The following is a 71,545-nucleotide window of genomic DNA, read 5'->3' on the forward strand; positions in this document are numbered from 1 at the left end:
TACAAGACTGGACATTGCATTTGCAGTTGGAGTAGTAAGCAGATTTCTTGCCAATCGAGGCAAAGAGCATTGGTTAAAAATGAAGTGGATTCTGAAGTATCTTAGAGGTACGTCTAAAGCTCGTATATGTTTTGGTAATGATAAGGCAGTATTAGTCGGTTACACAGATGCAGACATGGCAGGAGATGTAGACTCCAAAAGGTCTACATCAGGCTAACTATTTACATTTTCAGGGGAGCAATGTCATGGCAATCCACCTCAGTAAGAATTTTAATTTCCATTCCAAGTCTAAGCATATAAATGTGAGATACCAGTGGATCCAAGATGTTCTTGAAGAAAAGGTGTTGAAGATCGAGAAAATCCATACTAACGGCAATGGTTCAAATATGATGACAAAACCATTACCCAAAGGCAAGCATGAGCTATGTAGCAGTGTTGCAGGTTTTGGGGGTGGTAGGTCCCTCTTCATAAGTCGGGAGGGGGTGTTTGTTGGGGTCCCTCCTTATAATTAAAGGACTCCTAATTGAAATAGGATTTTCTTTATTCCTTATTTGGGAGAAACAGAAACTTCTATTTCAAGCCAAGAAAGAATCTTATTTCTATTGGAATACCTCCCTATTTATCATTATAAAAGGGAATGAAAGGGAATAGATTATACACAACTTTCAGAACAAAGAGAAGTCATAGAAAGAGAGATTTCTGAAGTGGTTCTTTTAAAAGAGATTGAAAGAGAGAATATTGGTTTAAGGAAAAGAAGATTATTAATCTTGTGAAGCAATTTAGTTTGTGGTTATCTTCTTCAGCCTTTGGTAATCTAGGATTTGTTCAAATCCTAAGGAGTAAGAGATTACTATTTCTTTGTTTCTTTGTTCAGTTTATCCACCACAGTTTTGGTGAAGAGTTGTTATCCAAGAGTGTTTCTACACATCTTGAAGAATTTGGTTAATCCCCTATTGCTTTAGGGAAGAATTGTGTAACCCATTATTAGATCATAGTGGAAGATTTCTGGACTAGGTCCCATGGTTTTTTACCTTCAATCTTGGAGGGGTTTTTTGTCAAGTTAAATTATCTTGGTGTCTCTGCTTTTACATACACATCGTTTTATCTTCATATTCCTGAACAATAAGTTGATCAGGTTGTTTTTTCCTAACATATTCCTCATATTTACAATAGCGTCAAACATCTTGAAGGCGAACATGGAACTGAAAATTGCCCAATCAAAATGTTGGATTATGAAATCGGTAAGACTATATAATATTTCATTTGAATCTTTTTTTTTGTTAAGGAATATTTCATTTGAATCTACATATACAATATGTATTGCCTGGTCTTTTACACATTTTATTGTGGCTTACATATTTGTATAAACCGTTTTCTTTTATAGCCGATTAATATTTATGATCTGTTCAAAATCACCCTTATGTGTATCTTGTAGGATGATCTTTTTTATGAGCTGATATATTATTATTATCTAATCGGAATCTTAAATAAGCAATTGGACGAATCTTACATTTTAGTAAGTGCATGTAAAGGTATTATATTCAGTTACGACGAATATATAGATATTCTAGTTTTCTCTACTCATTGTCAATGAATTTTGAGTTAAATATCTAAATCTTAACAACATTTAATATGAATATAACTACGTGGATGGTGGAATAAATAATTGCAGAAGATAGAGATATACATCAATACATGTGGCAGAGGTAAGTGTAACTCCAAGACTAGTTGATGGTGAAGACACTACAAAAATGAGGACTTTTGGCGACGGTTTTTAGTGACGGTTTCCTGAAAACCGTCGGCAAAAGCTGCTATTACTGGGGGCACTTCAACATCTAAAGACTCTCATCTTCCTAGTTCGACTTCTTCGCCCGTCGGTTGTAGTTTGCCCTAGTTTTTCGTCTGCCTAGTTCGAGAGAAGAGAGAGGAAAATCCAGAGATAACGAGAAAGAGATAAACTCGCAGAGGGGGAGAGAGGGAAATCCAGAGATATCGAGAAGTGTAAACCCTAGAAAAGCTACCGAGGAGGTTTGTTGTTTCTCACTCTAGATTCTTCATTCCTCTTTGTATCTAATGTGACTGTGTTAGCTAGAATCTGAGTTTAAATTTATATACAACCATCTCTAATCTGTGGTGGAAGAGTGGCCTAGCATCACTTCTATACAAACAAACTAAATAGTCTGAGATCCATCAAGCAAGGGCATTTCTCAGAACTGCTCTCATTTCCATTTCTGGTTTTCAATTTTAGTTCAATTCAAGACTAGTTTAAGATATACATTAAATCAGAATTTGTTTGTATTATTGAAGGTCAATTTATTATAGTATTTTGACAGATTTGTAAATGTTTTAGATTCCAAATCGGAGGGTCAATTTATTGTTTCAAAATACAATTTTTTTTTTTAGAAAATTAAAACTTATCAGCGACGGTTTTCTGTCGTCGCAACTGTACAGTAGCGACGGTTTTTTCGGTACAAAAACCGTCGCTAATAATCAATTTTAGCGGTGGATACCAAACCCGTCGCTACCAACTGTCGCGAAAAGTATCCCCGACGGAGGCTTCCACGACGGAATTTGTTCCGTCACTAAATAGTTTCTGCGACGGTTTTCTTACATTACCGACGGTTTTAAGCCGTCGCTAAAGGTCTCCATTTTTGTAGTGAGAAAATGGAAGTTTGGTTAAATGGGTTGTGTCTTATGAGAAGAAACATGAGGATGACCCTGCCCCAACAGCCTATATTGCCCTCTTTGAACAAATCATTTTAGATCTCAACTCTCAAGCCCTCTTCAAGCAGTCTGCTTCCTAAACTCTCTCTATAGACTCTATATATATGAAGCTACCTTGTTTGCATTAAATAAAGTTTGATCCTGTGTGTAAAGTTCACTTTAGTTGAGTGATAATATGTGTGTAAGGGTCTCTAGTGAAGAGAGTATAGTTTGATCGTGTGTGTATGTGTAAAGCTCTCTTTAATTGTGCAAGAACCATGTACCATTGTAATGAGGACGCATGCATAGTAGTGGATGCTAATTAAGTCGCCTTTTTCGTTTTTTTTGTTGAAGCCCCTCTGTTTGTTTCTGTAAGATCTGGGTGTTTAATAAAGGTTGGATGTACGGGAATGAGCCGGACGCTCTTTGGACAAATATGATTAGGAGAAATATAAGGGTAACAAAAAGTGGTGGTTTCCAAAAGAGATGAGTGTGCATAAAGTGGGTGGTCCATGGAAACAGATTCAAGCCTTCTCCAAGTCAGTTAAAGCAGGTTCATGTGTTACTATTAACAGAGGATCAAAAACTTCATTTTGGGAGGATGCTTGGGCAGGATCAACTCCGCTAAAAAATGATTTCAAAAGTATTTGGAAATTCTCTAAGACTAAAGATGCCTCTGTCGAAGAAGTGGTAAACGGTAACTTCTCTTTTCATAATTGGGATTTAAATCTTTCAAGAACCTGTTCCGCAGCAGAAGCAATGAAGGCAACAGACTTGCTGCTTAAACTCTCTAGTACGTCTCTTATGGATACTCCAACTTCTCCCACCAGATCGTGGACTCCAAGCAAAAATGGTGAGTTTTCCGTCTCCTCTTTTTATCACCATCATTTAAATTTCTTCTCAATCAAGAACAAAGCCAACATCCAGAGAGACTTTCCGAGTAAGAATATATGGAATAACATCATTCCTCCGAAGATCTCTTTTGTTCTATGGGCTTTGTATCTCCAAGCTCTTCCTACTCTTGATACTCTTAAGCGAAGAGGTTTCATCTTCCCAAATAGGTGTGCTCTTTGTAACCATGAAGAAGAGACTCTTGATCATTTGTTCTTTTCGTGTTCCTTCTCAAATCAGATTTGGAACTCCCTTACCCCATCTTTTATCAAGCTCTCAAATTCGTCAAATCGTTTCAAGGACTTAGTCGACTCAAATACTCTCCCAAAGTCGCTTGATAGGAAAAAATTCTTGAGATACGGAGTTCCTTATGCTATAATTTGGAGCTTATGGGAAGAGAGAAACACAAGGATCTTCGAAGAAAAATGTAAATCGGTAGAAAATCTTATAATTTCGATCAAAGCTCTCCTTTTTTACTGGTCTACAAACCAAGAATGGAAGTCCTCCACATCTTTTTCAGAATTAGTTTTTAGCTGGGATGCTCTAATTAGCATGTAATCTTTTTCTTTTTTTTTCTTGTTTTCTCTTTGTAGTTGCAACCTTTGCAATTAATGAAATCTATTTTACCCTCTTCAAAAAAAAAAATAAAGGCTGGATTTGCTTGTTTCTTGTTTCTTACCTTTTTCTATATCTATTTTTTCTTCTCAATTAATTTCTATTATTAAAGACATTATTTTACAAGCAGTTTGCTACTAGTAAAGAGAAAATGAGCCACAGGACGATAAGAAAGAGAGCCATGGCCAGAACTAATAATGATCTACTAATAATGAAACAAAGATTTGTGAAGCTCCCCACTTCAGCTAAGTAGAATACATATATATATATATATACATAATACATACACAGACACACATACATATATATATATATATATATATATATATATTCAACTAGAGAGATTGTAGTTCGAATCTTACCATTTTCTAAAAAGATAGAAAACCGATTTATGGCATTTTCATTCGTTGGTTTCATTTGGGATAGATCTTGAAACTTCAAATAAATTTTGGAAACGAAAGTATTTTTGTCATACCTAAACAAGCTCTATTACTAAAATGTATCCTTTTAATTAGGCCATGTTTTGGGGAAATAAATAAAAATTTCCGGGACAATAAGTTTTGGGTGGAAGTAAATTTCTTTTGTTTCCTCCAAACATCATCCTTTCAATTTTTTATTCTTTCTTCTTCTCCTCTACCTCAACTAGAACTCCGGCGACCTCCACCATTAACGGCAGCGACCTTAATTTCGGTCGACTCTCTCCCTTTCTCTCTTCATCCCTTTCTCCCTCTCTCTCTCTCTCTCTCTCTCCTCTCTCCTCTGTCTCTCTCTTCTGCCTCTCTCTCTCTCTCGTCTGTTTTTCTCTCTCTCTCTACTTTCGTTTAATCTTCAATGTCTTTCCTCTTGTTTAATCTTGAATTTTGCATCCTAAATCCCAAAATTGTTCTTCGAGAGAAAGAAAAAAAAAACAGTAAAAACACCTGAAAGCAAAATGATTCAGTCCCATTTTGATGTTTGTTTTACAACTTATGAAGGTAACAACAAAGGTGATACATAAATTTTTTTTTATCAAAACAAAAAAATAGTACTACTATGAAACCCTAATCCAGAAATCATAATAGCATACAACTGAACTTAAAAAAGTTAACAAAAAAGCACCCAAATTTCATCTAGAATTCTAGATAGATCATAGCAAATAATGAACTAAGCTAACTCATAAAAAAAATGAATTAAGCTTAGAAATTAGAAACACCCAAATATCTGAAACCCTAACCCTAATTTCTTGGCTCATTACCTAGACAGGAAACGTATAGTATATGCTTTACGAATTCCAAAAAGACATTTTGGTGAAAGTATCCTTACATTTGAGATAGATGAACTCCCCCAACGAAATATGAGATAATTGGAGAGTTTCTGCGACGAGAGAATGAAAATAGACAGAGAGAGTAATGGGGGAAACTTTTGGATTACGGTTTTTGGTTTTCCGACGACTTTCTGCCGGCGACTACTAAGGTGCGTTTGGATTGCGGTTTTTTGATTTTGCACCTTCTTCCCCGAAAACTTTTCTGCTTTCCCCAAAGCGGTGGCCGTTAATTAATATGTAGTTCAAAAGTTCTTCCTATAATGATATAGCCGCACATAGGGTCTTTCTCGAGAGGTTGTGTATATATTTACTCTGAAAATCCGAAAGTCACAGGTTTGATACTTGTCAGGTGGAAATCCTTTGTGTTATAAACAATATAAAACAAAAAGTTTAGGATTTTTATGAGTGCTATTAAGATAGTTTTATAGCAGTTATAAGAGCATCTCTAACCCCAGTCTGTCTTGGGTCGAAAAAACCACTTTTTCATTCAAAATTTTTGGCCTCAGCTCCTCTAAAATTCAGCTCCAGCCCCAACCTCTCTTGAGGCCGAAAATTTGTACATGTGGAAAACGCGTGTGTGCACTTTTAGTTGGTGTGCGAAAAACGTGTGCGATTTTATGTATATATAAAACACGTGTTTTAACTATTTTTCGAAAAAAAATTATTCGGGGACCGACATTTAGTGGATGTGTTTTAATTATTAATATTTAAGTTTTTCTAGAATTTAAAAAAAAATTAAAACTAATTAAAATTACAAAAATATTATTTACATTTAATGTTGGTTTTGATTTTTAAGTTATTTTTAATTTTTTAGTTATTTTTAATTTTGTATTTAATTTTTTTGTATTTTTTGTTTTACAAAAAATAAAAAGAGGTAGATCTGGCCGTTGGATAAACCAACGGCCAAGATCTGTCCCCAAGTGACCGTTGGGGCCCCAACGGTCACTTGGGGCCTAGCTTCAGTCGCCCCTAATGTTAGGGGCGGCTGAGCTAGAGGCTCCAGCCTCCGCTCCGCCCGGCTGGGGCTGGAGATGCTCTAAGCATATGCCATCTTTTTATTGTATGCAAGTCATTTGATATATGATGTATGCTATCTATTCAACTCGTATAATTCTATAATTTTAAAAAAAAAGTTATAGTATAGTCGTATATGCTATATCCATTGAAAAGCATATTTCGGATCATCTTATTATCAAAACAAACACAAAGAACATAAAATTACACATATGAGAAAGCTCCAAGAGTCCCTAGTATCAGTCTTCCCCGATACAAATTAGCATTCATTTCACTTTGTCATATATGATGAAGACAAGTACAAAGGGTCCTACGAAATCAAATATCATTAAATTTTGGACCGTTTTAATAGTGAATCTGGTACCATTATACCGAAACCCTACCATGTAATAGGGAAATGATAGAGTGACTTAGAAATTGGTACTTAGAGGGTGACATATTTCCTCATTTAGAAATAAAAGCGGTCCCTACCGTAGTCAAACTTTGAAAAAACCTTGTCTTTTAGTGATTCCACATCAGCTGGGCATTAAAATGCCCAAAAAATTTGGGCTCTCTAGCATCTCCCCCATGTAATAATCCTAACTGGGAGATGCTAGAGTGCCCAAATTTTTGGGCATTTTAGTGCCCAGCTGATGTGGAATCACTAAAAGACAAGGTTTTTTCAAAGTTTGATTACAGTGGGGACCGTTTTTATTTCTAAATGAGGAAATATGTCACCCTCTAGGTACCAATTTCTAAGTCACTCTATCATTTCCCATCCTAAAATATAGTACTAGAGTTGGTTTGCTATCAACTTCACAACTTAATTTGGATAAGGGAATCCAAGACTTGGTAAATTGCTAATTTGATAAGTTATTTAAAATGATTTCAACAAAAAAAAAAAGATTATTTAAAATGGAGAAGGATCATCCACCTAATAAGAGGATTTTAGACATTAATTTTCCAACTCAGTTTCATTTATTATTGATGAAATTTTTAAATATTATAGGAATAAACAAAACCATTGGATTGGAATAAGTTATAGATTGTTGAAAGTTTGTTGTACCAGTAATCACTCGTACAAGTGAGTCTACTAATTAAAGGCGGCCGTGGATTTGGTAGTGCTCTAAGTTATGGATCTCCACCAATTATCAAGAGATTATTGTAGAGAAAAAAAAGATCTGCCAAATATGGGATAGTCCTTCCCTTCCTGACTTTTTCTTTGTTATGATAAAGACCAATTGAGATCAAATAGTAAGAAAAGAATTTGTTTATCTGTATAGTTTTCCATGGAAGGTTTCAATTCCATATGAATTACTGTTTTTTTTGTTGAAGATACTTATGAATTACTTAATCATAAAATATTGCATATCCATCATTTTCAAGGGTAAACAAAACTTGAATACATAAACGGAAAATGAATTTGTTTAATGCGGTTTACCTAATGTAGTCGACAAGTAAAATATCCCGGACTCCAATGCAAAAGACTGATGCAAAAACGTAATATTTGCATTTATCGAAAGAGTGAAAGCAGCACCCGGCCTTTATGTTAAAAGAAAAAGGCTTATTAGTGAAAATTGACCCGAAAACTTTGTAAGAACCCACATTCTAAGTGTTATCTTCTATGTTTTTCTTTCCAAGAGTTTATTTACCTAATCTATTACTTGATGTTTGAATGCGTCCTGTATAAGAGTTAACGGGTGCTTGTTAGAAAAGTCAAGTCCTCATAAATTTTTTGAAAAATGTCACGAGTACTAACTACTAATAGCTTCCGTTTATAACACGAAAATTGGATGGCTTTAGCCGCGCCCATAATATTAATAACACCAATTTAATGCATTTAGATGTGAGGGAAGAAATTTTTTTGAGACATCAGGGTCATTTCTCAAAACAATATTCCCTCTGGACCTCACTGTATTTGGACCTTGAGTATCCATCCTCTAGAACTCCTATTTGATCGAGACATTTTTTTTAGTTAACACATGCACAGGGCATATGTAACATTCAACCTTTTATAGTTGTAGACTTTCATTGAAATGTTTTAATAGCAAGGAATAATAGTAAAATGATATATTAATAAATATGATGATAATTATGATGTGAAAATAAATTAAATAGATGATGATGACGACGATGTCAATAGTGAAACTTCACATTGCAAAAGATTAAAGATACTTAGAAAATGTCAATTTAAGATGTCTTGAAAGATATTGAAATCAACTTTAGTTGGGTGCTAATACATGTATTTCTTCGCTTGTTGAACAAACAATTTTCAAAATTTTCTCAGAGAATAAAAATTGGCTTTGATAGTACTTGTGAAGTTACATTATCATGTTGGTAAATGTCTAGATTATTCACCAAGATAATGAAAATATATTTTTGTCAAAAATGTTTGTAAAGTACTAAAAGCTCCACCTCAGTTATATGTCCACCCATGTCACAATCCAATAATCCACTAGACCACTACAATATCACATTTGAATTTTGTACAGAGTCAAAACTTTGTTTAGATGAGGTAGTTTGAAGATATTCTGACGCAGCCAAATATACAAAACGGTCTTGTCAGAAGATTTTTATTCTAGACACTCCATCATTAGATTAAAAAAATGATCCATTTTTCAACTATCATTTATCAATTTAATTAAATGAAAGGCTAGACTAAATTAGTTAGTTCTTTAAAATGGAAAAAATCATTAATGGAGTTCTTGAAATGGATCCAATACTAGCTCCTTTTTCATACAGGAACTATTCTAAAAAGAATTAAATTAAGAAACTATATGAGAGGTAAAGCCGCTTCGGGAATCATTTTTCCCCGTGTGCAGGGCCCGGAAATTGGGCAAAAAACATTTTCGTGTATCTTCACTAAATATAACTTTTTTTTCTAGCTTGTGAACATTTCGATTGTTTTCATACTTTTCTATGAAGTCTCCAAATTTCTTTTGCAGTATTCACAAAATTTAGAGATTGTTTGGACATGTCTAGTGATATCTAAAGTTGTTTTTCTTTTTATTGGGAGGGATTTAATTGGAGGCTCACGTGACGCTTCGCATCAAACTCAAACCATGATATCCAAAGTGGTGTAGTGGGATTCAACAGAAGCCCCAAGAAGTAAATGTGGTATCGAAATAACGAAAGATTTGTGAAAAGCGGGTCTAAGAAATATGCAAAAAGCGGGGCGCACAACCCTCACTAAAACAGGCTCACTTTAAATTTTGTCAAAAATTTTGGGTCTACTATACTTCCTATACCTAACTAATAAAAACCTATATATACAAATTAGAGAAATTGTTTTGGAGATAACGTTAGGCCCCTCATAGGGAAACATCATTGACTGAATTTGGATTTATTAATGTTTTAATGTAGTATTTTTACTCGTAAATTATTTCAAATCTTACGTAACCAAGACATATTATCATTATATTACTATTATATTATGTTACTATGTCAAAAAAAAATTTATGTCACTACAAGTCTAGGATATTATATGATCATTATTAATTTTATACAATAATACACGTTATTACTACTATTTTAGTTATATTATTAGTATATGACAATCATTATATATTATTTAATTTTCAATTATTCTTTTTAAATATGATTATTATTAATATTAAATAATCATTATTATTATTAATTATCATTATCACCTTTAACAACTCAAGGTTTCCAATTTCTGTCCACCATCTTTTGGTGTAACGGTTGGACACCCCTCTTAAGCCTATGAGGTCGTGGGATCGAGTCTCGGTGGAAGCAGGTTGTCATCAAAATTTCTCTCATGTAATTTAGGCTATAAATAATGTAATAATTTGTCGGACTTTATGTCTCTTTTATATTGTCGGGCTTTAGGCCTCTTTCGTTATACTGATGTAGATCATAGTTGATTTCTCATAAAAAAAAAAGGTTTCAAATTTCTCTATTTTTTTTTAGGATATTTTGTTCTCAGAATCCGCCAAATTATCCACTACACTTCATACATAGTTTGCCTTGAGTTAAAGGCTCCCGACATTCGCGAACTTTTATACGTTTGAATTTGAATTCCCCGCATTTTTAAATTCTTGAATGTCAACATTTGCATGCATAGACATTTGTGAATTTTCGAATATCTGGAATTGATTGCTCCAGACATCCGTGGATATTCAAGAGTCCATGAGAACCTTCTCCCACTACTACCCTTGTGTTTATAAAAGCAGACAAATTTCAAAGAATATATATACATATATTTATATACTATTTTGCTAATAAAGGAATTTTAAAAATGAGAACTCAAAAGCTAACTTTATGTAGAGGTGGTACACTTTTATTTATTGAAGGAAACTTTTTTTTGTTGAAATTATTGAAGGAAACTTGAAAGCAGAAACAGTAAGTGAGCCTTTTAGGTGAAAATATTTGAGAAGCTTTGAGATGTGAACTTCTAACTGATTTTGTTTAAGCCAAGCATAGTAAAGAACTTCTATACTGCTCCTATGAACAACTTCTATACAACTACTATGAAAAACGTAAGAAAAATTTACCTAGTTTAAACCAACATGATGAGTAACAGGCTAACAGCTATATTTAAAAAACAATATCGGAAGAAAACAATTAGAGACAAATGAACCACTGTTTGAAAGAGGAGACGGATGGAGAAATAATAATGTATACTACAAAAAATAAAGTTCGAAACCATGGGAGGGTTGTCTAAATTATGACAACCCTTTATAGAGAGTAGGCCCATCATGGTTAAATACTTATATAGCATTTCTAATGCAAAACTTAAGAAAATCTCTATTTATCTTATGTGTCAAGTTTCAATCGAGATTCTCGCTCTCACGTGACAAAAATAGAGATCTTCAATTTTTTTTATGCCTCCAAAGAAAAATGTTAAACTTGTTTTATTTACTTATGTGGCACAATCATTATTGTAAAAACATAATTAGTTACTTTAAAAAATTTAGAAGACTCGATTTCGATCGGACGAAATTCAAATATTGATGAGTTGGACACTCCGTTTCTAGAGTGTCTTTTTGAGATATCTCAATTTCACACTCGAGACATCATCTTTAAGATCCTCGCCGAGTTTTTGCATTGGAGATGATTTTTAAGAAAAAACTCCAAAAAGTTTAGGTGGCACTCGGAGTTTTTAAGGGGTTTTGGTATAGGAAGAGTATTTTTAGCAAAGGCAGTGCATTAGATAGGGAGAGCACTCTTTTTAGAATAGGGAGGGATAAACAATTTTTTTTAAATATCCTAAATTTATACTTTGGTCCCTCACATCAAACTATTTTGGACCAAAAGAGAGAGAAGAGAGTAACCTCCTGTTCGACTAAAAACCTTCGAGCGAGAAGAGAGAATCATGTTCGACCTAAAACCTTCGATCAAATCAAAGAGAGAGAAGAGAGATGAACATCATGAAAAGGAGAAATGTCCTAAATCTGTTTGATTCTATCAAATAGAGAGAGATATAGAGATAGAAACCTAAACCCTAGATGACTAACACAACATCCATCTCCATAGAGAGTTTGTAATTCTTGTTATTGTTGGATTTCTCCATAGATTTTTAGGGTTTTAACACTAATTAAAGTAACTTTTGAAGATTTCAAGTATCAATATTGCAGAAGAATACAAACAAGGATGTAACTCGAAAAATACATAATCGACATTTACATAAAAGAAATCTCTCTTAGCATAAATAAAAATTCATGAATACCAACTAAAAATTGTAAAAAATCGGCCAGAGCGGTTGAAAAAACTGACTAATTTCAGCCATCTCAGCCGAAATTTATTACTATTTTCAGCGAGACCGGCCGAAATTTGTTATCTTTTTCAATCGATCCAACCGAAATTTGTCATCTTTTTCAGCCGTTACGACGAAATTTGTTGTCTTTTTCAGCCGACCCTACCGAAATTTGTTGTTCTTTTCCGTTGATCCAGCTGAAAATTCTTTACGAAAAAAACGACCTAAAACCTTAAAACGTTTGTTCAACCATAAAGGAAGACAAGAAAATGATATCTTCATATGAGACATATTATCTTCATTATAAATATCTTTGTTTAAGTCGATAACTTCGTTTAAGTCGATGTCCTTGTTTAAGTTGATGGTTCCTCATCCATGAGATCTTGAGGCACCATAAAAAGCTCGAAACTAAGACTATAATGATGGTAAACTTTGCAAGTTTTTTAATACTAATAGTGATGTTGATAGTAGTGACGATATTAGGGTTTTGGTTGTTTATGTGAGAGAAACTACAAGTGAATAAAATATTAGATTTATTATTAATTTTTATCTACGTCTTTCTATTTTGGCACTATTTATTAAATGATCTTTATAACGCCCTCCTGAAACTAATTTGGTAAAGGAAGAGCAAATACATAAATTTATCTTTCTAATGCACTGCCTTTACTAAATAGTGTTCCTCCTATACCAAAAGTCTTTTTAAGATTGAGTGTTGCATTGGAGATGCTCTTAAATAGAGATACGTTAAGTATGACAACATAGGTTCTGTTTTGCCAAGTGAATGTCAATTAACTTCTGTAATAAGAGGCATATTTTTGTTACATTCATGTCAATCTACTCGATAACTAGTACATTTACAATGTAATAACATATCACTTTCTAATATATTTTGCAGTATATTTCTTCGTCGGGAAGATATATGTTATTTTTAGTTTTATTTTTTTTTGCATTAGTCAGCGGTTAAAAAACATAAAAGAATTACATCATGTTCTCCTGAGTCTAATGACTCTGCTTTTTATCTGCCTCTATAATATCTACTAGTGCTCGTGGAAACTCATTACTCTCTAGAATTAGGACACCATTACTCGGCTTCATCTTCGATAGGTAATCTGCTGCTTGATTTAGTTCTCGATATACATGGATTACTTGACACTCCTCAAACAAACCCCATAAATATCGTATCTCATTCTATACTCGTATAGTCTTCCATGGAGGGACAAAATTATCATTAGACAGAATTGTTGCTACCGTTGTCGAATCAGTCGCCAATATAACTTTATTTTGGTATATTGCCTTGCTAGACGTAAGAGTAACAATGCACCTTGGAGTTCATGCAATAAAACTGATTCACGCTTTGCCGACGAAGCCGCTGCAACTATTGCTTCTCCAGTACTTCGCCTTAAGATTGGCCCGAATCCGCCTGACTCCGCGTCATATGTACCATCTGTGTTCACTAGAGTCCACCCATTCTCTGGACCTTCCCATCTGCAAATTTTAGTAACCAGAGTTTTCAGCGGAAGGGTAATATTCTATCGTCCAAGCAGTTCTCTACACGTCGGCGTATCAAGTACCTGACCAACCCAAGAACTAGCTTTTATTCTCACTTCTTCTGAAATTTGTTTGACGAACTCCTCCATCGAGTTCCGAACTCCCTGAAAAATGCGAGCATTTCGTTCTCTCCATATATGATAAATATATCCATTGAACACAAGACAACCATTTTTGCTTCGACTTGATTTCCGTTAAACATTTTTGTGCACCATTCAATTTCTTCATCCCATTGTCCAAAGACCAATTTGTTTATACCCAGCTGCCTTAACAGCACCTGCCAAATATGAGTGGAGTATACGCATCGAAATAACTAGTGATTATCATCTTCTTCACTTTGTCCACAAAATTCACATATGTTATGTACGTTCATACCCCAGGCCTGGAGCTTCGATTTAGTCTTTAATCCCCTCTTTTACGCCATCCATGCAACAAAGTTATGGCGTGGGATTCCATCACTATGCCATACAATAGTTGTCCACAGAACTAACGGTCTCACACCTCTAAGCTTGTTGTAGGTATCTTTGACGTTATATTCGCCTGTCTTAGTTATTTGCCAAATCGGTTTATCTTCCTCCGATTATGACCTCTTGAAGTCATTCAACCACATCTCTCACTTCATAACTGAAATATTCTGGTAAGGACCAAACATTATTAGTAATATAGTCAGAGATCAAACCCTTGTTGCATAAATTTGGATCGATCATTCCACTTTTCACACACACATCATATAATAACCCCATCGGATGCCAGATATCGAACCAAAACTTGGTTTTGCTACCATTACTAATGAGGGTAGTCACAAACTGTTTGGCTGTGTCCCGACTATCCAGAATACGACGCCAACACTAGGAACATTTCGCGGGTATAGCCATGGTCCAGAATTCCTTGTCTCGGATCAGATTTATTTTAACCCATTTAACCCATAAAGTGTTTTTGTCGTTGACTATTTCCCATGTGTGTCTGAGGTTCAATGCCATATTCAAACATTCAATATCTCGGATGCCCAGACCACCCTCATTCTTTAGACGACAAATTTCTTCCCACTTAATTGCAGCATTCTTCTTTCCTTGTTCCAGCCCTACCCATAAAAATTGTCTGAAAGCTCGATTAATTTCTTTGTATGCCCTCTTTGGAAGAACAAACATTGCTGTCCAAAAAATCAGCATACTGTTCTGGACTGCAATAATCAATAACAAGCGGCCTGCAAAAGATAAATATCTTGCTTTCCAAGTCTGAATTCGAGCTTGAATCTTATGAATCAACGGTAAGCAGTCAACATATGAGAGTCTCGACGAATTAAGAGGAAGTCCAAGGTATTTTATAGGTAATGTACCCACTTGAAAACCCAAAAGAGATTTAATCTTCTCCTGTTGCTCAGATGTCATACTAGCACAAAAATTTATGCTCGTCCCTGCATTCACAGCCAACCCTTGAATCTCCCCTCTACTTGTTCTTTTGTTAAGAGGGAAAAGAATACCTCCATAACCATGACAAATAGATAGGGTGAGATAGGGCACCCTTGCCGGAGCCCCTTCTTTCTTGCAAAATAGCCATGTGGGCTGCCATTTACCATAATTGAGAGTTTTGTAGTTGAGACATATTCCATGACCCATCGAACAAACTTATCTAGGATGTTGAATTTCAGGATTATTTTCTGAAGGGCTGACCATCGTACAGTATCATATGCTTTTCGCAAGTCTATTTTGATTGTACATCGATCCACTACAAAAAAAACGTCCAATAGGGACAGACGTTTTTACGTTTGTCCCTAAAAAATCAATAATAGGGACAATTTTTTTATATTTGTCCCTAATAGAATAACAATTGGGACAATTTAATAGTACAGACTTTTTTTCTCGACCAGTTAGAAAAAAGATTGGGAGAAATTTTGGCCCAAAAAAGTACGCGCAAAACGTGAAATTTTTTTTGCTTTCTTCCCTCCAACTTTTTTTTTTCTCTCTGTTTTCCCCCTCTTCTTTCTCTCTCCTCTTTTCTTCACCACGATTGTCTTCTCTTGCAAAGCAAGCACTGTCGATCTTCTTATCATTTTATGGTTAGTCCTTCTAGGGTTTCTGTTGGTCCATCTTCTTCTTTCCTGCTACAAACTTAGGGTTTATGTTCGATTTCTTCTAGGGTTTTGAGTGAAGAAGGTTGATCTTCTAGGGTTTTGTTACAAGGCTTCACATCCAGGTTAGTTGTTCTTCTTCCTCTTCTTCTTATTCTGTGTTATTTCACTATTATCGAGTACGAACATAAGAATGAAATAAAAATTCCAATATTCGATTGTTGTAGTTCAGCTGCTGCTGGAAGAACAAAAGCAGGAGTAGTCGAATCAAATTGAATTCTTCTCAAAACCATATCTTCAAAAACTTCAATTGATTCGATTGAACAACTATTCCTGACCAACCCAGGTATCATAGTATTCCAAGAAAAGTATCTGGGTTTGTAATTTTATCAACGCTTTTCATGCATTAATCTGTCCCTCGCACGACCTGGTAATCTTTAACAATTTCGTGCGCCAACATGATGTTGTCTTGTATTGACCGACCAGATATAAAAGCTGATTGGTTCTCACTAACCATTGAGAAAATAAATTTCTTCAATCTGTTGGTTAGTATTTTTGTGATACACTTGTAGACGACATTGCAACATGAGATAGGTCTGAAATCACTTATAGAGGAAGGATTAGTAGTTTTGGGAATCAAAGAAATGAAAGTTGAATTTACCTCCCGAAGTAGCCTTCCCGAGCTGAAAAAATTCTGGATGGCTAAACAGAAATCATCACCCATAATTGACTAACATTTCTTGAAAAAATGTGATGAAAATCCATCACGTCCTGGAGCCTTCTCCAAACCGATTGTAGAGAGAGCTTCTACACTCTCTTGCCTAGTCACTGGTTTGTCCAATTCCTCACGGTCTCCGTTGCTCAATGTTGAGTGAAACTGAAACGAGTCAAGAATAGAATCTTCTTCATCATTTACCACTGTTGTGCCTAGCAAATATATATATGTTATTTCTTCTAATCACTTTGAAACGTATTTGGATAACTAAATTACACATAACATGTTTGGCAGAACTGTTCTACTGTCCTACAAACATAAATTATCCCTTGTAAAAAATAGTGATACTTGAAACAGAAACGGTTCAAATGAAAAATGATATACCTAAATTTGAAACATAAAATTTTATTCTCGCACCATATGCGAAAATATGAGACAAAAATAGAAAATTTGGTCAAAACTTTCGTTTTCATTTAGTATTTTGGGTAATTTGTAATTGCTTGAGAAATGGTAACAAATGGTTTGCAAAAGGGTTGCAACTGCTTGTAAATGGACTGTAAAAATTTACAAAAAAATTACCAAAAAAAATAAAATTACTAATCAAATAAAATACAGATATTTGAATTTCTAACAAAATAAAAAAAACAACATCACACTTTTAATCAAATAAAACATAACTTATCTTTTTAATCTAGAGAAATTTTTGGTATTAATGGGGTCCAACAAGGCTAAGGGTTTCAAAGGAGTAGGTAACTGATGGTATACCACATGAAACATCACAAACGCGCATCACGTTGCTTTAGTTTTTAACAAGTGGTAGATTTTCTAATTTTTTTTCTTTTTTTGAATTTTCTATTCTTCTATACAATAGAGGTGAGATGCCTGAAAAGGTAAGCTGAAATTGGGCCGAAATTTGACATAGACAGCTAAATTATCATCCAAGAGAGAAATTTTGAAAAAAAAATTATAAGTTTACGTCGGGTTTTGGATTTATTTATGTCTGCTTTCTTGAGCACAGTAACGTTTATGTTTAATAATAGTAATTGACATGTACCACATGATCCGAAATGGCCCGCTTTCTTGAGCATAGTAACATGTTTTTTTTATAAGTTTCTGTTTAATAATACTACTTGACACATAGTACATGATCCGAAATGTCCCGAGATAGTAAAATTTTCACATAATGTTCGCAAATTTTTCTTTTCGTGTTATGAGTTGTCGGGTCAAGTAGCATTGTTGTTTTTTTTTTTCTATATAAACATACCCACCACCTCTTTCTCAATACACAATTTCCAAATTGAAATAAGAACTTGGAAGAGGAGAAAAGAAAAGCAAATATTAGGATGGCAGTTGAAAAACTCGAGGTTGTGAACGAGGTTGAACTTTCAGCTGATAAGGTCTACGAGATGTGGAAAGATGATATTCATGAAATCCCCAAGCATATTCCTCATATTTACAAGAGCGTCAAACATCTTGAAGGCGAACATGGAACTGAAAATTGCCCCATCAAAATGTGGCATTATGAAATCGGTAAGACTATATAATATTTCATTTGAATCTACATATACAATATATATCGCATGGTCTTTTACACAGTTTATTGTGGCTTATATATTTGTATAAAACTATAAATTGGTTTTCTTATAGCTGATTAGTTTTTATTATCTGATCAAAATCACCCCTAGAATTCCATATGTGGGGATTTTTTTTAATGAGTTGATATGTTATTATTATTATCTAATCAGAATTTTAAATAAGCAATTGGACGAATTTTTTTTATATGAATTTTTCTTATTATGGCCACAAATTTTACATTTGAGTAAGTTTACCTCTAAATTAAGGGATTTAATTTTTTTTTTTTTTTGAATGGTCAACGTGTCTCGACCCATGACTTTTAAAGTGAGATTGAAGTTAGTTACCACTAATGTACAAATATTTTTGTTTTCTTTATTCATTGTAAGTGAGTTTTGAGTTACATGTCTACAACTTAAAAACATTTAATATGAAACTAATTACGTGGATGGTGGAATAAATTATTATAGAAGGTAGAGATATACATGTGGTGGAGAGGACAACAGTGCACGACGAGAGTAGAACAGTAACTCACACCGTCGTCGGTGGAGAACTTTTTGGAATCTATAAAAGTTTCGTGGCCGAGGTAAGTGTAACTCCAAAACTAGTTGATGGTGAAGAAAATGGAAGTTTTGTTAAATGGGTTGTGTCTTATGAGAAGAAACATGAGGACGACCCTGCCCCAACAGCCTATATTGCCCTCTTTGAACAAATCACTTTAGATCTCAACTCTGAAGTCCTCCTCAAGCAGTCTGCTTCCTAAACTCTCTCTCTATATATATAATAATATGGATGCAGTTACCTTGTTTGTATTAAATAAAGTTAGATCATGTGTAAACCTCACTTTAGTTGAGTGATAGTTGTGGAAGAACTATGTACTATTGTAATGAGGATGCATTCATATATAGGTTGTGGATGCTAAGCCATCTTTGTTTGTTTGTGTAAGATTTGGGTGTGTATAATAAAGGTTGGATTTGCTTGGATTATGGATGCATCTAATTGGTTTGAATTATTAATGACAAGACTTATTATACAAAAGGGTTTGCTACTAACAAAGAGAAAATGAATGAACAAGTGGGGATGAGAAAGAGAGCAGTGGGCTGAACTGAAATTGATCTACTAATAATACAACAAAGATTTGTGAAGGTCGTCACTTTTGCTAAGTAGTAAGTAGCAAGTAGTATATATAAAGTAACTTCTAGGCTTTCATGTAGAGAGATTATAGTTCAAAACTTACCATTTTCAAAACAAAAAAAGACAGAAAAGGGATTTATGACATTTAATTGGTTGGTTTCATTTGGGTTAGATCTTGAAACTTCTAATAAATTTTGGAAACAAAAGTAATTTTGTCATACCTAAACAAGCTCTATTACTATAGTGTAGTTCAAAAGTTCTTCATCTAATGATATAGCAGCACATGGGATCTTCTTCTAGAGGTTGTGTATAAAAACTATAAGACAATATTTTTTTAGGATTTTTATAAATAAATGCTAAAACAAACTGCATAATTGCTCCACAAAGCTACTGAGTGCCGATTCAATAAGCTCGGCCTCATATCCACGGGTATGAGGTTGAACTCTTGAGACCGTTAGATCACAAGATCTCCTCCAACGTATGAGAAGATTTCCTATAAATTCTCCCTTAAATTATGGGCAGTTAAACTCAATGTCCATTTAACCTTTATAATCGATTTATTTAGATAACTGCCATCTAAACATAACAAGTCATTCTCTACTTATTTTATTACAGCAATTGCCATTATAATCCAACGGACAAAGGAGAATGTTTTCATTTTTGACCAATCATATATGGAGAGACATATTTCATGGGAGGAGATATTGAAACTTGTATTAAACACTTTTTATATTTTTCGCTTAATCTTATATTAAATACTTGGATCAATCTTATATTTTTCACGCACAAAGGAGAATGTTGGATTATACGATCCGTTTAAAGAAGAAGAAGAGGGATTTGCTGAGTTCATGCAAGAGATGTTATCTATGATGAACAATGTCATGCCAGGAGAGAGTGTTTTTAGTTTCTCTATATACTTAGTACAATAAAGGTTATGCTTCTTTGTTGGTCTTTAGGGCCTGTTTTGTTGGTCTTTAGGACCCTTTTGTTATTTTTCGTTTTTAATCAGACCGAGTGTTTGATTATGGACCACTATTAGGAGTTTTTTCATCAACTTACAACTCTCTCTACCGACGTACTAGATTCAAGGGCGCATACCGGAGCCGACGGTTGACGGCGAGAAGAGATAAAGGTGAAAGAAGCAGCAGTATTATACTACCATCAGATGGTTAGTGGCGACTGCACCAGAAGTAGCCCACCAATTAGATCATGCAACTCTAGAGGCACCCCAAGTGGACATAACTTGTCTTGTTTGTCCAGTTCTGGTTGTGTCTTTGTTTTTCAACTTCATGATGTAATTCTCATTAGCTTATTGGCATTTAAATGAAGTTTGATTTCCAAAAAAAAAAAACTTCGATTATTTTTCGTCTATGAACTATTTGATTATGATATGATATTCTTAAGTTTTTCTACCGCCAATTTGTTGGGTTTTTTTTGTAATTATGTTTTAATTTTCGAAGAGTTAGTTACCCATAATATAAGGAGTTTTTTTTTTTAATTTGTCAGCACGTCTCGAACCTTGACCTCCTTCCTTCTTTTAAGTGGAAGGCTAAATTTTTTACCACTCTAATCAAGAGTCGTTGACTAGGAAAATTTAGTTTTTATCTAGTAAGTTGGGAGTAAAAAAAGAACGGAGAAACTATTTTGATGAAAATGAAATCATCCAACAAGACCGCAAAAGATTGATAGTGTACATTTGGGAGAGAAAATAATTTTTAATGGCTGAGTGTATAATAGGTTGGGCCAATATGTTAATTCTTATGGCGGGGATTGGAAGATTTAATTTTGAGTGGCAATTATGTAATTAAAATAACTTTCAGGTCTAAAATATATTAGCTCTAACTAACCATAAAACAAGGAGTAATTGTAGGAAGGGCTTTTAGCTTGCAAAGCTCGAGCTCATACGCCTCGATATGTGCTCGAGCTCATTAAATCAATCCTCAAGCTACTTGCTAGACACAATAATTTTTTTATTAAATTGCTAAACAACATCAAAAGTTGGTTTATTGGTTTTAGCTAGCAAAAAATATTTTGCTAGCTAAAACCTCATCATTTATAGAAGAATAAAAGAAGTTTTTCACTTAGGAGTAATTGTAGGAAGGGCTTTTAGCTTGCAAAGCTCGAGCTCATACGCCTGGATATGTGCTCGAGCTCATTAAATCAATCCTCAAGCTACTTGCTAGACACAATAATTTTTTTATTAAATTGCTAAACAACATCAAAAGTTGGTTTATTGGTTTTAGCTAGCAAAAAATATTTTGTTGAATCTTAAATTGCTAAATACAACTACGTTTTAACTCTACAAAATTGTTTACTAGACTCGACCTTTCTTTTTGTTAAATTATTAAAGAAAAATAAAATTTGTTTTATTGGAGTTTTCTAACAAATATAATATTGAGAATATAAAAAAAAACTTGACTCCAAATTAAACTCGAAAAATAATAAATATAAAATAGATAAAAGAATTTCTTATAAATAATTACTAATTAATTTGACTCTAGTACAATCTATTTTATATTGTACTAGGTTTCCTCCCCGTCCTACGGACGGGGAAGATCTCTCTGGGCTAACGCCTGAAAAAATAAATAAATTTAGATTACAACATTCTTGGAAAGAGAATAAAGAAGATAATGGAGAATAAATAGGGAGAGATATTAACCAACAGTTGTAAATCCGACTGAAAATGGTGAGGGAGAGAAATACGTGGGAAGTTAGTTAAATGGGAGAGAAATACGTGTGAAGTTAAATGGTGAGGGAGAGAAATACGTGGGTAGTTATGTAGGGATATCCTAACCACTTTTGGTCGTTTTATACTATTACCTTTCTATTTTGAAGGGATTTACACGAAAACGAAAAGGGATTTTATAACAGCCATTAGATGTGATCTTTATGAAAATCCCAATAAAAATAGACGGTCAGACTTATCCCCTGACTGAGCTGTTTTAATATAATAGATTTTTTTAGAAGGATTGCTAATTTAACTTTAAAAATTGTTGCACTTGCTATATATGAGAAGGGAAAGCACTTTGTCAAGGTAATTTTGAAAGAAAATGTTTCAGTTCCACGAAATTTTTTACTTCATGTTTATTGCTAAAATTATCTCGAAAATATGGTCAGGGACGGAACCAAAATTATAGAGCAAGAGGGGCCACTGTAATACGAATTCGGTTGTTTTGTTTGACAATTTATTTACATTGTATACTTATACTGTGCTTACAAAATGGTCTTTTGTATATAAATCGAAATAAAAGTTGTATCATCGGTAAAAAAAAATTTTAACTCCATTTTACTTTCATCATTTGAGACCGTCTTCTAGATAGAGAACTAAACTTTTGCTAAATGAGTCACAATTTTTTTGGCCAGTGTTTTGGGGAAATAAACAAAATTTCAAGGGCAATAAATTTTGGGTGGAAACAAATTTTTTTTGTTTCCTCCAAACATCACCCTTTCAAATTTTATCCTTTCTTGTTCTCCTCTCACCTCAACTAGAACTCCGGCGACCTCCACCAGATTCCGGCAACTTCCACCATTAATGCCGACGATCACCATCAACAGAGTTCTTTCTTCTTTCTTCTCTCCTCTCTCCCTCTCTCTCCTCTCTCCCTCTCTCATTATCTCACGAAATTCCCGTCGAAGGAGAACTCCCTTTGCCGGAAACTCGTATGGGTCTGGAAGAATCAGATCCAGACGAAGGAACCACACCTTCGTGGAAACCAGACGAAGGGTTCCGGGGAAGCGGAAACCCCTTCGTCGGAACTGTAACAAAAACAGAAGGGAGAGGGGAAGAGAGAGAGAGAGAGCGAGAGAGAGAGAGAGAGAGAGGAGAAGAGAGAGGAGAAGAGAGAGAGAAGAGAGAAGAAACTTTTCCGACCAACACCTTCATTCCGGCGACTTGAAGGAGAGTGTTTGGTTTGAGTTTTTTGGTTTTCCAGTGTTTTCCCCGGAAACTTTTCTGCTTTCCCCAAAACTGTGGCCATTCTTTTTTATTCCAATCCACGTGAATGGTTTGTCTCTTTTTCAAATTCTAAAAAAAAAATGCGACAATATGTAAGGGGTTTTCAACAAAAATAAAGTATGCTTTTTAAATTCAAGTTCCACGAAAAAAAATTCAAGTTCCACAGAAATTAGATGGTTTATATAGCATTTCTAAGCACCCTAGAGAAGCCTTAAAAATTAAGGCTACATTGTAAAAGTTATATAGACACAAGGGACTGGACCCGAGTCGCTCAAGTCATTAGGAAAGGGTCTCACCAAGAAGCCTACATGTCTTTGATGTTATGTTTTCTTTAAACTAATATTGTAATCCTTGTGAATCACGGTAACAATACTAGTCGATACGGCTAGGTCGAGGGGGGCCATGGCCCCCTTTAGCCTAGTTGTAGTTCTGTCCCTGAATATGGTGCTATAGCCCATTGAATTAGTATTCATTTTGCCTTTGTCATGATCAAGACAAAGCACAAAGGGTCATGTGAGATCAAATGTTCTTAAACGTTGGGTCGTGTTAATAGTGAATCTCGTACCATTATACCGAAACCCTACCATATAATAATCGTACAATAAAGTAGTATAGTTGGTTGGCTATCAGCATCACAATTTAATTTAGATAAGGGAATGATATATTAATAAATTTATTGTTGTAGACTTCCATTGAAATGTTTTAATAGTACCATTAATACTAGAATGATATATTAATAAATATGGTCTTAATTATGATGTGAAATAAATTAAATAATGAAATCGATGATGATGATAATAATGAAACATCACATTACAAAAGATTAAAGATGAAAATATCAATCAAAAATGTCTCGAGAGGTATTGAAGTCTACTTTAGTTGGGTGTTAATATATGTTTCTCCACTTGCTGAACAACCAATTTAAAAAAAATCCCAGGGAATAAAATTTGGCTTGATCGTATATGTGACGTTACAATACCATATTGGCACAACCCCCTCATTAAAAGGGGCTCACTTTTAAATGTTGTCAAAAGTTTTGGTCTACTATACCGCCTACACCTAACTAATAAAAACCAATATATCCAAATTAGGGAAACTTGTAGAGAAACAGACATTCATTGAATTTGGATTTATTGATGTTTTGATATAATTTTTTACTGGATATTATTTCGAGTGAAAAGATGTCTCTTACATAACAAATGCATATTACTATTATATTATGTTACTATGATATGATGTAATCATTATCAATTTATGTAATAACACATGTTATTACTATTATTTTAGTTATATTATTAGTGTATGACAATTGTTATATATTATCTGATTTTTCACTTATTCTTTAAAAAAAACCTATTATGTTTTAGCCGAGCATAGTGAAGAACTTCTATACTGCTCCTCCAATCAACTTCTATACAGCACCTGGGACAACTTAAGAAAATTTAACTAATTTAAACGAACTGAGTTTATTTGTTTGTGGCATAGTTATTTTGTGTAAAAAAATAATTACTTATTTTAAAAATTTAGAACACTTGTTTTCTATTGGTTGAAGTTTAGATATTAATAAGTTAGACAATTAAATATATCTCAAAAGGTCATTCTATTTCTAGAGTGTCTTTTTTAGATATTTCAATTTCACACTCGACACATCATCTTTGAGATCCTAGTTGAGGTTTGCGTTGGAGCTGATTTTTAAGAAAAATTCCAAAAATCTTAGGTGTCACTCAGAATTTCTAAGATCGAGTATTGCATTTGAAATATTCTTAAACAGAGATACGTTAAAAGTGACAACATGGGTTATCTTTTGCCAAGTGAAGGGCAATTAACTTCTATAATAGGAGGCATACTTTTGTTATATTGGCATAAGTCTACTCTATAACCAGGGACGGATCCAGAATTTTCACTTATGCTGATTTATATAGTTAAATAATTTTTTTTTTTTTTTTGCAAATCCGGTAATTAACAAAATATTTATATTCATTAATTATATTAATCCATCAACGATTATCAACGCAATTGACCTCTACGAGAGTACATATTTTGAAATGTTCGTATAATCGACTCATCTTGTTTCTTAAGTGTGTTTTAACTAGCTTCATAGCTGAAAAAACTCTTTCAACGGAGACAGTTTTATCCGGCAAAATTAGTGCTAAAGTGACAAGTAAATAAACTAAATGATATACTTTATCTCTCTTAGTTTCCACCAATGTTCTAGCAAGAGCTTCAATCCTATCTAAATTTGAGAAATCATCATTCTGCCTCACATTGCAAATGTAATTATCAAGGTGAGAACTAAGTAGCATAGTGTCAAGACTATTGAAATCTGAAGGATAAAATTCAGCAAGATGCAACAACTTACTTTCGTAAAAAAAGCGAAACATCTAGATGGACTCAAATATATCGAAAAGGGCAAAACCTCGATCGATAAGTTGAAGTTTATAAGGTTTAGGGCAGATAAATTGAATTTTATAGGATTTATGGTAGATGAATTGAAATTTGTAGGGATTTATGGTAGATGCATTGAAGACATATTTACGACGTAAAAACATATCACTTTCTAACATGTTTTGCATTATTTTTCTTCGTCCTGAAGACATATGTTATTTCTTCTAATCATTTCGTAACGTACTTGGATAACTAAATTACACGTAACATGTTTAGCAGAATTGTATATATCCTACAACCATAAATTATCTCTTGTAAATATAATGATACTTGAAGAAGAAATAAAAATAATATACCTGAATTTGAAATAAAAAATTGTATTCTAGACATGCGAAAATATGAGACAAAAATACAAAATTTGGTCAAAAACTTCCGTTTTTTTTAGTGCTTTCGTGATTTGTAAGTGATTGCAAAAGGATAACATCTGATTTGCAAAAGGGTATTGCAAATTAAAATATAACATTTGGTGAAAACCATTTAGGACTGCACTTTTCACACTTGACACATAAGATTTTGGGAGTTTTTCTTGAGTCTTGCATTGGAGATGCTCTTATATTTGAGCAAGTTAAACGCCTCTAAATTATAGGAATTGAAGTTTAGTTAGTTTTTTCCCGAATGGTAAACGTTCCTCGAACCCTTAGACTTTCAAAGTGGGATTGAGGCTAGTTACTTCTATAGTTACCATCGATATACCAATATTATTGTTTTCTTATTCATTGTCGGAGAGTTTGGAGTTAGATGTCTACAACTTAACAACATTTAATATGAAATTAACTACGTGGATGGTGGAATAAATTATTACAGAAGGTAGAGATATACATGTTGTGGAGAGGACAACAGTGCACGACGAGAGTAGAACATTAACTCACACCGTCGTTGGTGGAGAATTTTGAAATCTATAAAAGTTTTGTGGCGGGGGAAAGTGCAACTCGAGACTAGTTGATGGTGAAGAAAAGGGATGTTTTGTTAAATGGGTTGTGTCTTATGAGAAGAAACATGAAGACGACCCTGCCCCAACTGCCTATATTGCCCTCTTTGAACAAATGACTGTAGGTCTCAACTCTCAAGTCCTCCTCAACCAGTCTGCTTCCTAAACTCTCTCTATATATATTATGGATGCAGCTAATTCAGTGATAAGTGTGCAAGAGCTATATACTATTGTAATGGGGATGCATTCATAATAGTGGATGCTATGCTAAGCCATCTTTGTTTGTTTGTGTGAAATCTGGGTGTATAATAAAGGTTGGATTTGTTTTGATTATGGTGCATCTAATTTTGCAAGTTTGTTGCTTTTTTCGTTTTTCTGCTTTATGTTTTCTTGTCAATTAGTTTGAATTATTAATGATATGCACTATAAAAAAAAAGGGTTTATTGTCGACGAATTTTCCTGACGGCATATAAAGAAAGATGTGGAAATTTGTATTACCGACGAATATTACTGAAAACGTCGCCATATGTGTCCTTTCCCGACGGTTCTCCATTGGGCCGCCGGAATAACTCTCATAAGTGGGCCACCCGTGTTTTTTTAGCGGACACTTGGCTGACGATCTTGCTCTCCGTCGGCAGAATTGTGTTGCCGCCGTTTTCATACATTTTGTCGATGATTTGTTTGCGCGGGCTATTTTTGTTTTGGCGGCAAAATTCGCGCCCCACGAAAATAAATCCACTGCCGACGAAAAGATTTTAATTTTTCATCTGAAGTGGATTTTTTTTTTCCCAGAGGGGAGGGGCTTAAAAAGCGTTAGGGCAATTCGATATTTCATTCTCTTTCTCCCTTTCAGGTTTTTCTCTTTCTTTTCGGATCCAATTTGGGGCTACAGACTTGTGCAAGTCTCTCTCTCTCTCTTCTCTTCTTTTTCTCTTCTCTTGTTAGATCTACTATTTTGATTAATTCACTTGGTTTGCAGTTCCAAGTGATTCTAGGCTCAACATAAAAAATTATTTATATATATATACTTCATGGCATTCAACTAAAAGATTATATTTCATATCTTGCCATTTTCAGAAAACATAGAAAACGGATTATGACACCTAATTTGTTGGTTTCATTTGGCTTAGATCTCCAAACTTCAAATAAGTGTTGGAAACAAAAGTGTTTTTGTCATACCCAAACAAGCTGATCTAGTACTAAAATGCATCCTTTTAATTACTATGTATAGTTTTCATACAATGATATAGTCGCACATGACGTCTTTCTCAAGAGGTTGTGTATATATTTACTCTGCAAATCCGAAAGTCACACCTTTGATACTTGTCCGGTGCGGGTGGATATTCTTTGTGTTATACAAACTATAAAACAAAAAAGATTAGAATTTATATGAGTTTTTAAGATAGGTTTATGGCAATATAAGCCATGTCATCTTTATATTGTATCCAAGTCATTTGCTACATGGCTCAACCTCCCCAAGTCATTTGCTACATGATAATTCTATAAATTAAAAAAAAAAATAGTATAGCCATATATGCTATATCCATTGAAAGTTGAAACCCATATTTCTAATCATCTAATTACCAAAAGAAACACAAAGAACATAAAATTACACATATATGAGAAAGCTCCCTAGTATCAGTCTTCCCCCCCCCCCCCCCCCCCCCCCCCACCCATATTTCTAATCATTGAATTAGCATTCATTTCCCTTTGTCATGATCAAGACAAGTACAAAGGGTCCTACGAGATCAAAAAATTTGGACGTAGTGAACCTCGTACAATTATACCCAAACCCTACCATATAATAGCCATAAAATAAAGTACTAAAGTTGGTTGGCTATCAACATCACAACTTAATTTGGATAAGGGAGTGGAAGACTTGGTAAATGGCTAAGTTGATAAGTTATTTAAAATGAATAGGTTTCTGTCGCGTCTTACTAACGCGACATATCTCTCATGACTGAAGCCTATGTATCATAGTTATTGTTGGCCAGTGTTTTGGGAAAATAAGTTTTGAGTGAAAACAAAATTTTTTTTGTTTCCTTCAAACATCGCCCTTTCAATTTTTTTATTTTTTCTTCTCCTCTCATCTCAACTAGAACTCCGGCGACCTCCACCGGATTCCGGCGAGTTCCACCATTAATGCCGGTAATCACCATCGACATTCTTCTTTCTTCTTTCTTCTCCCTCTTTACTTCTCTCTCTCCTCTCCCCCTCGCCATTAAGGGGATCTCCCTTCGCCAAAATTTCGTCTGGATCTGGAAACCAGACGAAGGATTCCCGCGACGGGAAAACCCCTTCGCCGGAACTGTTAAGAAAAAAGAAAGGGGGAGAAGAGATTGAAGCGCCAGTTAGAGGAGAGGAGAAGAAATAAGAGAGAAGAGAGTAGATAGAGAGATAAACACGTCGTTGCCGACCATTTCCAGCCGGCACTTTAATTCCGGCCACTTGAGAGGAGTGTTTAGTCTGATTTTTTTTTAGTTTTTCACCGTCTTCTCCGGAAACTTTTCTGCCTTCCCAAAACGTTGGCCTTATTTTTTTTACTCGTAAGGGAGAAAATGAAACATCGTTAATCTCTTTTTATCAAGTAGGAAGAAGATTGCTAAACAAAAAAAAGAGTAGGAAGAAGATGGTCCACGTGAAATAAGAGGATTTTAGGCATTGATTTTTCCAAGTCGGTTTCATTTATTATTGATGAAATTTTTAAACATAGCCATCAGACTAGAATATGTTATACGATTGTTGAAAGTTTGTTGTACCAGTAAAATCACTCGTACAAGTGAGTCTGCTTAGGCCCTGTTATTCGTTCAGACCTTTTTACTAGATTTTTTTTGTTCCGGACTTCCAAAGATCACATAACTTCTAAGTGTTCTGACACATAAATGTTCAAAACTTTAAAGGTTCAGAAACTTTAAAGTTTGAAACTTTTAAAAGTCCGGGACGTTAAAGTTTTTAATCATTAAGTTCCGAAACCTTTTTATTAAAAACTTTGAAAATTAGGAATTTTTTTGTTAAAATCAAATTATATTATTTCAAATCTTAGCCGTCCAAAATAAAAAAGTAGGCTCCCAAAATAAATACTAAACACATAGACGTCTTCGACTTGCGTAAAAAGAATTAAAAGCAAAAAAAAAAAAATCAATTGCTTACATGAATTTCTTTTTTTTTTATAAGAGGTGGATGCTATGGAGACAACCAAATTATATTAGGTGTTCGAGGGGAGGGGAGGGGAGGGGAGGGGGGGGGGGGGGGGGTGGGGGGAGGGGAAGAGAGATTTGAGATAAGTAGAAATCAACAACATTAAAGAGATAAGAAAAAAAAAACATTTTTAGGTACACCCAAAGTAGGAATTCAAATATCCACCTGTTTAGGTGGATCTTTGAATTTGACTAATTTATGAGTAAATTTGTCTCGAAAAGTCCTTAGGTCAGATCTTTGATTAAAAGTTCTTAATTTTTCATAAAAAATGAATAACGCGTTCTTTTAAAATTCTTAAAAAAAGATCTGAACCAATAACACGAAACTTTAAAGTTCTTAAATAAAGATCTGAACCAATAACACAAAACTTTGAACCTCTTAAAAAAAGGCCGAAACCAATAACGCCAAACTTCTAAAGTCTTAAGAACTTTGAAGATCTGTTAAAAGGTCTGAACGTTAGTGCTTAGTGAAAGTGCTCAAGTGACGCAGCGGAAAAACTGATAAAAGCCTTAGAATTCCGTCTAAAGACTATAGAACCGAAATTAACAAGAATAAACTAAAATACTGAATATTATTGATCAACTTGAATGAATGACTGAAACAACTTCTAAGCCCTCATTATATAGACTTAGGGTTTCCTAATCTTGGTCAAACTCCAATAGAAACTCCTAAATATAAAATATTAGAATAGTAGTAATCCTAAACTGAAAATAATTACCAAAAATAGAAAGAAAAAAAAACTAGTAAAAGTCCGTTTTGAGGCCCTAAACGATGGAATTTGCCCCTCAAAGTGGGTCCGATGTGGCAGAGCCACAACGAATGACCGGAACGCTATTTCGGACTATCCCTCAAAATTTCGTCCAATTCCGACATCCGTAGCTTCGATTTTGGCCGTTTTAGTCTGTCACCCTTGTATTTGGCCGCTTAGATCTCATCCATGTATTTCTCGGCCAATTCCTATGACCGGAACGCTATTTCGGACCATCCCTCAAAATTTCGTCCAATTCCGACACCCGTAGCTTCGATTTTGGCCGTTTTAGTCTGTCACCCTTGTATTTGGCCGCTTCGATCTCATCCATGTATTTCTCGGCCAATTCCTATGACCGGAACGCTATTTCGGACCATCCCTCAAAATTTCGTCCAATTCCGACACCCGTAGCTTCGATTTTGGCCGTTTTAGTCTGTCACCCTTGTATTTGGCCGCTTCGATCTCATCCATGTATTTCTCGGCCAATTCCTCTACATCAGTCTCCTCTACTTGAAAAGAACTCGACCTCGAGTGATTGTTAGGAAAAAGTGGTGTATCTGGATAAAAGGTATAGATATCAGCAACATTGAAAGTATTTGAAATTCCCATGTCTTCAGGACGATCCACCACATAAGCATTGTCATTGATTTTCTTCAAGATCTTGAATGGACCATACTTCTTAGGTTTCAATTTATTATATGTGACTGCGGGAACACGCTCTTTTCGCAGGAAAATCATCACTTCATCTCCCTCCTTATATACCTTCTTTCGACGATGTTTATCGGCAGCTTCTTTGTTCTTAGCGTTACTCTCCTCGAGGCGAAGGCGCACTTCGTCGTGCATTGTCTGAATTTGCTCGGCCATGTTTTCTGCTGCTATACTAACTCCTATTCCTTTGGGTAACTTCGCTAAATCTATAGCGTGATTAGGAGCTTTCACGTAAACGACAGAAAATGGAGTTCTTCCAGTAGCACTATGCACTGCATTGTTGTAGGCAAATTCTGCTTAAGGTAATGCATGATCCCATTGTTTGGGTTTATCACCACAGATACATCGAATCATGTTACCTAAAGTTGGTTTGTTACCTCTGTTTGTCCATCTGTTTGAGGATGAGCTGTAGTACTTCTGTTTAAAGAAGTGCCGAACATCTTCCATAAGGTGACCCAAAAATGGCTAAGAAACTTTGAGTCCCGGTCTGAAGTAATCGATTTGGGTACTCCATGTAGCTTGACAACTTCACGAAAAAACAATTTTGCTATATGGGTAGCATCCGAAGTCTTCCTACATGGAATAAAGTGAACCATCTTCGAAAACCTATCGACGACTACAAAAACTGAGTCTACTCCCCTTTGTGTACGAGGGAGTCCTAACACAAAATCCATGGATAAATCCTCCCAAATGGTTGCTGGAATGGGAAGAGGCATGTAAAGACCCGTATTTTGTGTCTGACCCTTTGAGACTTGACAAACATAGCACTTCTGAACATAATTCCCCACATCTCTCTTCAACTTTGGCCAGAAATATCGACTGGATAAACTCAGAACTGTTTTATCTCTTCCGAGATGTGCGTTTAATCCACTAGCGTGTAACTCGCGGATCAAATTTTCCCGTAGGGATGTTTTGGGAATGCATAAGTTGCTGTCCTTAAATAGGTAACCCTCTAAAATAAGATAATCTGCCACAGGTTGACCTTCCTTACACTTAGCCCAGACTTCTTTGAAGTCCTCATCATCTTCGTACAACTCTTTTAATACTTCAAAACCCACAACTTCTTGTGTTAACGTTACCAACAGTGTGGCACGTCTACTAAGTGCATCTGCGACTCTATTCGTTGCTCCAGATTTGTGTCGAATAACAAAGTTGAATTTCTGAATAAAAGTGGTCCACCTGATGTGCATCTTGTCTACTTGTTTCTGACTGTTAATGAATTTCAGGGCCTGATGATCTGAGTATAGGACAAACTCGTTCTGTTACAAATAAACCTCCCAACATTGTAAAGCTCGAACTACTGCATAAAACTCCTGGTCATAAGTACTCCACTTTTGTCGGGCTTCATTCAATTTCTCACTAAAGAAGGCTACAGGGCGCCTTTCTTGTGATAAAACTGCTCCAATTCCTACCCCACTAGCATCACACTCGACTTCGAAAGGTTTATCAAAGTTGGGTAAGGCTAAGACCGGTGCATTGCATAATTTTTCCTTAATAAGGGAAAAGGCTTCGTCTGCTTCGACACCCCAGTCAAACTTTCCTTTCTTCATGCACTCAGTGATAGGTGCCATGATAGTGCTAAAATTCCGAATAAATCGTCGGTAAAAGGTGGCTAATCCATGAAAACTACGAACTTCAGTAACTGTTTTAGGAGTCGGCCACTCTTGTATAGCAATGTATCTTCTCGTTATCAACATGAATTCCTTCTGAACTTATTACAAAGCCCAGAAATATAAGACTATGTGTGAGGAAAGTACACTTCTTTAGATTCAGGTGTAATTCATTCTCCTGTAGAACCATCAATACCTTTCGGAGGTGTACGAGGTGTTCCGCCTCAGTTTTACTGAAAATAAGGATATCATCGAAATAAACAACAACGAATTTTCCAGTAATACAAGGTTCAAGTACCTGGTTCATGACTCGCATGAAGGTGCTGGGAGCATTGCTAAGACCGAAGGGCATGACCAACCATTCATACAGTCCATCTTTACTTTTGAAAGCCGTTTTCATTCATCTCCTGGTCGGATTCTGATCTGATGATATCCACTCCTCAAATCGATTTTGGAAAAGATTTGGGAGCCCTCTAATTTATCCAACATATCCTCTAGTCGTGGAATTGGAAAACGGTATTTCACAGTTATTTTGTTGATAGCTCGACTGTCCACACACAGTCTCCAACTTCCATCTTTCTTTGGAATCAGTAAAGCAGGTACAGCACAAGGACTCATGCTCGGGCGGATGAATCCTTTACTGAGTAATTCTTCGATCTTCTCTCTTAAAATCTCATTTTCCTTCGGACTCATACGGTAATGCCTCATATTAGGCAAGCTGGCTCCTGGAATGAAGTCGATATGATGTTGTACGTCCCTAAGAGGAGGTAGCTTTTCAGGTAAACCTTCAGCAATGATTTCCTGAAACTCTCCCAGTATTCCCTCAACCTGTTCTGGAATTTGGATTGGCGACTTATGTACTTCTTCCACTGCTGCCTTAACGACAATGGCATAGACTCCTTGCGCTTCCTTCACATCAGCAAAGACTTCGTCCTCTGACCTGCTCAATGTAAGAAAAGTTTCTTTAGATGAGGATGTAGGTGAAATACTTTTAACCTTACTTCCTTGGGGCACCATGAGAATCTTATGTCCCTCCCAATCGAATGTATAAGTGTTGGATCGGCCTCTGAAGGTACAATCGGTGTCCCATTGCCATGGTCGTCCTAGAAAAACATGACTAGCATCCATATCGGTCACATCACACACGACTTCCTGTTTGTAGTACTAGTGTAAGGTGATGGATTATCTTCCACGTCTTGACAATTTTCTTAACATGTCCCAGTTCTATCCAACCAATGGTGTATGGTGATGGATTATCTTCCACGGGTAACTGTAGATGCTCAACAAGTTTTCTAGAAATAAAATTCTCAAAACTTGCGGAGTCTATGATTAGAGAACACACTTTTCCTTTGATAGTACATTCAGATCGGAAGATCGTTTTCCGTTGGCTACGATCTTCCTTCATTGGTGTGAGTAAGACTAGATGAATCATGCAAGCTACTCGTTCACCTTCCTCTTCGGCACATTCATAACCCTCATAATCTTCACCACCATCTTCGTCTTCTTCCAGAAAACTATCTTCTCTATTCTCTGCCACGACATTCACTGGCCTTCTATTCCTTCCTTGGGGACAATTGCTTGACGTGTGGCCGATTTCTTGACAGGAGTAGCACTTAGTTCCACGAAATTTTGTATACGGATTTGGATCGGCTCCTGTGTTAGCTGGGGGGCTCTGATTAGCAGTACTGGAACTGCTTCTTGTCACGTTTCGTGGGGGTTCAGTATGTTCCCCGAGTCCCTTGCTCTTTTCAGCAGTCAATCGAGGTTGTTCGTCTCTTCTGAATCCTGAATTGAATCCGGAATTTCGACGATCTTTCTCCCAGGCTTCCGCCTTTAGTGTTAAATTGTACGCGTCCTGGATAGTCCAAACCGTAACCAATCCAATCTTTTCCCTTAGATTAAATTTTAAACCATTCATAAAACGATCCACTAACACGTTATTTGATTCTGTCAAATGTTTCATCCTATTTCTTTGGGCCAATATTGAAAACTCCAGGTAGTACTCTCCCACAGAACGTAACCCTTGTTTACAATTTTGGTACATCCTGAACAAGTGTTGTTGATAATCAGGGGGTAAGAACCTCTCCCTCAAGTGTTCTTTCATAGACGGCCAATTCTGAATTGGAGCCTTTCCTTGCCCCTTTCTTTGACGTTGCAATTCATCCCACCAAACCGCAGCACTTCCTTTGAGTCTAAGGGCGATAATGTTTACCATTTGTTCGCCAGGAACAGTATAGGACATATCCACTTGTCGCTCCACCTCATGTAGCCAATCAAGGAACTCTTCGATCGGCAAATAGCCACTGAAGATTGGAATTTCTGCTTTATTTTGTACTCATCATAATCTCTGCGCGGGTAATGTTGGTTAGGATAATAGTTACCATCACGTTCTTGGTTGCCAGCATATTGTTGAAGTGGTTGTGCTCTGCCTTCGTTTCCATTAACAGCTTGGTTGTGGGCGAATCCCTCAACACGTTCTCTGTTAATAGGTTACCTAGGGTTTATGTTGACATTCAGGTTGTTAATCATCTCCATCATCTGATTTAGTTGATGACTCAAACCGTCAACTTTTACCTACAAAGCATCGTTACTTCGTTCACCGTCGAGGTTTGCGTTTCTAGCTTCGTCTTCTGCCATTAAGCCAGGAGAAACCTCGCTCTTGATGCCAACTGACGCAGCGAAAAAACTGATAAAAGCCTTAGAACTCCGTCTAAAGACTATAGAACCGAAATTAACAAGAATAAACTAAAATACTGAATATTATTGATCAACTTGAATGAATGACTGAAACAACTTCCAAGCCCTCATTATATAGACTTAGGGTTTCCTAATCTTGGTCAAACTCCAATAGAAACTCCTAATGGTGTGTTTGGTTGCAGGATTCCTAAGTAGATTCCTATCAAAAGTGGAATTTGGTAGGAATCATGAATCCTTGGTCTGTTTGGCTACCAAGGATCCTAGGACTCTTGAATCCTAAGGATTCCTAATTCCAAAATTTTTATTGGACCAAAATCCCACCTACCCCATGGGATTTGCTAGGATTTTGGATTAATGAATCTAAATTTCCAACTTAAAATCAACAAAAAAATATTTCCTTCTACAAAATCATTATTTTTTTTCAAAATCATTATATTTTTCAAAAATCATATTTTTTCTAAAGAAGTTTAAAAATACTCAAATAATAATAAATCATAGGATTCTTAGTTGCCAAACAAACCAAAAAATATTACCTGGATTCATGAATCCGTGGAATCATGAATCCCAAGGACTCATGAATCCGCGGATTCATGATTCCGCCATCCAAACACACCATAAATATAAATTACTAGAATAGTAGTAATCCTAAACTGAAAATAATTACCAAAAATAGAAAAAAAAAAAAAACTAGTAAAAGTCCGTTTTGAGGCCCTAAACGATGGAATTTGCCCCTCAAAGTGGGTCCGCTGTGGCAAAGCCATAACGAATGACCGGAACGCTATTTCGGACCATCCCTCAAAATTTCGTCCAATTCCGACAACCGTAGCTTCGATTTTGGCCGTTTTAGTCTGTCACCCTTGTATTTGGCCGCTTCGATCTCATCCATGTATTTCTCGGCCAATTCCTCTATATCATCAAGTTATAGATCTCCACCAATTGTCAAGAAATTGGCGGAGAAAAAAGATCTGCCAAATATGGGATAGTCCCCTCCTGACTTTTTCTTTGTTATGATAAAGACCAATTTAGATCAAATAGTAAGAAAAGAATTTGTTTATCTATATGGTTTTCCATGGAAAGTTTCAATTACTTATGAATTACATTTTTTTTTTTTTTTTGTTGAAGATACTTATGAATTACTTATTCAAGGGTATACAGAAAACTTCAATAAATTAACACAAAAATTTCATCCTTTGAACTTCGCCCTTCACTGTAAGGCTATGCCATCCTAAGGTGTTGGTTAAATGTAAGTATCATGAAGGATAAATCATAGATCGAGTTGCCGAATCATAAAAACTGGGTGGAACAACAAAATATCCAAAACGAGGGGACTAAACAGGAACAAGAAGGATCCACCGAAGTAAACCCATCATCTTCCCTTTGTTAGGAAGAAAAGGAGGTTCGGGACAAAGGATTGCTTAATTAGTGAGTCTAATTATCTATGTCGAATAATTTTAACAATTCAACAAGTCTAATTTCCTTCCTACCCAAAAAAAAGGAACATAACATGATCTACAAAATTTTATGTTTTCACCCAACAGGAACTTTCGGTTCCCCTAAATTGACGAAGGACTCTGCCCGAGCCATGCGTGCTGTTGCTGCATTCCATGATACAAGATGGTTCATAAAAACGTTTACGTACTTTCCCCTGTCATTCTGTTCAAAATTTCAAGAAATGGCCGATCAAAAACGTTGAATATAATATGGAGAGAAACATTTAAATTTCAAGCATATTGATAAGAAACTAAAGGTTCTCTAGCAGAAAAATTGATCTCTTTCTGCCTGATAAGGGGATGAAGAATATCTTGACAACTTATATAGGGTTCCAATCGAGAAATGAATCTTTTTCATGATTTCAAAGCCTTGTTATTTTCTAGCAATTACTTCATAATTCTGAACAATCTGATAGAGAAACTTTGAACGGGAAAATTGAATTTACCTGATGATCTAGATAGTAAGCATGCTGCAGAAAACAAAGCAGGGAAAATTTATAAAAATGGTGGAAATCATAGAGTTTGTAAACTTAACCCGAAAAATATGTAACGGTCCAACTTACCTCCCACATATCCAGGCTGATTATGGGCTGCAAAAGAAGATCTTGTTAGTGGATAATTTAAGAAGAAATAAGTGTTAATAATACAGTGAATGCAAAAGGGCTTACAATATCACCCGATAAGAGCGGGTTAATGGCATTGGATGTTTTGACCACCTCAAGCCTTTTCTCTCTTGGTTTCACTGTAGCAATCAAAAATTGAATAGTTTGATGAGAATAGATATATTTTGAAGTTACAAATTAAGCTTTGAACCCTAGAAGGGAATCAAATGATTGCCGGTAAAGAAGGGTCTAAACTTTTACCGAAATCCGGATGGGTTCATGGACAACACAGACATAAGGCAATTTCGATTTAAAAAGCAAAGCAAAAAAAAGAAACATGAGCCAATCTAAAATTTTCTTATAGGACTTCCAAGAGACGATGGTAATTTCTAATGCCAGGGAATATGTAAGTAGTACTCACGGACAAGCCAAACCCAGCCAGAGCCAAACAGTGTAAGAGCTGCTTCTACAAATCTTTCCCTAAAATTTGTGAATGAACCGAAGTCCTTTTCAATCTGCTGAATAACTCCTTCCCCAGGAAATTTACCACCCCCTGGCTGCATGGATTCCCAAAAAAACTCATGGTTCCAAACCTGAAATCCCATACATAGAAGCATTAACCTAACAACCATGACCATGTTATCAAGTATTCAAGTTTGTGGTCATGCAACTCAAAACCAATTAGCAATGAGTGCAGACGACCCATACATTATATTCTTGATTAAGAGATTATCTCTTTCCCATGTGAGACCATTTTCACATGCCCGCACACGTGGAGTCCTTTGAATGTAACACGTGTTTTTTATCAAGTGACATGAAGTACATGTAGCTTTTAAACCTATCACGTGTGGCCTAGCTCTGATACAATGTTAAGTTTGTAGTCATCCAACTCAAAACCAATTGGTAATGAATAGAGATGACCTAAACACTACATTCTTGCTCAAGAGACTATCTCTTTCCCATGTGGGATCATTCTCACACATGTAACTGACGAGGCTGGTAAAAGTTTCAATTATTATGACAAATTCAGAGCATATAAGAAAACATTTGTTTTCAACAAATAGATACAAAGGATTCGAAAGAAATGTTTGCTGAGTGGTTCTCAAAAATGGCTTTTAGAATGATTTCTTCAAAAATCCCCAATATCTGAAAATTGATAGAAAAGAAAATGTGGGCAGGATGTTTTAAAGTAAAACTGACTCTAATTATGTAGAGTTCAAAAGTTATTACCAGCATTTCCTTGGACTGAAAAACTTAGAATACAACCTAGACTACGATAGCTTCTTAATATTCGTATATAGATAGAGACCAACAGAAAGTTTATGTGTGGAATACGAAAATTAATCATCAAATCACCTGGGCAGCATTGTTAAATTCAGGCAAAGGGTTCCCGAAGTTGTAGGTTACTTTGACAAGTTCTTCCAAGGTGTGTCCATATAATGAGTTATTGTTAGCAAGCTGTTTGTTCAAACCGTCCACATAATTACGATGATGTTTTCCCCAATGCATTTCCAGTGTCTTTTGACTCATATATGGTTCCAAAGCATCCTACATATATATAGGCAGAAGAGATTGCATTAACATCACAAAACTGGTGGATCTTTAAGTTCTGTTGCACTATCCAAAATAATTGGATGGTCATAGTTACAGGGTTGAGATTTATCTTAAAACACAAGCAAAACCATTTTATCATTTCCAAGAGTGACCCATCCAATAATAGTTCCAACTCCCCCGCACTTGCCTAGGTTTTCTTTGGAAATGGCATGTAAATGTAGGCAGTTTTCTGCGAGTATATGCATGCATTAATAAAACTTGATTCTGATAACAGACGATTATTATCTTTAGTTCACTAAATCGCTTCACAAAATCATCATCTATAATCACGAGAAAAAAATAGATCAAATTAAACGCTGACTCAATCAGTCTAAACTCAAACATGGACAGGACAGAGGGTACCGACCTTATCCATCTCTTGAAAATCACAATTAAGGGTCAAGATGGAAGATTAGTAGGAAAGGCAACACTTGCACCCTTCCATCTTTAGTTATCATTATTTGCTGGGTACTTGTAAGTTAAGCATGAAGTAACTTTTCATGAACATGTTTAGTTAACTATTGGATGAAACCGAAGAGATTTTTTTTTTCTATTTCTTTGGTTTACTAGCATAAAGCCATAAGTAAACGAGATAAGCTTTTAGATAACTTTACTTAATGTCTAAAATCCAATCAAATCTACATCCACTTAGGAGTTTTGGTTGGTTTTCACCTTATCGTCAATCAACACATTACATTCTATAATTTCATTACAAAGTCAATACCCCTAGCAATTTTACGAAATTTTACACAACCTCTAGCTCTACTCTTCTACGTATCTTGTCCAAAATGTCGTGTACACATTTCACAATCAAGTAAAAGTTTATACTCCCTCCTAAAACATTTTATTCATGCAAACATGAAACACCCACAAATCCCAAAGGTTTATCCGTTAATGTGAAGAAGCACCTTGATTACATAGCCAACCAAACCCAGCCCTAAACTATGGCCAATCCCCATATTCATCTTTATGTTTGCAAGGATTCGGAATGAGGAACTAGAATAATACTGGAATTTCTCAAATTTCATATCCCTGAGTCCAAATGAATTATCATATTTCTAGATCTCTTTTTTACGAACATTTGATGTTACTTACAAGTTTATAAGGAGGTGTTGTGAGACCATGGAAAGCTAGAACCTTTGAAGACCTTTTGATCCCACGAAACATCTTTTTCTGCTGCAAATATGGAAGAAATCATATCTATGAGAAAAATAGCATAACATGATTTATGAGGTCTCGATCACGAGCTCTAACTAATGAAATATTAGTACATTAAGTTCTAAGTGACAAGGATATAAGAACTTCTGACCTAAGACTACTATTCGATCGATGGTTTTAGATTGTCACATTGCTCTATAACTGACAAACACCAATTGTACAATTCATGACCTGATAGGGGTTCAGAGTGATCCCATCAATTTCTATTTGGGTAAAGTCCAAATACGCAATCACCCATTTATCGGCACATTATACATATCATAATTTCTGGTGGTTTTATCCAAAACTCTATCAACTAAAATGCAAGTTCAAGTTAAGCTTAATATTCATAGAAATTGTTCAAAGTGGTTTATGTGGAAAACTACTAAAGTATATCAGTATATGGAACAAATAGTACTATAAGATTGAAAAGAAGAGAAGGTAGGGAGAACAAACCCTAGGAAGAAGCTTGGGTGTCATGAATAAATTTGAAGTGTTGGCTGCCAGAAGGTGAGAATCTACGGAGAAAACACTTTTACAACAACAGGAATCCATATCTCCTTTCTCTTTCTCTCTCTAGAATAGAAAAAGGTTGAGTAATATAAAACCCTTAACCCCCAGGATTCTCGATTTTTATCTCTAGTAGAGTAGGAGGAGGAGGAGGAAGGAAGAAAGAGATAAATGGAAGTAAAGTTGAAGATGAATGTGAAAAGATCATATATGCAGATAATGACCAAACTACCCTTTTCTATTTTGGGCGCCTTTATGGCATTCTCAATGGGCCAGCCGGGTACCCACGGAGGTTATTAAAGATATAAAAATTGTGATAAATTTGTCGGATTTTAAGCCTCTTTTCATGTTGTTAGGCTTTAAGCTTCTTTCATTAATGATTTAATTTAGGCGATTATTGTGCTTATCACATCTTCATGATGTATCAATGTCTTGTAACGACTAACTAGATCGTAGTCCATTTCTCAAACAAAATATCACTTCGCCTAAAGCCCGCCAAGAGAATCAGGTTACGGGATGTTCCATTCACTCGCGTGAAAATTGTGGAAAAACAAAATCATATCCTATATATGTTTAAGGGGATATACATAAATACCTAACAGTAGAAGACAAATGATTTGGACACAAGTGACTTGGGACAAAAAGAAAGGAAGTGAGTTGGACAGACCTTGTTTTTCTTGTTTGTCATTGATAGCTATGATGCAGCTTTTATGCACATCTTACCTTTTTTTTTTATGAAGATATGCACATCTTACCTCCTCACACACCTTAGTTTGTTTCAATTGTTTGCTTCTTTTTTTATCTCGAGTCAGGGGAGCATTCGTTGTTTCAAGAGCTCCTTGTACGGTCAATGTAACTATGTTTCTCGACATCATTATTGAAGTGGTGGTCACGTGTCGTTGTGGCAGTCGTGGCATGATGCACACCACACAACAACGACAATTCTGAGCTTTTCACATTGCGTTTTGGGAGTGTCAAGATTGTAGTCGCGCCTATTCACTTACCAGCTATGCTACTTAAATTTATGCTGACGCCTATGCACTTACCAGCTATGCTACTTAAATTTATTTTATTTTAGTTATGGTGTGGTGTGGGAGGTCAGAAATGAGATGTAGTGTGACGGGTTGGGTTGTCTTTCCTAACGTACTGGGGTTAATAGGATTGGGAGCACCACAAACTTGTGTGCAGCTGCGGTCGTTCTAAACTTGTTGTGTCCATTTATTTAGTCGCTAAGGGTCATGTTTAAGGGGATATACATAAAAACGTAACTGTGGAAGACAATATGACTTGCCGAGTAATGTAACACTACCTTTCCCGACATCATTTACTGAAGTGGTGGTCACGTGTGATTGGGGTGGTACGGCACGCTACCCAGTCGTAGCATGTGAGAATCCTAGTTCTGAGCTTTTGTATTGCATTTTGGACGTGTCAGGTTTGTTCTTGCGGAGGCCATTTAGTAGCCAACGAACTGGGGTTAACAGGATTGGGAGCCCCAATTCTAGGCCTCCCACGCCCCACAAACTTCTGTTGAGGCGTGGTTCTAAACTGAAACTGTCCATCGTTCGACTATAATCAAACACAATTCCTGAACTGTACAAGCTTGGGTAGAAAATTTTGTAAGAGCATCTCCAATGGGAGCTCTATCCCTCCAAAAAGTACAACTTTTGGAGGGATGGAACTCCAAACCTTCTCCAATGGTTCTCCAAATCTCTAAAGATTTGAAGAACCATGAATAGTACTTCTTCATACATGAAGGGGCACTATTCAACTTCTCCATATGAGATGGGACTTTTTATTTGCTCCTTTTGTTTTTATGTGTTTGGTTTAAGTCCTTTAAATTATTTTTTTAGTCCTAATTTATTATATAAGTTCTTACTTATTTAGTCCTAATTTATTATATAAGTTCTTACTTATTCATTTTAAGTCCCTGCTTTAATTTTTTTTTTGTATTAATTAAGTTTCATTTCAACATATATTTTGATTAATAAAAATAAAATAAATTGTAATTTTGTTTTATAAAGATTAACATAACTAAATTTTCATTAATAAAAAATAGATAGTACAACTCGAAACTAAGACAAATTAAACTGAAAACTACGATAATTCTTCCAAATATTTTTAACAATTTAAAGATTAATCAGTTATGTGAAGCCTCACCGTTTCTTGCCCATAAATGGTCAATCAAAGCATCTCGTAACGCATAATGAGCCTGATTATCTCTAATCTTCCTGTGTCGAGATAAAAATTATTGAAAACGTTGAGTCTCATTCTCAGGGTTATTCACATTGTGAGGAGATGTTCCATATAAATTCTTACCTCCATATCATGAAGAAGTTTAAGTTTAAGTAGTGCAATGTATATTTTTTTTTTTTATCTATTTTTAGTTTAATTTTATTTTCATGCAATCTTTTTTTTTTTATTTGTTTTTTCTAATATATTAGTGATTTTCAATATAATTATTATGTCTTTTTTTAATTTACTATATATGTAGTAAATGAATTTTTGTTTAAATGTTAGATTAAAATAATGTAGTAAATGTTTTGGAGGAGTGGATAGAGATGGAACCATTGGAGAGCCCCTCCAAAAGTGGGCCCCAAATTTAGAGAAGATGCTCATTTGGAGGGGCATTTGGAGAACAACCATTGGAGATGCTCTAAGGAATCATCCAAAAAAACATAGTTGTTCGTCAGAAGTCGAAACGGGAATTGACATGAACAGTAATTATAGGAGTTGAAAGAGAAAAAAATACTAGTAAGCTAGCTGCTAGCATAACTTTAATTCCTTTAAAATGTGAGCTCTTAGAACTAGATGTAATTTCTTCTACACAAATTCTATATGGCAAAACGGCAATGCCTTGTAGTAAATCTCCCATAAATCACTCGAAGTCTTATAAATTCGACAAGTCATGAAAAAGATAAAAGAATATCTAAACCTTCCAAATTAATTACATGAGAGGTGCTCTAATAGGAATGCCTTTTCTCTTCTTCAATTGCTTCTTTGGCTTCAACAATCCTGATTTACTTGAGGAATAGCCGCTTGAAGAATCATCATCTTCGTAATTTGAACCAGATTTCTCATCCGAAATTTCGTTATCAATATGAATCTTGCTGAACTCTGGAATTGGATTCGAGAAACACTTAACTTTGTTTTGACTATCATATGAATTATCCAAATTCGGTGAAACCTGAAAGAATAAGAAAAATTAGACTTAAATATTGAATACATTTGTTATGTGCAATAACTTCAAACCATAGGTTCTTGTTTTCAATTCCTAGTTGTTGGTGAGTTTACCTTGCAAGCAATAGAGCAATATTGATTATGGTCCGATAAGATTCTCTCGCAAACTTTGCAACAAGCACCGCCACTAAACAATTTCGATGATTTTGAATACGGTCGCGGATTCAAGAAGATGACTTTAGATGAATTCAATGTGTAAGGCTGTAATCAAATTAGGCAAAATTAACCTCACAAAATTGAAATTAGAAAAAGTTAGTATCAATTAAAAATTACTTAAAATTAGGCAAAACTAGTTCACATAAAGTTAAATTGAAATAATGGAATTGACATATGTGAATACAACAATGATAAATAATAAAAAGTTTTTGCTAATAATAGATATCCGACATAAAAATCCCAAAAAAATTCCATTGTTTATTAAAAGTAAAAGCAATTGGACTTTTCTCTAGTTTTCCATTGGGTTGTTTTAGAGCTATCATTTCCTCAAATTGATATGCAAAATGAAATAAAAACCATTGCCCAAATAAAATTACAAATTATATACTAATTCTACACATAAGTGTTTTTCTAATTAGTTTATTGATTGTCTACAACTAATCTGGTTCCAAATTTAATCAAATTAACAATGACAGATTATTCAATTTGAAGATAAACATGTATAAACCTAAATCACAAATTTATAAGTAATTTCCAGAAAGGTAAAAGAAATAGGTTACCTGAATTTTGGAGCAATCAATAAGATTTTGCATTTCTTGAATTCTTACCACATCATGATAAACATATCTTCTGATTTGAATAAGCTTGTGCTCACACAGTGAAGGCAAAGAAGAAGATAAACAATATTGACATAAACATTTTCGACAATCAATACAAAACAAATTAACTTCATTCTTCTTCATTTCTTGATGATCAAAACAAGGATCAAAGAAATTGCTCTTCAATAAAATTTTCATCCATTCTTCAGTATTTTGCTTCTTCTTCTTTAAATAAATTGCATACCCAACCTGCAAAATCAACTCAAAAACTTAGCAATCATTTACCCAAATTAAACCTCTGCTTTACTAATCAGATACCTAAAAATTGAGGGAAATTTTGCTCACCATTTTTTCTCCTGGTAATACTAAAGAATAGATGAATATGTGTGTTTTTTCTTTAAAGATTTCTAAAACCCTAATTTTCCATTCAGTAAAAAAATAGATGAATATGAAGAGAGGAAATATCGGCTGGAATATAGAGGGAAATGAAAACCCTGAAACGATCAAAGTATGCCCTCACTCTTCACTTTCTCTCTCTAAATATAGAGGGGGTTTGGGTCACTTGGTGGGTTCATCAAAGAGGCGGGAGTATCGAAGTTAATCAAAGCCGTTCAATCGTTTCAAATCCAACGGTGGAAGTAGTAGAAACATTTTGTGAAGAGAGACGACCGTTTGGGATGCGGCGCTGGTGACGTTCGAGATTAATGTGGCGGCGGAGGAAACCCTAATTTTAGAGAGAGAAAATGCACCTGCGGCGAGTGCTTGTAGTTGAACGACACCTGGCACGCCTGAATAATTTGTTGTCGTTTCCCGCCATTATAAAGCGTGATATCCGGAGTCAAATGCCGGTTCTTTTCTCTGTTTGTTTTTTAATTCCAAAACGATCCCTCAGTTATTTTATATATTAAGCATCAGTCCTCACCTCAAGTTATTTCCCCTATTTAGTACCTAAAAAATATTAGACGTTTTTCTAGTATATAGTAAGTGGTATATTGTTTCCCTAATGATAAAGAGCTCAATGATGAATTGTTGTTTGGGTTTTTCCTTTGCGTATTTCCTTTTCATTTTTGGTTGTTTTGTCGTGGTGAAAGTCAAACCAATTGTGTTACCTGTTTTAGAATCGATCATAAACACCATACTAATCATCTTTTATACGTTTACATTTTTCACAGATCACTGTCAACATCTAGGATTCTATAAGCCATTTGAAGTATTAAATCAATGATTCTAAAACGGAGATAGATATTTTGTTGCATCATTTAACATATCAACAAAGATTTTACCACATCATTTGACATAATAAATAGTAATTTCTTTACTTGAAGGAACGTTCTCTTTAAAGATCATTTTTATTCATTTTGAATGCAGAGCAATATGAGTTCAAGATTTTGCTAAATTTTCAATTTAAAAATCACAAACAACTATATGATATCATTGCCAGAGACCCGGAGTAGGTGGAGAGGCTCTAGTACTATTGAGAAATATAATGCATCAAAAATATAATGATAGAGGGGATCATGAAAGAAATATGAGAATAGTATGTTAAGGAAATAAGATAATCGAGTAATCAAGACCATAACATTCTATCCCCTTTAATTCTTATAAATATCAGAACTAGGCTGACATGTGATACCGATTGACGTGACTACAATTATATGGCTAATTACTTCGCGTTCATGAAACGACTAAAATTAATGGAAAAGAAATAGATGGTTGACGATATGCTAATCTTGTAGAATATATTTTTCATTATTATTTTGTACCTGAGACTTAAATTATGACCCAATTTAAGGAGTGATTTCATTTTCCAACTGTAAAAATGAATAATGACGTCTCTGTAAAAGGAATGCAAGGTTTGGCAATTGCACCATATAAAGTAAGAAATAAAGAATTTAATCCATTAGTATCATAGTAATAAAATTTGTGATTTTAAACAAATCTTGAAATATGAGCCCACCTGTTGTAAAATAAAAACTTAAAATTCTTAATAATAGAGCCAAATCTTTATCCACCACTATTTGGCTTAATGAGATTGGACCCCCACTCTGCATACAGAAAGTCCTGAGTTTTGATTTTTATGAAAGTGAAAATCCATAAATTATTGGACTTGTGTACAAATAAGATGAATTTAAAAATAAATGGGGTTAGATTCTATATAAGATGTCCTTAAGACCGTTTTTGGCATGCGAGAACGGCGTGAGAATGGAATGTAATTCCATTCCATTTTTACGATCTCAATTATTGTTTGGCTCGTGGTAACGGAGTGGTCTTATTTCTCCGAGAATGTGATTCTCCCTAAAGTGAGTAACATCAAACCTGGGAGGGAGTGGGTTTGTGATTCCTATTGTGAGAATGATTTATTTTAATATTTATGGATAAAGTTATGATTAATAAAATATTAAAATTACTAATATTAAAAACATCATCAATATATATATATATTATATATATATATCAAAACTAAAAAAAAAATTAAAGTTTTAGCTGTGACCACCACCATAGTAGCTTTCTCTCTCTCTCTCTCATTATTCATTTCAATTGATTACATACCGTTTAAAAATAAATATAAGCGAAAGCTTTAGAATGGAAGATGAAGTTAATTTCTACATATAAAATTTTATACTTCTCGACGTAGGGGAATTTTGATAGACTGAAGTTGATGGGGTGAATAGATAATACTGATTAAAATGGCTTTTGGTATAGGAAGAGCACTATTTAGTAAAGGCAGTGCTGTTAGAAAGGTCAATCTATGTATTTGCTCTTCCTTTACCAAATTAGTTTAAGGAGGGCGTTATAACGATCATTTAATAAATAGTGTCAAAATAGAAGGACTTAGATAAAAATTAATAATAAATCTAATATTTTCTTCACCTGTAGTTTCTCTCACATAGCAACCAAAATCCTAATATCGTCACTACTATCAACATCACCATTAGTATTAAAAAACTTGCAAAGTTTACTATCACTATAGTCTTAGTTTCGAGCTTTTAATGATGCATCAAGATCTCATGGATGAGGAACCACCGTTAATGAAGGAGGCAACCTACATCAAGAAAGAAGATTCCTTTAACTTGACTTAAACGTAGACATCGACTTAAACGAAACCATCGACTTAAACAAGGACATCGACTTAAACGAAGTTATCGACTTAAATAAAGACATTTATAATTAAGATAATATGTCTCAGGTAAAGAAATTTCATTTTCTTGTCTTCTTCTATGGTTGAACAAATATTTTAGGGTTTTAAGTTGTTTTTTTTTCGTAAAGAATTTTCGGTCGGATCGACTGAAAAAGACAACAAATTTCGGTAGGGTCGGTTGAAAAAGACAACAAATTTCGGTCGTAACGGCTGAAAAAGATGGCAAATTTCGGCCGGTCCCGTTGAAAATAGTAATAAATTTCGGCTGAGATGGCTGAAAATAGTCTGATGGGAGGGACCAAAGTATAAATTTGAGATATTTAAAAAAAATGTTTATCTCTCCCTATTCTAAAAAGAGTGCTCTCCCTATCTAATGCACTGCCTTTGCTAAAAAGTGTTCTTCCTATACCAAAACCCATTAAAATATATAGCAACGTTGACTTGTAATTTATGCAGTTTAAGGAAAATGATATAACAAAGCTTTTATAAAAAAATTATATTCATATTCCTATACGAACCAAACAACAAGTTTGGAATCTGTAAATAAAATCATTCTTATTCTTGATCAAACCAAACAACGATTAAATTAAAATAATCAGATTCCTATGAATCACGTTACGGGAAGGTGATTCTTAGAAATCACATCACGTTCTCGCGTCGCAAACACGACCTAAGTGTCTTTATATGGTCTTTAGGGTTGAAGATGTCTTTGAGATGGTTGTTCTTGAACTTATTCAATTCTTGATGACAAATACTTTAGTTATTAGGGAGTTCCATTAAATTAAAATACTAACTGACAATATTTTGGAAAACTGATTACCCACATCTAAGAAGCTTAAGGTTTAATTTGTTAACAAAATACTCTAAAAATCATTACATGACACTGATACATCATGAATATACAACATGAATTAAATAAACACATATAATCATAACTCTCTTGAAAGTCCTTCTAATAAAGTCCATCTAGATTGTCTTTACTTTATTTAGTGTATATAATTACATGACAATAATTTTAGAGATAAAACTTCTACCAAAACTCGAACACTAAGAGCATATCCACGTAAAACTCAAGAAACTCCATTAGTCCTCCGTGTCAAGTCTCAATTTAAATTCTCATTCTTAGAGCATCTCCAATGCAACACTCAAATTGAAAAACTCAAAGTGCCACTTAAGATTTTTTGAGTTTTTTCTCCAATGGAAGACTCAATTTGTATCTCAAAATGATGTGGCATCATTTAATGTCGAGATATCTCAAGAAGAAACTCGATATTTGAGATTTCTTTTGAGGATCTCAATTGACCACTCAATATTAAAAGCAAATATACTCATCTAAGAAATGACACCTACGTTATCTTTTATTTTGTAGAGTGTTGCATTGGAGATGTCTTTTGAATTGAGGATCTCAGTATTGACATCTAGGAAACAGACACTCAATTGAACCTCGACACATAAGACAATTTGATTTTTTTTAACTTTTGCATTGGCAGCTCCAATGCAAGACTCAAGAAAAACTCTAAAAATCCTATGTGTCAAGTGTGAAAAATGGATCTCTGAATGATCTCTTTCCTATTTGGTTATTCAAAGATACTCTATTGGAAAACCTTCTCCAATGCAACACTCAAAAGAAACTCTAAAAAATTATATTTTGGTGTAAAATTGATTTGCTTATGTGGCACTTAGAGATCCTCAAGAGGACACTCTAATTTAGAGTGTCCTCTTAAGGATCTCTAAAATAACTACCGCCTCCTCGTTTTAGAGATCCAAGTTAAGTGTTGCAATGAAGATGGATTTTAAAAAAAACTCTAAAAAATCTTATGTGGCACTCTAAGATTTAGAGTTTGAGTGTCGCATTGGAGATGCTCTTACAGAGTGTCCTCTTGAGGATCTCTAAGTGCCACATAAGAGCATCTCCAATGCAAAACTCAAAAAGATGTTTGTTCATTCTATGTGTCAAGTTTCAATTGAGATTGTCACTCTTAGGTGGCGAAAATAGAGATCCTCAATTTTTTTTGTCTCCAACGCAAAACTCTAAACTCATCTCATTTACTTATGCGACATAGTTATTTTGTAAATAAATAATTAGTTATTTTGTAAATAAATAATTAGTTATTTAGAAAATATAGAAGACTCTATTTGTATTGGTTGAAAATCAAATATTGATGAGTTGGACAATTAGAGATATCTCAAGAGGATACTCTAGAAATAGAGTGTCTTCTTGAGATATCTCTATTCCACCCTCGACATGTCATCTTAGAGATCCAAATAGAGTGTTGCATTGGAGAGAATTTTTAAGAAAAAACTCTAAAAATCATGTGGCACTCAGAGTTTCTAAGATTGAGTGTTGCATTGGAGATGCTCTAAGCAAATCAATTAATTTTACACCAAAATATAGGTTTTTAGAGTTTCTCTTGAGTGTTTCATTGGAGAAGGATTTCCAATAGAGTATCTCTAAATAGCTAAATAGGAAAGAGACCATTTAGAGATCCATTTTTCACACTTGACACGTAGATTTTTTTTACAGTTTTTCTTGAATCTTGCATTGGAGATGCTCTTATGTGACAAAATAGAGATCCTCCCAATTTTGTGTCTTTGATGCAAATCTCTAAAATTGTTTTTTTTTTCCACTTATGTGGCACGACTATTTTAGTAAATAAATATTTGATTAATTTAAAGTTACATGAAGACTTGATTCCATTGGTCTAAGAACAAAATGAAGAGTTTGACTATTGAAGATATCTCAAGAGGACACTATATTACTATTTACAATGTCTTCTTGAGATAGAGTGTCCTCGTGAGATATCTTTAGAGGGGTTGGGCAAAAGGCCCAAAATCAGCCCAACAATATGTATCAGGCCCACTGCAGATAAAGAATGAGGGGCAGGTCCAAAAAAGTTAGGCTAGGGGTGGAATTTCCGAAACACCCTTCTTCTTTTTGAAATTTACGAAATGACCATCGAAAAATTCCCGGGAAACTCGAAAATTTCTGACAAATAATCTGAAACGCCTCCCATCAGACTGTGTACTTTCCATAAATTCACAAAATTGCCACCGAAAAATTCCCGGGAAATGCGAATTTTTTTGAAAAATAGTCTGACGCACCTGACATTAAACCTTGTACTTTCCACGAATTTACAGAATTGCCATTACAAAATTTACCAACTTGCCATTTTCGTTCTTTTTTCCAGATTTATTTCTTATTTCTTTTTTATTTTCTCCCACACATATTTCTCTCTCCAATCTCAACAAATTTCGTTCTTTTTTTCCAGATTTATTTCTGATCTCTTTCCAATCTCAACAAATTTCTTCATTTTTGGTAGTATTTCATTGATTTGTATAAAGAAATTTTCTTGTGTACCGGGAACTATTTAGTGTACTGGTCATTTTTTAGATATGTACTACACATTTTTGTACTGAGAATTTTTTTGTGTACCGGGAATTGTTCTGTGTACAAGCCATTTGGTTATGTACTAGAAATTTTTGTAGTGGGAATTTTCTTGTGTACCGGAAATTGTTCTGTGTACTCGCCATTTGGTTATGTACTAGACATTTTTGTACTGGGGAATTTTCTTGTGCACCGGGAATTGTTCTATGTACTGGCCATTTGGTTTAGTACTGGACACTTTTGAACTGGGAATTTTCTCCTGTACCGGAAATGGTTCTGTGCACTGGACATTTGGTTATGTACTTTGATGTTTTTAGAGATGAAGAAGATAAAATGTGAAACAAATAAGAGTGATGAAGAAGAAAAATAAGAACATAAAACTTTTAGAGAGAGAAAGACAGAAAACTTTAATATTTTTAGAGATTGAAAGAGATGAAGAAGATAAAATGTGAAACAAAATAAGAATGATGAACACCCAAAAATGAGAACATAAAACTTTTAGAGATAGTAAGAACAGAAAATTGATGTTTTTAGAGATTGAAAGAGATGAAGAAAATAAAATGTGAAACAAAAAAGAATGATGAACATCCAAAAATAAGAAAATAAAACTTTTAGAGAGAGAAAGAAAAGAAAATTTATGTTTTTAGAGATTGAAAGAGATGAAGAAGATAAAATGTGAAAAACAAAATAAGAATGATGAAGAAGATTTTTGGATGTATAAATAAGAAGAAAGAAGGAGTTGAAACAAAATATAATGGGAGGGATCCAAAAAAATTGGCTGAAATTTCGTCAAAAAATGGCGCCATTTTTAAATTTTCAGAAAATCTGAATGTTTCTCTGACATGACGTCATGTACGGGGAATTAATTGCTTCGCTGTCGTCCGTCATATTGTCAGAAAACACAGAACTTTCCCGTGGAGGGGTAAAAGAGGGATAAATAAAATAAAAACCAGAAAACTGTGAGCTGTTCTGACAATTTGTACTGCGTTCTAATTTTTTTTTTTTGGGCTGGGGGTAATGCTTATTCACCCTCCATTTTTTGGGCCTCTCGCTCAAAAATCCATATCTTTATGGGTTAATTCTATTTTGGCCCCTTAAGATGACCAACTCACTAAAATTACCCCTTAAAAATGACCAACTTTCTATTTAGCCCCATTTTTCATTTTTCCTTTTTCTTTTTCGTCTGACGTTAGTGAGCTGTACTTTTTATACCAAAATTGTCCCTAGTTGGCATCTTCATTGTCATATAGATTTTGAGTCCCAAAACATTATTATTTGTCAAATAAATTAACTTTTTTTCAATTTTTAAAATATTTTTTTATTTTTTCTTCTCTCATTTGACATCTATTCATTTAATTTCTACAAAAGCTTTCTCTCTCCTCAGTTCAACTACTCTCTATTAAAACTCAAAACTCCGTTAAAACCTTAAAGCTTCCACTCAAAACACATTCGTGGAATTAAACCAAAGTAACTACAAACTTCAAACTCTCTTCAATTCACTTTAGTGGACTTAAACCAAACTAACAAGTTGAGATGGATTGAAGAATGTTGCAAATTTGTAATTACTTACTCATTACTAATTATGAATAATCAACTGTAATTTGTAAAAGATAGCCATGCATTTATCTAAACTTATGATGTATATACCTTCATCTTTTGCATAACTATTTCACCCCATAACTAAAATAAAATAAATAAACTAATAATGGAAAAACTCTAAGTATGCAGATATTAAAGAGGATAACCTTGGTTATCAATTGTGATTGATATAACGACTGACGAAGACGAACCGTCTTAAGCAATGTGTGCATGAAATCGACGAAGCAGATCTTGTTGTTAATTATATTCTGAAGTTGGATTCGGCATACTTTCCCATGGAATGGACATGGCCTACTCGAGTAGATGTAGATCATGATGATGAAGGGACACTAGTAGGCAACTTTAGACAAATCGGAATCACTGAAGATGTGGTACAGATGATATCTTAAATTTGATTACCCATTGTTGCTACAGCTAATTGATCATCATGAGTTGGTTTAGTTGAATAAGTTCACCATTAGGATGAATATGTTGATGATGACGATGATGGTGATATCTTAAATTTGATTACGCCATTAACAGAGATTGTAGTTGATGAATTTTGCTTGTTTACATTAAGAGATTAAAAAAGATTGAATTAGAGTGGGAGGATAGCTGATGAACTACTGTAAAATAAAATTGTGTATTTAATGGAGGCTTTAAGGTTTTGATGGAGTTTTTGGATTTTAATAGAGAGTAATTGAAGCCAAGAGAGAGAAAGCTTTTGTAGGAATTAAAATAATGGATGTGAAAGGAGAGAGGGTGAGTAAAAACAATAATTTTAAGATTGAAAAAATAATTTATTTGACAAACATTTATGCCTTGAGATTCAAAAAAGAGTTTTCCTGACAACGGAGATACCAATTAGGGATAATTTTGGTATAAACAAAATGATTCACTTACGTTTAACGGAAAAGACAACGCAAAAAGGAAAAAGGGGTGAAATAAGAAGTTGGTCATCTTTAGGGGGTCAAAATGAAATAAACCTATTTTTATTTAACTACCGCCACATAATCCTAGAGATTTAGTTTGCATTTGAGAAGGTTTTCGAAGAAAAATTCTGTTGGGAATTTCTCACATCAAGTGTTGCATAGGAGATGCTCTAAGCCTAAAAAACTTAAAAGAATGTTCTTCTTCTAAAGGTCGCTTGCAGGGCCGGCCCAATCATTATTGAGGCCTAAAACCAAATCAAGAAATGGGGCCCCTTTACTATATAAAAAAAAATGAACAGAAAAAATATTTTATAATGTCTCTAGGAGGGATCAAACACTTCACCTCTACCTTATTATTAAGAGTTTAACCACTGAGCTATTGCTCATTTCTTGCAAACATTTTTGTTATAATTTTATTATATAAACAGACTACCCCATAAACTCGATGAGAGAGGGTCTCGGGTAGGTTGGGGCCCAAAGCAGCCGCTTTGGTTGCTTTGGGCCTGGGCCGCCCCGCCCGCTTGCTGCCTAAACTTTTCAAACAACTTTTTTATTTACGTAAATGATCTCTTTTTTTTGTTGAAAGTGTGGATGATCTCTTTCAATATTTCAACTTTTAGTTCATCATCGTGGTATATCTAACAGGAAAATTATTGAAGGCCTGCTCAAAAGTAAACCACCCAATTAAAATTACCATCGGCACGGCTGATCGCGGTAGTAGCCTCCCTAGGCAATCCAACTTCTACAAATGATAATTCATGACCAATAGGGAGGATATGGCTTTGGCTTTGGCAAATGATGGTTCATTCAGGTGATGCTTGAGTCGGAAAGTTGTATATGTACAAATTATTACAGTACGTTTTATTTTTACAATAGAATGTGATTCCATTGAGTTGAAACAAGGGCCTTCGCTTCTCCCCCATGGTCTATCTCACTCCAAATGAGAGTTGTCTTCTTGTGTCTTCTTTCTTCCCCACGATTTCTTCTTCTTCTAAGTATTGATGTTTCTATTTCTCTTCCTGAATTTTTCTTCCTCGTTCTTTTTATTGTTTCTTCTTCTTTTGTGATTGGATAGGGAAAATCTGGTTTCTTTTTCGTGTCTTCTTCCCTCACAAAATCAATCATTGAAAAGTGTTCGATCGCGATCGATTTTAAGTTCTTCTTCCCTCACAAAATCGATTTTAAGTTCTTCCCTCACAAAATCAATCCTTGAAAAGTGTCGATTTTAAGTTGATTTTCGCGATCCATCTTAAGTTGATTTTAGAGTGATTTTAGTCTTCGTTCCAGTCAGAGAGTATACTTACTCGGACCCAGCAGTGTGAAAATGACACCTATAGATGTGTTAGGTCAAATGATATCGACTCTACTTTTCTAGGGCGGAAAGAGCAATTTCGAGGGTGCCTTTAGCCGCTCCTCAACTAAAAGGTGGGTGACATGCTTCAAACGTGGGTGACTCCACCCACATTAAAGTTAGAGTAATACAAATATACCTTGAATAAAAGAATAAAAACGCGTAAATATAAAGTCTATATAAATGGTTCAGTAAAATGACATAAACGCCCATACCATTACCAACATATTATACAAATTGCCCTTCCAAATCTGAAAATATCACAGAAATTAAAAAGAAAAAACAGAGATAGATTTAAAAATTTAAAGGACTATAGAGATCTGAATCAAGAGTGATCTTAAAAATCACCAAAATCACTCCAAACACACAACATAAGATTTGATTTCAAAGAAGAAGAAGAAGAAGAAAGAAAAAAGAATAAATTCAGATCTTGTTTTTTTTTCAAAGCCTTATGATCTTAGATGGTCTAACAATCGGATTTTCACGAGCAATCATTTCTCGACCTTCAGCTTTATAATCGTAACTACAATCATGTCGATCTGAATACCTATGTTTAGGACAAAACAGATCTCCACATCTGCATCTGAATCCAGTTAAACCTACCTTTTTCCGACAACCAGAACACCGATTTACCTCTCTTGTAACTGATTTTTTAGGTTTTTCTTCTGGTTTATCGTTATCGTGATTCAGATCGTCAGAACGAAGTATCTCAGATGTCAGATCTGGTGTTTTTAAGGACTGAATCGATGAGGTTGAAGTTGTTTTGGTTGTTGATGTTGTTTGAGGAGGCTGGATCAAATTGATCGATGATGATTCAAAACATTTCTGACACATATTTTTGGTTGATGGATTACCAGAGATTCCACAATTGTTAACACAAAGATGATTTATGGTTTCGATGATCTTGAATTTGGTTTCTTCTTTATCTCTTTGAGCCATTTCTAGAGAGAGAAAGAAACTATTTAGAGAGAAAAATTAGAGAGAGAGAGAGAGAGAGAGAGAGAGAGAAACTAGAGAGAGAGAGAGGATGAGTTTAAAAGAGGGGGGTTGGAGATTGGGTTTTTAATATAAATTGGGTGTTGGAAAAAGAGATTTTATTAAAGGTCGGCAATGGAGAAGGATGTGGACCTCTAATAGACTCTCGTCTTCTTCTCTTTTCTTTTCCCCTAATCTCCTCCTCAATTCATCGAATCTGATCGCATTATTTTGTTTCAAAAACCAACCTCACATCTCTTTTTTTTTTTTTTTTTTTGTTGAAACACCTCACATCTCTTTTTGATAGTACTATTTATTTACACTTGGGTGACATCACCATACAATTTTGCAAGTTGGTTGTTGGTGGTGGATCATTTGACCGAATAATGGACGGTGCGGATTGCTTTTTTTGTCAAGCACAACAAATATGACCATTAGGTGATACTACTACTCTTTAATGGAATAGATCAATAGAATAACATGAGCCCACCATTGAATTGTCCGCGACCCCTTAAAATTATACTCATGAAAAAAGAAACTACTAGCATTATAGAACTATATCTCGTATCTCATCAAAAAAAAAAAAATAGAACTATATCTCGTAAGCTAAATGTACTAGTTTGATGTGGGGGAGGAGTGACCATCTCAGTTGGTAGTACATTTATTCCGCAGTATGAAAATTTCAGATTCGTTTTTAATGAAACTGTAAATTAAGATTTATTGAACTTCGATTAAAATATTTTAATCACAAATGAGTGAATCCTTCTCAACCATTGACCACTTTCTTTTAACAGATTGGGTTGATGACTGGACAAACCTCCCATCACCCCATTTGAGTAATATAATATAATCGTTGTCCATTTCTTCCTTGGCCCACTCCAAATCAAATATTGCAATTACACGTCCAAGTCAAAAAATTCACAGCCACAAAGTCAATCAACAAGATCGATAATTTGACAATGAAACTCTGACTAAGTTCAATGTGAAACTGCATATATCTATGAAAATCAAGTCCAGCAAATTGAGATGATTTAAGTACTGGATGATAAGAGTTTTTCAGGTCCAGTTCACATAAACAAGGCAACAAAAATTGATTTCTAAGTGCTTCTTTCTAAACAAAGTAACTCAAAGTCTACCATATCGGCATATCCGATAATCAAAAGAGGAATCCTATCTTTTTCCGCTCTTTACATGCTCCAAAAAAACTCATTTGTCGCTGCCGTCTTCCCTGCAACAACTCTCTCTCTCTACTCAACGGTTCCATTGACAGTTTTGCTTTTCACAATTCCATTGGATTCCTGCTTTTGCACTTTCAAATCCAATTTACCACCATGTTGTGGAGAGGAAATGGTGTTTGCATTTGATCTTTCTCCATTCTCAACTGCTAATTGTGTTTCGACTGCAGAATTCACGCCAGTTGCTGTAGCTAATGCTGGTTGTTGCTCCACCGGAAGTGAAGAGTTGTCGGAAGAGCCAGGTGGAGGAAGAAAAACTCCAGTGCCAGGGAGTGGGAATCTAGGTGGTGGTGGAGGAGGATGCATAGGAGCAACAACAGCTGCCCATCCTGCTGATGCCGGTGGTTGGAGTGGTGGTGCAGGGTAAGGCATGGGAGGAGGACCTGGAGTAGTAACAAAGAGTGGTGGAATGCCATTGGAAGGTGGGAGATGTGGCGGAGGATGAACGGACCAGGGTGGTAATACTCCACTGGTTGGAATTGGTCCATAATGTTTTGGTGGGCCTGATGGACGATAGCGGAATTGATTCGCTGGCCTACTTGCCGGCTGGCCCAATGGCATGGAAGATGGGGGTGCGGCGGATGAAGTTACCATATTTTTCTTTGGCTGAGACTTTGTGAAGGTAATAAACATACGTTGTTTCCAGAGGGAAGAAATTGCATGCTTAGCAACATCTGCACTTCTACCATCAATTGAGAGCAAAGATCTGCATTTACCAAGAGAACGATTAAAGAAAAAGTATAGTTAAATTCTTCATATGAGAAGATATTCTATGAAGCATAAAGGATCCTACAAAATCCCCGAAACCTGTCGATCTTCATAATTGATTAAATCATAACCAGGATATAATTTTTCACCATATTGAATATTTGTAAGACAGAGAGGAGGAGTTCATCGATATTTGTTAAAGTATGATATTTATATCGTGCACAATATAGCCAACTGAATACATGAAAATCAGATCCTTCTCTTAAGTGTTAACAATTTTTTTTTTTTTTTGGAAGTCGACTACGATCTACGTATGTCGTTACATTTAGCACTTGATACATCATAGATGTGATAAGCTCGATAACCGCCCACTCAAACACTAACAGAACCGGGCCTATAGCCCAACAAGACATGGCCTAAAGCCCAACAACATTATTTACACCCTAATAACCCCAATTCAAATAACCAAAGATTCCACCTTCTCTGGGATTCGAACCTGAGACCTCCAGGGATTTCTGGAGTTTATGTCAACACCTTGGAACCACTTGGGCTACCAATTGTTGACCTTAAGTGTTAACAATTGAGAGAGAACAACTTTTATGCTTTAACTAGCAAATATAATTTGAAATAAGAAGTTGGTGAGGGCTTACCCTGCTGAAAGAGAAAGCTTGAGACAACCTCTATAATCTCCAGGACGGTCTGCAACAATTATTCGGCCAAATGTCACATTGCACTCTGTCAAAAACAGAACACAAACTGGTTTTCCAAACCAAGATGGGCTCATGTGAGGTTGTGAGTGTTCCCCCTATACAAAGAGACAAAAATAGTTCAATTTTGTGCCCCTACATATGACAGGAGTAAACCCTTAACCCCATATCATATATATTGTATAGAAAAACTTGATTCAGAAATCCAATCTTCAGCGTGGATTTTACTTCCATGTTAAAAGAAAGTGAGCTTAAAGAGCAAAATACGTGTTTTTATCATGCTTGAACTTTAACGAATAGTTCTAACCTCATTAAAGTAGTCAATAATGCAACAATCTGGTTTCACGCTAATAATCTGGGACTCAACCAACTTCTCAATCACTTCTTGAAGCAAGCCAGGGATGGGTTCCATCTTCCGATCTGAAAATTGAATATAAGATCGCTTTGTGGTTCTTAAGAACGAAGTTAAACACGATCCATGCATGAAAATATTAAAAAAAATATCAATATTTAAAGGAAGAACATGCCTTTCAAACTTCCACCAGTGTTTTCAGCTTCTAGAGGTGCATCGGCAACTGGAAGACCCAATTGAATCATTTCTCGTCCATGCCCCTTCATGGGTCTCTTGGAGACCACATATGTCGGTCCTGCTTTCACTCGAAATGACATTATTAACAACTAGGAGATGTTATCAGAACCAATAAAAGCCCCTACACATTTCCACCTCATGCAAAAGTATAACCAACCGCTAAAAACACTAAATACAACCCTGATTATGGTTAGAGTCTCATATCCGAAATACAAGTATCAAATATATACTTGACACTTAGTCTATAAAACAAAGTTCTATGCAACATCATAAGATTCATTTTTCAAAAGCTTTGTAGTTATTAACTTATAATACAAGAGAGCAATACAACTTCGCAACTATATATAGATGAGACGTCAACATCTGAATATACAGAGGCGGAGCTATTAGTGGGCTCTCCCGGGCTGTAGCCCGGGTGAACCCACTAATTTATATAATAGAAGATGCCTTATAAGTTATAATAGAACAAGTGGGTTGGTCCAGTGGCAAAGTTTCAGGTATTTCAACTGGCTGGTACGAGTTCAAGTCCCTCCCTTATCCCTTCCTTTAGTGTTGTTTTGACTCTAAGGGGTGTTTGTTTCTCTTGTATATATGTAGATATACTTTTTTCTAAGGAAATAAAACTTCTTTTAAGTTAACACAATTTTTTTCTTTAGCTAATTCTACTTTTCGCACGTTTCAAACACAACTTATACGAAATTTTATTTACATTAAAACAGGTTTAGAGAAAAAAATTTCTTTATGTTGATTTTTCTTATACCATGTTTAAAAAATTCTCTTTCTATAGTTCTTAGAACGACAACTACCTAATGTCTTCGTTGAGTTTCTCCAATTTGAGTGGTTTCATTATTTCTTTGGAATTATGACTGTATGTGTCAATTTTCAATTAATGCCAAAAAGAAGAAAATCAAATTTCGTTCTTTTAATATGATAAATAATTTTTCTAGACATCGACTTTCAGCCCGCCCTCACCCAAAATCCCGGCTCCGCCTCTGTGAATATACAAACACATTCGAGCAAGAGCAAGAGCAAGAAAACATTGCATCAATCTGATCTGACAAAATGAAAAGATAAACATTACTACCTTTGAGTTGTCCTTTCCTCCCTGCCAGCCTCAATTCATTTGCCATTGAAGTAAGCTTCGAAATCTCTGAGCTATCAACGAGTTCCTCAAACAACTTAAGTCCTTCAACAACATTAACCTACAGGAAATAATTAGGCGTCTTTAAGTACAGTTACACTTCACAATGCATAAACAGGGAACACTTGTATTCTCTTTGAAGGGGCCAAGATTGAAAGCTTATGTAATCTACAACACCCTACCGCCTTTCCGTCAAATATCTCAGTGCCCACAAATGTTTTAGGAGTAGGAACTAGATTATGTTTATCCTCGTGGTTTTGTACAATATCTGGACAGCTTTCAGGCAGGGCCTTGCACGATCCTGATGCAAAAGCAAAAAAACTTGTATGTTACTAATACTAGAGAACAAGATTATGCAAAAGAAAAACCTTGAGCAGATCTGTGCAAACATACCTGCTAAAGTTGAACCTTCTCCCTCACTGCCTGCCTCAGGGTTCGAATCATTAGCGTCAATTCCCGGATTACTCACTACGGCGATATGTCCACGAGATTCTGTGACATGATTCACCCCTGCAGCCAAATAGATATTGAAGTAAGAAAACAATTTAATGAGCTCAAGCTCAAAATCTGATACTTGAGCACAAGCTAGTGGCCGTGGATTGCTTGTGACACAGCTGAGTTAGAGTATTCTACTATACCCAAAGAAATCTAAGCCAGATTAGCCCAGGCTGAGACTGTGATGTTTGAGCTCGAGCTCGAGCTCATTAAATCTATACCTTAAAGTAAAGACTCTTTATTTCCCATTGCGAGATTCCTCCATACTTGAGTAACTTCAATTTTGACGGAATAAAGTTATAGACAATCAACCTCATTAAAAATGTTCAAAGAGACGGAAAGAAAACCACAGATTAAGTAACGTTCCCGATCCCAATATAAATTCGAAAGGACTAGGCTATCTTGAATGGGTACACGAACAGAATGTTAGACCCAAAGTAGACTGGAATGTAGGATATTGGGAACCAAAAAATAGGGATTAGACATCTATATGAGGAAGGTAATTGGCTGAACAGTTTTAAAAGTAAAAAACTAGAATTATTATCTTTGTAGGACAACTCTGAGATTCTAAATCTCATTGGCTTCCATGAGTCATTTTCCTAAGTCAATTTTAAATCGATCACTATCTCGGAGAGTCCATATCCAAATATTAGAGAAAAAGTACATCAAAATTGGAGCATGTCCTGATCCAAACAAACATTGGAGAACAATGGGAGTACTATGTTGCAATCTTTTTATAGCTTACAACAAACCAATAAAAGAAACTAAATATAAATGCAACATCATTAAAGCCCTTAGCTTCTATACTAGAAATAAATTAATTAGTTTCTACAATTGGAGCACAAAGAGAATCAACTATTGCCTAAAACTTAATATAGATGTAATTTTTGTCCATCTAAATATTAATAGGTCATCCCTCTAGTATCAACAGGTGCCTCTCATTTCAGATAATATGAACTTAAACTATCAAGTCATTAATGAGTAGTAATCTAAATTAAGAGAAAGAAATTCTCATACAGACAATTATTCATAAGCTTAAACATTACCTTCTTTCTCCTCTTCAAGAGCTGAAATTTTACCATGTTTTGATATTTGACCACCACCCAAGTTATGGACTTCTCCATCTTTCCTTACTTCACCTTCTCTTTTCACCAAATTAGAATTTTGTTCCTCCTTAACATTTCCAACCTTATGCAACTGTCTCGGACCGAAATTCTGTGAACTAGGTTTTCTCGAATCCTTTTCCACAACCTTCATCTGGCCGAAACGCTTTTGTTGCTTCCTCACGGCTACCTCATGTAAACTACCTATAACATCGGCGACCGAAAAGTATTGTTGCATATGAAGAACAGGATTCCAGTTACAGCGCCTCTGTTGAATAGAACCGATAACAACATCATATTCACCGTGCTCCCCAATGGACCTCAAATGGTGACATAACGAATCAATTATAGCATTCGATGCAGCAAATTCCCCTTTCAACCATGAAATAAATCCATCACGCTCATCCGGAAACCACTGCCTATGGTGAGAGTCACCACCACCACCACCACCACCACTACCTCCATTGTTAGGAAACTGCATTTTCTCTGAGATCAAAGTATTTCCTGATGGCATTGCTATAAAACTACTCTATATCTATCTGAATACCACTAAAACATAATCAGAAACCTCAATTTCCAGATCTATAACTCTAGTTCCCAATAACTATACCAATTTGATATAAAATCAACAAGAAATATAGATTAACTACTCAAATCAAAGATCATTTTCAACTTAACACCAAGATCACACAGATGAGTGACACCAAATCTGTAATCTTCACTATTTTAAAACTATTTTATACTGATCACTAATATAAATCACTAAATTAAACAGAGACTACAAATAATCAAATTCAAAATGGAGATAATCTTGAATATCCGTCAGTTTCGTCTATCACTTTTCTCATGAAAGAGAGAGTAAAAGAACGAAAACAAAATCTGAATGTGGAAAAACAGATTTCAATCTTTCAAGATAATGAGATCAGAGAAGATCCATCAGAAACTTCAATAAATTAGAAAGAACACTGAAAATCAAACCAAAATGTAGGAAAGCAAGAGAATTTTCCAGATCTGATTCATGTTTACTAGTTACTTACAGATTACTCTTGTGGGGATAGTAAGAGGGCGAGAGAAACTGGGGTTTTAAGTTAATATATAGAAGATAAAATTTTAGAGAGAGAGAGAAGATGAGAAGGAATCAAGAAGGAAAAAAGTAAAGAAGCAAATGGGCTTGTGAAATATGGATTTTTATCTGGGTCTTTAATGGCGGTGCTGAAAATGTCTACTATTAGAAGAGACTGTGTGCATTGAACTACAAAGGGGGCGATTCTTTCACTATTAAGGGTACTTTTGGTATAAATACTTATTTGGGTTTTTCTTTTGAGTTTGGTTCTTGTTATAGTACCAAATTCACTTCAATTCTGACTTGTTTCACTACGTATTTTGGTCCGGCTTTGGACTAGGTTTTTTTATTTTTTGTTGAGAAGTTTGGAGTATGGTTGGGACTTGGGAATGCCTCCGGCTCACGTACAAATGGGTACCTTAGTCTTGGTTGGAACGTGTGGAGTGACATATTTTGAAGAAGCACGGGTGGACAGGCTATGAAATCGAAATACATCTAGGACAAAAGTAGCCATAGATACAAGGACACATCCATCTTTACATGCTTTGGGCGGATCGAACAACTGATAAATTCTTCGCAAAATGTACTTCAAAATAGATCAAGGGCTAAACCAACCTTTGGAGCCCCACCTGAACTTTTCACGGTCGTGCTTTAGGGCATGTAGTTTTGGTTGAGTGATTGAATATTTTGGGGCACTCTAATTTGGCCCAATTAAATTTTTTTTTGTTGAAATCCCCAATTAACTTGATTGAGCTTAAATTACATGTCTCCACAAAAGAAAATGACAGGTTAATTTAACCTAAAAATTGAAAGTTTATTTTTTATTAAGTTATTTCCCTAATGGCCCCCAACTTTGTGACCAGCTTCCCGCCTGGCCCCCTATTTTACGAGAAATACCCATATGGTTTCCTTCCGTTATAACATCGTCACTCTCTCTCCTCCATCATGTTTTCTCTCTCTGCCAACTCACGCCACAACATCTGTCACGCCACCTCATCACCTTCTCCGGCAGAGGTCGCCGGCCGGTCAAATTTTCGGCCGGCGACCTTCAAACTAATTTTTTTTCTCTCTTCCTCTCTCTCTAAAATTACTCCGGCGAAGGTCAATGAACAGACCAAGGTAGAACAGACCGAGATCTGTTCGTGAAAAACAGATCTCGGTCTGTTCAGTGAAGAACTGAACAGACCGATCCGGCGAAGGTCTCCCTTCGCCGGAGTAATTTTAGAGAGAGAGAGAGGAAAAAAAAATATTTAGTTTGAAGGTCGCCGACCGGAAATTTGGCTGGCCGGCGACCTCTGCCGGAGAAGGTGATGAGGTGGCGTAACAGATGATGTGGCGTGAGTTGGCAGAGAGAGAAAACATGATGGAGGAGAGAGAGTGACGGTGTTATAACGGAAGGGGGCCATATGGGTATTTCTCGTAATGTAGGGGGTCAGGCGGGAAGCTGGTCACAAAGTTGGGGGCCATTAGAGAAATAACCTTTTTTTTATTTCATCTTCATTATAACCACCACCAGATATGACCTTACCAACACTATTTTTCCCTCTCCTGTTTGGCAAAGAGAAAGGTTCAATTCACCTTATCTCTTTCATATGAGAAGAGTCTCGTTATCAGACCATTGCGGTGGTGGTGATGAAGTGAAGAAGATAGAGATGTACGAGATATGTAACACGTGTTTACAGAAAGAAGAAAGGTGGAATTTTTTTTTAAATGGATGGCCATCTACATATTTTCATCCTTGTGAAATCATGACAACTCAACTTTTGTCTCTATGACGATTTCTATGTCCCGAAAGGGTCGAGTTTCTTTTTTTCCCTTGTAACATAAATATAATATGACAAGACTGATGTTAGATAAAATATGATTCATCAACAAACCTAATTCTCTAGCAATTCGTCCTAAACATTCATCTATTGCTTCTAAGTTTGACGATGCCGTCAATGCAAAACTTGAAACCTAATACCACATAATTTTTAGGGTGAAGTAAGATTTGAGATAACACGACAACTTTGTTACTATTCTACCAGAAAATGTGAACTTCAAAAATTATATTTTGAAGGCATGTGGACCGGGCAGAATATCACACGATTCACACCTCATTAAACTTAAACAAAATATAGCGGTAAGGTGGAGTAAGACATTAGGTTTTTTTTTTTCTTCTTCTTTTATCACCTTACTCCAAGGTGCCATTCACCAAGACAATGAGTAGAGTAGTGAAGAATTTTCCCCATTTAATGCAAATCTTCCATAATTGTAAAAATGTTTCACAATTCACGTTATTTTGGGGGGTTTGAATTTAGGTAGATTCAAGTTATAGTCATGAAATTAAATTGTGTAAAAAGGACAGCTCTATGTCTTTGTCCTTCACCTCATCGATTGGTTGGTCCTGTATAGAAAGTACTTTCCCTTTCCCTCACGTTTCTTTTCCACTGATCCATTTTTATCTCTAATGTTTGTGTTTTAAGATTTCTCTACAAAGAGGTTGCCATCTATTGTGATGTTTATCAAAGTTTTTTATTTCGACGATGTGAAGGAAAATGTCCAGGTAGTTTCCCTTGTCTAGCATTTGACTACCGTATTTCTGATCCGAAACGTAATTCGTGGTTTGACAAGTTACCAATGTTATGTTTTTTTTTCGTTACGAGGCCTTGTTCGCCAAATACATCCAATTTTGATAAAAAGGACCATTTACTATGGTAAGAACGTCAATGCCATCCTTTTGAAAGTTATATGTATCATGTGTGGTGTATATCAATTTGCTTAATTGTTGCCCTGGTAAGTTTAGAAAGAGATATCATTGTTATTACATACTTAAATTGCAAACTTGCGGTGACCCAAATTATTGCAAAAGTGATGATTGTGTTTTAGCTTTGTGGTGAACCAAAACCAAATTTGTGATCATATTTGAGAGCCTTTTAATCTAGGTTGGTCCATATCAATGGCTAAGAGCATCTCCAATGCAAGACTCAAACTCTAAATCTTAGAGTGTCACATAAGATTTTTTAGAGTTTCTCTTCAAAATCCATCTTCAGTGCAACACTTAACTTGGATCTCTAAAATGAGGTGGCAGTAGTTATTTTAGAGATCCTCAAGAGGAGACTCTAAATTTAGAGTGTCATCTTGAGGATCTCTAAGTGCCACATAGGCAAATCAATTACTAATTTTACATTAAAATATAAATTTTTAGAATTTCTCCTGAGTGTTGCATTGGAGAAGGCTTTTCAATAGAGTATCTCCAAATAGCCAAATACGAAAAAGGTCATTTAGAGATTCATTTTTCGAACTTCAAAACATAGGATTTTTAGAATTTTTCTCAATGTAATACATTGGAGATGCTCCAAGCTTATGAGCGAGGGCAGGCTGAGATTGACTCACAATTCATAGATACCTCATTAATTCCAATTGGTTTCCTTTTATGCATGGGATAGAACAACCATGTTAGTGACCCCGATGCCTGGGCAGGAACATTGAGGAAATTTTACCAATAAACAAACGATATTTTTTACAAGGACTCTAAAAGTTATTACATGACATAGATACATCGTGAAAATATTACAGTAGATGCATGATGAATTGAATAAGTACTATAACTGTCATCATTAATGATATTTTAGCCTCTAAAATCATGTAAAGATACTTAATACCACCCTACCAGGCTAACGTTGATTTATTCTTTTTTTTTTTTTTTTGTTAAGGATACGTTGATTTATTCATACTCCTACTTTATTTCATCCAAGTTCAATAAATAGATTTTTTTTTTTTGTTGAACTAAGTTCAATAAATAGATGATCATGCCAATGCAACGTCTTATATACCTATAATTTATATAGTTAAGGATAAAGCTAGCATACCATCCTTCAACAAAAAAAAGAGTTAATTCCTATTTGACCCCCTACTTTGTGACCAGCTTCAAATATGGTCTCCAAATTTCTGTAAATTCAAATATGATTCCCTTTTTTGATGTAATTGTCCTAACTACCCTTCCTTTAAATCCTTTTTCAAAATTAAAATATAAAAACAAAATCTTAATTCCACCTCATTTCCCTCTCCACCACACATCTCTCTCCATGTCAACTCTCTCTCTCTCTCCAACTCACCTTCATCTTCTCCGATTAAAGTCGTCGGCCGGAAAATTTTCCGGCCGGCGACCTCCAAATTTTTTTTTCTCTCATCTCTCTCTCTCTATAAACTCCGGCGAAGGGGGTTTCCCTTCCCCGGAGTTTTTTGAGAGAGAGAGATGAGAGAAAAAAAGTTTTTTTTTTTGGAGGTCGCCGGCCGAAATTTTTTCCCGCCGGCGACTTTAATCGGAGAAGATGAAGGTGAGTTGGAGAAAGAGAGGAGTGAGTTGGAGAGAGAGGTGATGTGGAGAGAGAGAGAGTTGACATGGAGAGAGATGTGTGGTGGAGAGGGAAATGAGGTGGAATTAAGATTTTATTTTTAATTTTGAAAAAGAATTTAAAGGAAGGGTAGTTAAGGCATTAACTTAAAAATATGGGACCATATTTGAATTTTCAGAAATTTAGAGGTCATATTTGAAACTGGTCACAAAATAGGGGACCAAATAGCAATTAACTCAAAAGAAAAGGATAAGGCTAGCATATCATTCTCTAACTAAAAGAAATTGACTTCTTGCAACCAAAGATAAAAACAAAAACAAAAATATAAAAGAAATTGACTTAATCTAAGAATTCGGTATTTTGATAAACTCAGTACTTTTAGTTACAACAAATTCACTCTAGGTGTTGTATAAAATGTTTGAGCCGAGTAGGGTGGGGTACGCCTAGTGGTCCGAATTGCTTTTTTGTTTGTCTAAGATTCGAAATGTTGTTAGATGACATTAGCTATCGAGATAAATTTATTCCACCAAAATTCTATCGATAGCTTGCAACAAAAAAAAAAAAGACTTAATCAATAGATTATGAAGAGATAAAAAAAAAAGACTTCATCGACAGATTAAGAAGAGATATCCAACTACTCCACCAAAGAGTGCCAGACTGAGTGGTCTCAAATGCTATAACAAGAGACATCCAACTAACTTCAACAAAAAAAAGAAAAAGAAAAAAGAGACATCCAACTATTGCACCAAAAATGCATGGCAGACTAGTGGTCTCAAATGCTTTAACAATAAATGGTCTCAGATATATTTTATAGGACCCAATGGGCCAACAAAATTGGCCCACCACTACCTTCTTCAAAATTGCCCACCGATCTGTACCCACAATCCAGAAAAACTAGGGCCAACCTTCAGCCTCTGAAATCCGAGAACGTGTCAAATACGCGACGCAACGCCGTCGTCGCATATGCAACACGTGTAAATCCAATTTATTAATAACACGTGTCAGACTAATAGTTAGAGAGAGAGAGAGAAAATCAAAGTAGTGAGAGAAAGAAAGTTCTGGCGTCTTGCCAACGTTTGCTATTTCAACCAACATTTGCTTGCTTTCATTGAAGTAGTAAGAAACAATTTTCATTTCTCGTGAAGGGAAACCCTTATCTTGTCAAAAAGCTTTTCGTTATCTATTATTAGTGATAAAACTTCTTCTTTCCTTCCAAATTTTTAGCCTCTAAATTTAGCTAAAAAAATTGAACGATTCTCTTCTGTTATTCAATTTGTAAATTCAATTTCACTCTTTGCGATTCATTTTTTTCTTTGGTTTTACAATTTTCAATCTCATTTGAATCGCCAAAAAATATACTCCTCAATTAGATCTTGTTTTTCAATCAAAAAAAAAAAAAAATTCAACGGAAGAAACAGAGAAGAAGAAATTTTGATCGATTTACTAGGTTTTGAGAAGAAGATTAAGATCGATGGTAATGGAATCAACAACGAAGGTAAAAGATACGTCATCGTCGTCGACTTCGCTACTCCTAACATCAGGCGCAAGCGGACTTGTAAAATCGATTTTATCATTTAGAACATTGAAGCGTTTGGTAATGTTGATCAATGCGTTTGTTATGTTATTGCTCTTTCCATTTAGGGTAAAGAAACGTTGTTCTTCATCATCATCGTCGTCATCCTCAATGTCGTCGATGATTGAAAAACCTAAAGATGAGAAACAGGAAATTCTGATTTGTCATCGGAAAGCTCAGATTCAACGAGTTTCTTCTCCTGTAAGTAATCGGAGAAGTAATGTGAAGGTTTTCGAGGATCATGATGTAGTGAGAAGACGAGCGCTCGCCATTAAAAGAGCGAGTCAAGAAGATGATGATTCTAGGTCGGTTAGAGAAGTGTCTCTGTTTGTTACCAGTAGAGGTGATACTCTGTTTACCCAATTGTGGAAGCCGGTGTCGGTTAAGATCAGGTGACCTAATTTTTGTTGATTTCATCTTATTCCAACTGATTCTTCCATATACTCTATCAATAATTGTTAGTTCTAATGATTATTAATTCTCATACAGGGCTTTAATGGTTATTCTACACGGCCTAAATGAACACAGGTGAGAAAAACGAGCTTATGTATTTATAATCTAATTGATTCTATAAGTTGACAAATTGCTGAGAACATTTGATATGGAACAGTGGGAGGTACAGCGATTTCGCGAAGCAACTTATTTCTATTGGATTTAAAGTCTATGGGATGGATTGGACTGGTAGGTTTTTGCCATTTTTTCTTACATTTATTTGTGTTAGGTTTTTTGTGACTTTAAGCTTTCTATTTGTTCTTCCATTGACATTTCATCCGCATTTAGTTGAATTACGCATTATGCTTCTCCAATGTAGTAACACACTCACATAGACTCGCGCGCATACCCACTAACACATATTCAATCATCAACTCGATCATGTTAGGTTTTAATTTCTTTTACACTTTTAATCAACTTGTGCATTTGGTTTATGTTCATCGTCTTTTTGTTTTATATCGGTGTATGCAATTGCTCTCCACTTTGGGAACCAAATAATCATGAAAAACTATGCCTTGGTAGTACTGAGGAAAAAGAACAAAATTGTGCTTCTTTTTCAGGAAAACAGAAAAAAGGAATAATGGAAAGATTACATTACAATTGAGTTTGTTGGTGACCTCAATGTGTCACTGAGTCAACATCTTAGTTAGTCTATTTAACCTTACAGATTCACACTCTCCTCGGTAATATCGAGTTACATCAATGCAAACTTAATTTTGTTTTATGAAGCAGAGCTCCTATTTGTAGTACCCATAAAACTACTGTTTTCCAAATCATCAACCTAAATGAGACTTAGAAATGTTTCTTTAAAGTGCATGTCCGCACAAACCTCCCTCGAGCAAACCTCTTATGTCACGGTATGAGATACGAGTTAGGAATCAACTTAAGTTAGAGTCTATCCACCAAAGTATTGGGCAAAAGCGTAGCATCCAGATTGACACTTCTTTCTTATGGAGAAAGTCTTTCAGAATATTCTATCCGGATCTCTATATGAAAATTACAAGAAAGATAGTTAACTGCCTTTCAGAAAATTTTAATAATGGCAGGGATTTCTATGATCATTTCTTTTTCTTGAATACTTAAAGAGAAAATTTGAAGCATTTTGGGACTTGCTTCTTACTCGATAAGGTGTAAACATAGTGTTCCGACCTTCCATATGGTAGTGTAGGTTCAAACCTAGCCACATTAGAATATATAGTATGAATCTACTTGTGCACTTCACAGCATTATTAGATTTTCATTCTTGTGCAATGATGTAGATACGAAGTTCATTTTCTTCCTTTTTGCTATTTCGTGTAACTTCTCTGTGTGGTATGTTGTGAAACACTTCTTTTTATTGGTTAAATCCTGGAATATTGTTTTGCATACGAATAAAAGCAGGTCTCATGACTGACCTCCGACTGACGGATGCACATTTTCATGTTACGCAATCTAGGTATCAATCTCACTGAGGTGATATGGAAATTCTCATTTTACTTAACTTTATCATTTATACTGGTGGTGTAGAGTTTTTAGCCCATGCTAATCAGGGCAGACATAGATGGTCTTAAATATTGTTAACATCAATTGTCATTAAATTGACCCTTTGTTATAAGTTCTATTATCATTATTATACAAGTTTAGAATGTTGGTATGGTCTAAAAAGGGTATTGGGTGATGTGGCAATCCGTGGCCATGGGAATCGGTTTGCAGTGCCATGTGAGAGGGCCCTATGCTAACATAATAGAAGTATAACTAATAAGGATATTGTATCTGAATTTTAAGATCCAGGTTAAGTGACCTTATTTCTTCTGACTTGTTAAATCCAATTT

The 71,545-nt window shown here is 35.1% G+C and overlaps 7 protein-coding genes across 8 annotated transcripts in view; 3 read left to right on the forward strand and 4 right to left on the reverse strand.

The window, feature by feature from the left end:
* The first annotated feature begins 3,189 nt into the window (after positions 1–3,189).
* LOC147563735 (uncharacterized) lies at positions 3,190–4,152 on the forward strand. The gene has a single exon (XM_086658283.1). The coding sequence runs from the start codon at positions 3,190–3,192 to the stop codon at positions 4,150–4,152; it is 963 nt and encodes a 320-aa protein (XP_086514409.1).
* Positions 4,153–17,829: 13,677 nt separating this feature from the next.
* On the forward strand, positions 17,830–19,110 carry LOC147563736 (major latex protein 146-like). The gene is made up of 2 exons (XM_086640193.1): positions 17,830–18,082; positions 18,595–19,110. Exons 1-2 carry the CDS (start codon positions 17,896–17,898, stop codon positions 18,885–18,887), a joined length of 480 nt encoding a protein of 159 aa, XP_086496319.1. The 5' UTR covers positions 17,830–17,895; the 3' UTR covers positions 18,888–19,110.
* Positions 19,111–36,944: 17,834 nt separating this feature from the next.
* Positions 36,945–41,164, reverse strand: FSD3 (Fe superoxide dismutase 3). 2 transcript variants are annotated; one of them, XM_086640208.1, is made up of 8 exons: positions 40,886–41,164; positions 40,328–40,405; positions 38,996–39,187; positions 38,061–38,232; positions 37,706–37,779; positions 37,601–37,627; positions 37,484–37,507; positions 36,945–37,200 (listed from the first exon to the last, which is right to left on the reverse strand). In XM_086640208.1, the coding sequence occupies exons 1-8, from the start codon at positions 40,982–40,984 to the stop codon at positions 37,075–37,077; spliced, it is 792 nt and encodes a 263-aa protein (XP_086496334.1). In that variant the 5' UTR covers positions 40,985–41,164; the 3' UTR covers positions 36,945–37,074. The 2 variants fall into 2 exon arrangements, with proteins under 2 accessions (XP_086496334.1, XP_086496328.1); XM_086640202.1 differs by having other exon boundaries at positions 40,328–40,408; positions 40,886–41,124.
* Positions 41,165–43,669: 2,505 nt separating this feature from the next.
* LOC147563738 (protein RGF1 INDUCIBLE TRANSCRIPTION FACTOR 1-like) lies at positions 43,670–45,628 on the reverse strand. The gene is made up of 4 exons (XM_086665029.1): positions 45,277–45,628; positions 44,893–45,180; positions 44,231–44,377; positions 43,670–44,123 (listed from the first exon to the last, which is right to left on the reverse strand). Exons 1-4 carry the CDS (start codon positions 45,277–45,279, stop codon positions 43,884–43,886), a joined length of 678 nt encoding a protein of 225 aa, XP_086521155.1. The 5' UTR covers positions 45,280–45,628; the 3' UTR covers positions 43,670–43,883.
* Positions 45,629–55,513: 9,885 nt separating this feature from the next.
* Positions 55,514–56,472, reverse strand: SAP5 (A20/AN1-like zinc finger family protein). The gene has a single exon (XM_086640214.1). The coding sequence runs from the start codon at positions 56,253–56,255 to the stop codon at positions 55,758–55,760; it is 498 nt and encodes a 165-aa protein (XP_086496340.1). The 5' UTR covers positions 56,256–56,472; the 3' UTR covers positions 55,514–55,757.
* A 791-nt stretch (positions 56,473–57,263) lies between these two features.
* LOC147563740 (RNA demethylase ALKBH10B-like) lies at positions 57,264–63,759 on the reverse strand. Its single transcript, XM_086640226.1, has 8 exons — positions 62,213–63,759; positions 61,065–61,181; positions 60,854–60,972; positions 60,615–60,732; positions 59,469–59,588; positions 59,249–59,361; positions 58,885–59,039; positions 57,264–58,232 (listed from the first exon to the last, which is right to left on the reverse strand). Exons 1-8 carry the CDS (start codon positions 62,781–62,783, stop codon positions 57,539–57,541), a joined length of 2,007 nt encoding a protein of 668 aa, XP_086496352.1. The 5' UTR covers positions 62,784–63,759; the 3' UTR covers positions 57,264–57,538.
* A 4,925-nt stretch (positions 63,760–68,684) lies between these two features.
* The window catches only part of LOC147563741 (uncharacterized), a 4,328-nt gene continuing 1,467 nt past the window's right edge, over positions 68,685–71,545 (forward strand). Inside the window, exons 1-3 of the mRNA XM_086640263.1 lie at positions 68,685–69,634; positions 69,732–69,770; positions 69,853–69,923. Of these exons, the coding sequence (XP_086496389.1) occupies positions 69,141–69,634; positions 69,732–69,770; positions 69,853–69,923 (604 nt within the window). The 5' untranslated portion in view covers positions 68,685–69,140. The remainder of the gene's footprint in view (positions 69,635–69,731; positions 69,771–69,852; positions 69,924–71,545) is intronic.

The sequence above is a fragment of the Eschscholzia californica genome, unplaced genomic scaffold, assembly GCF_041429995.1.
Source record: "Eschscholzia californica isolate CP2 unplaced genomic scaffold, dmEscCali1.0.p SCAF_1, whole genome shotgun sequence".
Lineage (NCBI taxonomy): Eukaryota > Viridiplantae > Streptophyta > Magnoliopsida > Ranunculales > Papaveraceae > Eschscholzia > Eschscholzia californica.

Coding starts and splice junctions, on each gene's coding strand:
- LOC147563736 (XM_086640193.1), top strand. CDS start 17,896: ATGGCAGTTGAAAAACTCGAGGTTGTGAACGAGGTTGAACTTTCAGCT. Junction 18,083..18,594: donor AATGTGGCATTATGAAATCG/GTAAGACTATAT, acceptor AAATTATTATAG/AAGGTAGAGATATACATGTG.
- LOC147563738 (XM_086665029.1), bottom strand. Junction 44,378..44,892: donor TTGATTGCTCCAAAATTCAG/GTAACCTATTTC, acceptor ATTTGATTACAG/CCTTACACATTGAATTCATC. Junction 44,124..44,230: donor ATTGCTCTATTGCTTGCAAG/GTAAACTCACCA, acceptor TTATTCTTTCAG/GTTTCACCGAATTTGGATAA.
- LOC147563740 (XM_086640226.1), bottom strand. CDS start 62,783: ATGCCATCAGGAAATACTTTGATCTCAGAGAAAATGCAGTTTCCTAAC. Junction 61,182..62,212: donor TCTTGAAGAGGAGAAAGAAG/GTAATGTTTAAG, acceptor ATTTGGCTGCAG/GGGTGAATCATGTCACAGAA. Junction 59,362..59,468: donor CACTGGTGGAAGTTTGAAAG/GCATGTTCTTCC, acceptor TTCAATTTTCAG/ATCGGAAGATGGAACCCATC.
- FSD3 (XM_086640202.1), bottom strand. CDS start 40,984: ATGGATTCCTGTTGTTGTAAAAGTGTTTTCTCCGTAGATTCTCACCTT. Junction 38,233..38,995: donor AATTTAACAATGCTGCCCAG/GTGATTTGATGA, acceptor ATGGGATTTCAG/GTTTGGAACCATGAGTTTTT. Junction 37,628..37,705: donor CGCTCTTATCGGGTGATATT/GTAAGCCCTTTT, acceptor CTTCTTTTGCAG/CCCATAATCAGCCTGGATAT.
- SAP5 (XM_086640214.1), bottom strand. CDS start 56,255: ATGGCTCAAAGAGATAAAGAAGAAACCAAATTCAAGATCATCGAAACC.
- LOC147563735 (XM_086658283.1), top strand. CDS start 3,190: ATGAGTGTGCATAAAGTGGGTGGTCCATGGAAACAGATTCAAGCCTTC.